This window comes from Athene noctua, chromosome 8 (genome assembly GCF_965140245.1).
Source record: "Athene noctua chromosome 8, bAthNoc1.hap1.1, whole genome shotgun sequence".
NCBI lineage: Eukaryota > Metazoa > Chordata > Aves > Strigiformes > Strigidae > Athene > Athene noctua.
In genome coordinates this window covers 29,005,186-29,077,274 of record NC_134044.1, presented here as the reverse complement: position 1 = coordinate 29,077,274, position 72,089 = coordinate 29,005,186, and the positions used below count along the sequence as shown (strand labels likewise).

Below are 72,089 nucleotides of genomic sequence, written 5' to 3'. Positions count from 1 at the left end.
AATGACAAGTACATGAAAGCTGTATATTGGAAAGGTGAGTTCCATGAACGATTACAACCATGTTCTAAGGGTCACTAAGAAATATAAAAAGAAATTAAAGACCTTAAAATAACATCACCAGAAATAACATTTTCCCTGATTCAAAGTTCAGACAATATATGACCAAAACATACAAGTGGTCCAGCATTTAATGTTGACTCTGTGAGGCTTCAAATAAATGTATAAAATGGAGGGGAAATCCGCACATATTGGGGGGAAAAAGGAACACAGTATCTTTAAAAAGTATTACCAGCTGCCTGAATGGTTTATTATTAATCTTGCATGCACACTGATCCAAAAGTGCACGACAAATTTAATTCATTACCTCATATGACCTGTCACAAAAGTATTGCTACCTATTATGTACACACAGAAACCACAAATACTACTGATGATGTGTAACTCTAGGTAGAAGTTTATTCACAGGGGGTTTTGTGCAACATGCAAATGTCTTCCTTGTGTAAGCATTAACAAGACAGCTAATACATCGATACTGTACAGTAAATGGGGCAGGTGGGGTATTTATGAAGACTCAAGCATGAAAAACAAGATTTACCAGAAAAAGAAGTGACAAAGGGATATGAAGTATAAGGTCTTTTGGGAAGACTGTTGAGGTGAGATAACAACCAATCATCAAGAAAAGGTAAGAAGAACTTTAGTTCTGAAGATGACAACAGTACCCAGTGCCACCAGACAAAAGCACACAAATGAAACCAGCTCAAAGCCAGCCTTTTCTGAACACTACAGTGAACTGGGCAACCAGACTGAATCATTACTAACAGACTGGGTGGTGGAGGGTTTTTAAAAAAAAAAATATAATCACACTTCAATTAACCGTACACATGCCAACTGGGTTTTAGCTTTTATAATAGATCCTCCAGTTGAACTGCTGAAATGTCTTGTTGAATCTAGGCGTCAATTCACACCCCAGAGCCATCATCTCCCAGACAGAGTGCCTAACTAAAACCACAGTGTCTTGCACATAGAAGAAATCAGACTATCCAAACAGATTATGGCTTATAAAACTGACACATAACACTTGGGCAAACCAAGACTCTAAACATAGTCTGGTACTAAACCACACGAGCCTGATGCATGGTAATTTAGTACTGGTTAGAGAAAATAAAACCCACCCCAAGCTGTGGAAATGAGGTCTGTAATTGTCTGGCTCAGACTTTATAATCTCACCAAGATAATGCCCCAGTTAGTCAGAGTCAGACGCTCACGCAACTGGAATTCTGGTCCATGCTAATATGTCACCCATTGTATTAATAACGGGACATGGGCTGAAGTGCTGAACCTCCAGCAACGAAAGCCTGAGGAATTGCAGTGCGAGTCAAATGGCTGAGAAGCACTAACCAGAGCTGTCAGAACTACAGGAGGAACAGTGCTGTTAGGACACAGCTGGAGGACACGCGTAGCCTGCCAGCTTGGGGGGGGGACGGATGACACCAACATTCATTTTTAAATACAAGTACTTCTTCAGCTCCATTTAGCAGTCACCTAGTACACAAACAACACATATATGGGTATTTCATACTTATACTTGACTGAAAAAAATGAAAGCTACTGCTGCAAGCTTTCAGATGACCTTGTCAGCACTTAAAACATGCTAAATATGACACAGACTAGTAAAGGAACAGAAAAGCAACATCCTCCCTATTACAAAGACACAACAGAGAGAACATCTAGCTTGATTGCTGTTTCACCCTCATTTCAGTTTTGCTCAAGATCACCCTTGTATTGCACCTCAAGCACTGACAAATTCAAACTGTTCTGAACAAAACTGAGAGGTGAACATTAAAAGTCTGCAGACATCTGTGTTTTAGATTTCAGAGTGTTCAACCTTAACAGCTTCCACTGGAGCATATATGGGAGAGCTAGAGCAGAGAAAGACAGCCTCTAAGAAAAGGCTTTACAGGACAAGTGCATTAATTTCCATTCAGAAACCAGTAGGGAGTTAAATCTTCACTTTGCCAATACACTCTGAACTCCTCATTATCTGAGCAAGGAAGGGTGCTAACACAGCCTGTCTTACTGAAGTCCAGGTGAGAGGTGAGAAAGCCGTGATCACGACAGGGAGGACTCATCTCTGACACAATCTCCGTTGTGCATCCAAAAGTTCTGTCAGCCACAATCCGACACAAAAACTTTTGGGAACTTTTCAACTATGATAAAGATTTTACAGCTGTCTACATTATCAGTAGCTACTGACTTAAAATCAACAGTCCTTCAAAGCAGTCAACAGTCCAATCTCTGCAAGAGAGCTGGCAATTTCTACCAAGAAGGCACTCTACAGTTCTCTAAAGGGACCAGAAAGAAAAGAGCTTTCATTCGCTCTGCACACTGCCCAGCTTCCTTAGTCACGCGGTTTCTCTGAAACCAATATACTATTTGCAGAATAATCTTTAGAATATGAACTCAACAACTGAGCAGGGCAGTTAAGATTGCTAACTGGGGCACCTACTTCTAATGACACAAACCAACTGATCCATATATCACTGATACAGGACTAGGAGAAGCAGAGCATTAATAACTGCAGCTACATCCTCTCCTCTGTGGTAGGGAAAACATGGGGTATATGGCAGCCAAAAATTGTAGTCTGGGTCCTTCTCCCAGGAACCACAAAATGCCACACAAATATCCATCTCAAAAATGAAGTTGCTGTGTCTTTTTGCCTGGCTTTCATGTGACACAGTCGTAATGGTAATATCAAGTTTGACCACCAGATATTGAGAAAAAGGGATTTGCCATTTACTTGATCTATGTACAATATGCAGGACAGCTATAAACAAGCTGCTGTGCTATCTTCAGTATAAATGCCAAACAAACAAAATAATAAACACCATAAACTGTAGCAGCTGGGAGTAGAAGAGTTATTCTGCAACGTCCCAAAGAACATGAGATACTGAAGGGGCAATGAGGTCATACTCCTTACACTAGCATGTGCTCTGGGAAAAAAAGGACAAAAAGACAGAAAAGCAGCTAGATAAAAATCTCAGAAAGCCTGAACAAATTAGAAATGTTCTTGTATGGCTGAATGAACACGGAGACAAAAGCCATCCCAGTAGAGACGCTCCACAGAAACTTCAGCACTGGCTCCTCTCAGCCTTGTGACGTTAGATCACACAGCCACAAGAACCATTCCAGAACTTCAGTGCTGCCTCAGCACTATCTTCTGGGGTTTTTTTAAGAGTTATTCCTTGCACTGAGAAGAGTTTTAAATTGCTTGGCAGCTCCCCCTGGTTTGACAGTATTCAAGTATCTGCAAAACAACTTTCTGCAATCCTAGACCCAATGTCATCAGCTTTATGTAGTGGAATTTGTCAGATGGAAACAGAATACTGCAGAAACACAAAATACTGCTCTATATCACAACAAATAAAGCTCCTGATGAAATTCTGTGAAGGAGAATTCTATATTTGGCCTGTCTGGAGCCATAATGACCTGTACTTGTCATCTCAAGGGTAAGCTGTCTGTCATGCTCCACTGAGAGGTAATCTGAAAAATGATAGAAGGGCATCAGAAGAAATTTTTACTTTCTATAACAGAATAAAGTATATCTCATTTGGTTTAAGACTTCAAATTGTTTTTTAAGCCTGACAGTGATTTTTCTGAAAGTTTTGCATTCCACACTAGTAGTCAAGAGTATCTGCACAACCATGGTTTTTACTCTGTGACTTCCTCAGGCTTCTGAACTCTGATGCTCAACAGTTCATTAAGGTTTTCATACGTTTGCCATATTAGGCCATTGTGACAATGAAAAAGATTAGTGCTCTGATCTTTCATTCAGATTGACATGGAAAAGTTTTAAATCCACTTTGAGGAGTTAGTAAAAATCAGTTCAGGTTAATAATGGCCAAAAGATCTCATTATTTGGGGCTTACTTGTTATTATTTACTCTCCTGTCAACATGGTTTATATTTAATCCTTGGAGACAGTGTAGAACTCCTACATTTTTAAACACATCTCACCCCCCGATGTGAATTTGTGATTGCTCATTTGTATTCCTAAAGATACTGGAGCCAACACATACACTGTAACGAAGGTGACTGAGAATGTACCCCAGGAAGACAGAAGCATTTTGTTTTCTTCAGGAGATGTTTGCCTGAGTGCTGCAGATGCCTGACAGCTTTTTATTTTCTGTGTGGCTTGAAGCCTGTTATCAGAGCAAACACAGTCCTACTCTTTATAAAGGGGGTCTGGAATTCTTCGATGGGTGCCAATACTGGCTATCACGCTTTGGATTTGTTTTCTGTGTGCACTGTAATGCACTAGTATTTTGTTTAACTTCTGTATAATTCAGTATTTCTTTCTTTTCTGCACTGTGTCCCAAAATAACACTTTTTAGTCACAATCCCTAACTGTCATTCTGGGGGAAAATGTGTATGGAAAATTATTATGTTGAGAAGATATATTTAAATGGTTGCCAAAAGTGCACAATTTTAAAATAGTAAGGGCAAAAGCAAAGTACTGTGGCTTTTGGCCAGAAGAAATTTTCACTCCAAAAATCTTATTTCATCTACACAATAATTTCCCCAAAGAAATAATGCTGTTCTTGTTTAGGGGATGGGATGGATCTCTTCTGAACATTGGCACAAAATTTAAAATTAACTGACATGAAGCATAATTTAGCTTGAGTTCTCTTCTCCTGAACTATGAGGAATAACAATTAACTTCAGATGGAAACATGAAATCTAAATTACAGTTGCTAAACCTAAGAACAGCAAAGAGAAGATTCTATTATAATAAGATATATTCAAATTACATACACAGCATCTTTAATTTAGGAGAGTGGGCTTGTTAGGAATGGCAGAGATGTGGATAGATTATGAAGTTTAGCATTTCTTTCTATTCCTCAAACTTCATCATGAGCAACACAAGATTGTCCTCTGTCTTCTCTCAGAGTTTATATACAGAAAATCTTAGCTTCTCAACTGTATATGTATCTGTCCTATAGATACAACTTATCCCACATTCCACTGGGCCTATTTTCCATCATAAATCTTTCAAAAATTACTTACTCATCTCCTGGAGAGGAGACCAGGAACTGTGCTTGAAACTTCAACAGAGTAACACCTGATAATACAAGTATCTTGGCAAATGGGCCTATAGCTATGAGAAAATATGACTGGCTTTTTACTTGCAATCTGGAGAGTACTACTCACTTACAGTGCGTGGATCAGTGAGAGCCAGATGCCAATACATCAATGCACTGACACAAAACACTTGAGACAAAGCAGTGAGTCTGTTAAGTGAAACTACTTGCAAAACATCTTTCCATTAGGAAACTCTTATACATTCTTATCCTGAGTGTAACTACTACCTGACATATTGTTCCCTCAAATTCAGTTTACTTTCTCACACACCTGTCCTAATGTGGTCAAGTTAGAACTAAAAGTGCTAAAAAACCAGGTTGAAACATAGCCTTGCTAGGTTTTCCTGTTTTAAAGGTTTTACTCAACTGACAGAAACTAAAGGGAAAGTTTTCTAGACACACTCCCCCCATGCAGTCTCTGTAAACTCCCCCAAAACCTCAGATCAAAGCAAATTACATTTAACTGGATAGATGTTATCTTCCAGCATACCCTGAGATCTAGCTCCAACAGCCCAATCCTCCCCCTTGTGAGCATACCATCCTTCTCTCTTTTATGAAGACTGAAGTTTAAGTACATTCAGATGTACCTGTTTCATCTCAGGAGGCACAGCTGACATTCTCAACTCTCCCAAACCTCCTGCTGCTCTGCTGCACAGCAGGATTAACTTCTACAGTCATCACCAGGACAGCACAGCTGAGAAAACTTCCCAAACTATAATGAACTGGCCTATACCCCATCACATTTCTTCTTTGTAGGAGACATTAAGCAGTGAATTACCTTGAAAAGTGATTAGTGTAGCTATATCAGGACATCATCTTTCTACATTTGCTGGTTTATCTGTGTGGCAGTGTCCAGCTGCAGCCTTCTTTTCTACAAAAGGAGTTCCAAAAGTACACCATTTTCTTTGTTAAGTACATCATAAGTACCAAATGGTTAAGTGAGTACCGCAGAGAATTAGATTTGAAGTCATTTTATCTATTAAAAAAAATCTTACTGATACTGTTAAAGTGGTCCATATTATCTATTATCCACACAGCCAAAAGGGAAGAAAAAGTGTTACTTATTGCCTATGTGAGAGAGTACTGAAACACTGGATGGCATTCAAACATGTGTAAGTATAGCCTTAGAAGGAGAAAGAATGGAAACACTCAAGTTAGATTTCCAAATCAGCCACTGTTTTGCTTTCTTCAGTTTCTTGAAGTTCCACCTTTATGGTGAGCAACTTCACTCAAGTATTCTCTTCATCTGGTGGAAGCTGTAATACAGAAATCACAGTCTGCATACTTATTTTAAAATACATGAAGCAGAAAAGCAGTTCCCAGTATTCCCTCCACCTTACTGAGGAAGGCTGTAACCTGCCAGATGGAAGTCACGCTTTCTCACCCCTTTTCTCCATGTAAACCTTGTTTTTTTGGTTTTTAAACAACAGTAGAGCTTCCTTCCTGAACAAAATTAAATGCGCATAGGGAAACGTGCATAAATGAACATCAAGAAGTGATTAAGCAGATCCAAAGCCTAGACTCAAGCGAGACAAGTGGGAGCCACCCTGTGCACGAAGGATCTCTGATGAATGACCAAGCACGACCAGGACAGAGAACCAGTCCAGTTTTCAGAAGTGGAAGGACCCTGCCTTCTGTCCAGCTCCATGAGAGCTGCAGACACCAGCATCTCTTTAATGCTGAGCAGAACAATAGCGCAGGGCACTGGAGAGAAGGAAAACTGTTACATTTGTGTGCTGGTCCTGCTCTGTGAGGGGTCTCAAACTGTGCTTTTTTGCAGGTAACAGAACAAATCTACTTCACCATCATAGTGCAAGGACAGACTCAAGACAGTATTTTAACAGTCGTGTTTAGAGCACTCAGAAAGAAAAAAAAAAAAAAATCACTAAAATGCCATCTCATTAATTCATCAATGGACTTCATATAAATAAGAGCTAATTCCTCAGATTGTAGTAGCTGACTTAAGACTCAGCTTTTAAGTCTTGGACTTTTGGTTAGGGAGCTGCACGGCACACCTCCTGTCCCAAACCACGCTTCCTACTTAAAATCTATTAGAATTTTATTCAGAGATCAAGTTCTCACATTTTTGAATCCAACCATGCCAGACATGCTTTGAAGATACGCCTTTAATAGGATTTATCCCAGACGTGCTTTGAAGATGTGCCATTAATGGGCTTGGGGCTGCTTCCTAGTCTTCTAGGTGACTTAGAATTTTACCACACAAGGATGTCCTTTAACAGACAGTCATATTAGTGTGGCAGTGCTCCATGTTTCAGAGCATCCCTTTAATCACAGGCACTGCTCTTGGACCATTTCAGATAGCTTCCATTTATATTCAGACAATGGTATTTCACTACTCCCCCATAAATATATGGCCAACTCACACTCAGTTATTTCAGCAGGTCACATGAGAAATGGAGTAAACCAAATCAAAATCCCTAGTAAGAACGGTAGCTGATTGATAAAGAACCAGTATGTTCATAGGGCCCTAATTAAACCCATTTTCTGGTGTATTAAGGGGAGGAAAGAATTTATAAGATAGACTAGATTCTTTTCCAAAAGCATGTAAATAATTTATGAATCCAAGTTCTAACGGAAAGCAGGTGACTCCAGTTCTAGAAAAGAGAAATGTTCATTGAACATACCCTGTCAGGTAACCACAGAAAATTCTTCTCTAGAAAATAAAAAAATCTAGAAATGTTGATTTTATTTTTTTTTTGGCAGAGGATAATTCTAGCATGTTAATTTAGATCATCCTAAATGGCACCCAGAAACAAATGGTAGAAATATATGTTACATTAGAAACTTCTTCAAGATTTCAAACATTCTTGCACTGCTGCTTTCTACTGTAAAAAAGCAAACAGCCCAAGTGAGAATAAGTTGGAAAAAAGCAGTAATATTGCAAAAACGCTCACATGCAGAGACTGGCAGGTTTTCAGGCCTGTGTCATGTCGCATACAGAGGAAACATATTGAAACCCACTGCGAACAATATTTCCAAATTTAGAAATTTTGTTTTCAGTACTTCTGGGCACTCAGTTTCCAGTGACTGAGGACACCTCTGCCCACATGCCACTTAGATGTCTGGCAACTTAGCTTGTCTTTCTGTGTCCTGTGTTTACTATACAGTGCCCTTGCAGAATTTCACAAAAGCCAGAATGGAGACAAGCTTTTTCTGGCAAGAGTAAAACATCAGCATTTCAAAACAAAGGGTAACAATGACTGTATTTCCAAAAATGCACAAGCTTCCATTTGCTTCCATCTTATAGCTTACCTTGGCTATCACTCAGGAAGGCTATTAGTATTTAAAAGGGAAAAGTGCCAGGAGCTCCTTCTAACACGGCATTTTTAAGTTATTTCTGAGAGATCATCTGATTAGCCCCAGGGAAGTCATGATTTCACAGCAGGGTATTAGTGCAGTTTTCCATTAAAGCAGATACATACAAACAAAGCAGGTCACAGCTTACCAAAATGAATAGGACAATGACATTTGTAACTAAAGCATACATTATGACTGACATGCTCCACGTGGTTTTATTTCAGCTGCAATAAATGCAATAAACATATTCCTTAACTTTCTTTTAGCAAAACCTATTCATGGAAAGCCAGTGGTGTCATCGCCTTACGCGTCTATTTATCAAGCTGTTGTTCTTACACCAGCAACTGCACTCTTTAAATTTAGCAAATGATGCAGCAAGGTAAGCTTTTACAACTTCAGAAAGAACTTCTTTAGAACTTCTGACATTTCAGAACTTCTAAATCTTTTGATTTTCAGCTGCAATCACGTGTGGGACAAACACAGCTCAAAGAACAGGAATAACAACACTGAACTACACCTGTTCCTGAGCCTTATCAACATTAGAGAAAGATGACATACCCACGTTATCTCTGTTCCCCTCTTTGTGGTCTTTTAAGCTTTCTGTGTATCTCAGCTCAAACAAATGAACTTGAGGTGCATTCTTATTTTATTAGGGCCTAATTACGCTGAGAAACCTTACTGTGCTTCTCCACCACAAGATGAGAAGAGAATTAAAAATAAAGTATCAATATCTTGATCTCAAAGTTGTCAATATCTTTAAAATAACTAATGCTGTAAACTTAGAATTCACCTTAGAAAAGCTATGAAAATCTTAACTGGATAGCAACTGATTCAAGTTTCTAATCCCCTAAAATTCTGCAAGCAGAAACGGTTAATTTTTAAATCCCAAACAAATTTGGATTATTCCCTCTAATCCCCATTAAATCATATGAAAGATAATGAAAAACTATTTTGTTTTAATCATTATTAGAAAAAACATCTGAGAAATCTTAGCCTTTAATCTCTACATAACTGAAATATTAAGATGACTATATCAGCAATGATTTTGCTACACCTGTCAAAAATCATGAGTCTTCTCAGCTTTAAATATGCTGGCAACAGAGAAGCTGTAGCCAATGTCACCATTATTACAGGGTGTTTCGATGTTTATCTGAATGCTAGCAAGTGAGTACAAACTCATCGGAAAAAAAAAAAAACAACAAAACCAAACCCCAACCCAGATCACATCAGCACTCGTGTAAGTATTGTCTCACACACATTTTATATTTTAATCTCATTCTACCTGGTTGATCCTGTAAAAGATGCAGTATATTTTCATTTATCATCCCAGCAGAATCAAATACCTTTAATATTCAGCTTCATAAGAAACCAATATCCTCATCAGACAAAGTCTAAAAAAAACCAAACCAAACCCCACCAGTAAGATAAAATGAAAAATAACCTTTTCTTTATCACTACCATCCCACCTCAAGTAAGACAATTATCCAAGATAACTAACATTAAGCTACCCAAGGTACAGCAGGGTGTTTCACAGCATATGGTAGAGAAAACCTGGGACAAGATGGGAATAAATGTATACCAACATTCTTGTGCTTTTTATTTTAGCTCAGTCATCTCCATCTAGGCAGAATATTATTTACATGGTAAAAGCAAATTCCTACCTGTAAACAAAAACTAATGATCAGGGCAATAATGTAGGCTGAGGACAAATAATTTTTGTCTCAGGTGGAAACAAATGTAACATAAACATTAGAGCACCTAGTCAGTGAAAAGCCATGAATAATGTCACATGGCATATCAAGTAGTTTGAACTGTTCTTCCCAAACAAAGTAACAGCTGTAAATGATGCATAAGCAAATAAAATATTTACCTAAAACTGTCAAGAAAAGGTTGAATAAAATATAAGGTAAAAGAAACCTCTCTATGAAGAAATTATAAACTCTAAATGGAAACAGCTAAAATCTCACAATGTAAAAAGTTTATTTATGCTACATTTGAAATTAAAAAATGCATAGGGCAAGGCTAACTCAGTGTAAATACACACCAGGCAACCCCACTGCACTAGATTCTGAGGATGGTCAAGATCAGATGAGTACAGAGATGCTGTAAATTCACCTTCTCTCTCTAAGCTAAACACGCCTTACTACAACGCATAGTCTGACAAGCTGAGACAGAAACAGGAGAGTCTCAACTCAGAGACACTGCTCTGTAAAACAAGTCTAACTATGCCGTTCAAGTGAAAGATGCATTTTTCACTAATGGGTACTAAAAAAACCCCAAATAAGCACCAAACAAATACACTGCCTATGCTGAAAGATTAACACAGCTCTTACCCTCCATGGTCTTCCCCCTGGTTTTACTATCACTAGCAATGCTTTAAGTTCCATTGGGAACAAATTCACAGTTAAGCTCCCCTTTCTTTGATGCCTGGGAGAGGTTGCAGAGGACATTCTCAAAGGGCAAATGTGGATTTCTGCTTGGAGAGCTTTTCAAAGTTGTGCTTGGTTGGGATCATCCACAGAAAGAATGGACTGCTGGACAGACACACCATCCCTCTATCAAACAGGTGGAAGACTAGCTAGAGAACTAGTTCTGAAACTGCAGAAGGATTCAGAATGCTATAAAACTATATATGCAGAATAAGGAGAAACAAAGTAAAACAAGCTAGCTATGCACTTAGTGAGGACTTGCATTATTTTGTAACCATTACTTTGCACCATTTGCTCATATAAATCAAGAACAGCTTTGACAGAAAGACTTCTTTAAAGTTTGAAATAAGGAAAAGAATTATATTAGTCCCGAGCATTTCTGAATATTTTTCAGAGGAAGTATTGCCGGAGTTAAGTTCAAATTGTAATTATAACAATATCCTAAACCAAGAAAAATGTAAAGGCTTATGAAAACATGTGGAAATTACATCAACACACTATTGTATTTCGTAAATTTTTTCACAAAATAGATACTACAATTTCCAATCCTCAGAAATGAAGAATGGATGTCACAATTTTCACTCAAATAAATTTAAACAAATGTATTTTCTAGATCTTCACACATGGTGCGGAGGCGGCAAGAACTGCCATGCACCCAAAGTGAGAAGTGTTATCCCCTGTAAACATAACTGTCAGAATGTGCTCTTATTAATGCTTAGTTTTCTCTGACCACAGGACCTCTGCTTGGCAAACGCCATCATCATCACCACCAGTGAAGAAACAAGAGACCTAAACCAGCTATTTCTCCATACCCACACCGTAAGCCTGTGTCGGCCCCCAAAGTAACACAAAAGCATCTGCACAGCTTTCTCCGCGTGTTCCAGTCTCCCAGCCTGGCGTGATTCCCGTGACCAAGCTTGTGCTGCAAAGCAGGGGCTGTGGCAGAACTGGACCCAAGACTTCCCTGAAGTCCTTCAACACGGTTCCAAGCCTCACTGGGGTTCCTAGGGCCTTGCCACGGCGCAGCACTGAGAGCCACGCTGCATTACCAACTCACTAGTTCTGCTCGTGCTGCACCGGGTATCCTTCACCATCAGATACAGCACTTCAGATCTGCTGTTCTTGGATAGGGAGGGAATACATTTAACTGGTCAACAAACAAACCAGAAGTCTTTTTTCATTTTAACATGGCATTCCCTGGGGTTATCTCCCTGAGAGGGAGAGAATAACAACACACTTCTGGAACGGGCTTGGTGCTTCAGCCAGATTTTCTCTTCTCGCTTCCGCCTGAGTCACTCTCTGATCCCCCAGGCTCCTCCACAGCTGGGTGTCAGATTATTTTGGCTGGGAGTTGTACTTGCACAGTTGGTACCACCTGCTGTAAATTCTTCAGTCCTTGTTATCTCTGCAGCAGCTCTTGGCCTTTCAAAAGCTAATTCAGTGAAGAAAGAGGAAGGGACAGTTTGTGCTTGATGTTTAAACTGCAAATTTGTTTTCCAGATATTCCTCAGATTGATAGTTTTGATTATATTTTAAGAACTCACAGCGTGACACAATGAACTATCCACTCGTCCCGCTGTTGCTATCATCTGAAGAAGGCCAAACTCTGCTGTTAAGTGGGATGATCAGTGGTATAAATCCAACGTAATGCCAAAGACTGCAATGGAATGACTTTAGCTGCAGGTGACGGAGCTCCTCTGAGGTTGTGTCAATAAGAGAATAAAAGTTCACTGTACCTCTTTATCTAGATAAAACCCAAGCTATTTTGCACAAGGCAGACTCTTGTATTTTTCTGTTTATCCCACTACTCCCAGCAGTCAGCAGTTTTAGAAACACGTGTTTTCAGTACCGAGGATGCCATCAGTCAAGCAATGGGGGAGGTAATAGAGACAGTAGTTACAGAAACAGCTGAATTTCTATTGTTGTATTTAAACAAGACTTAAACTCACTGTAGCTGCAAGACCTGAACATTCCAAAGGAATGAACCCATTTACACATCAACAAGTGCTTTAGGATTGCTGCAGTCAGGCAATAGGGTATGGACCCCAACTGGTCTGAGATGCTGATATACTTTACAGCTAAAAGAAATTCTGAATTTGAGCCAAGAGCCACAATTCACAAGTAAAACCCACTGCTAATCCAAAAGCAGATCTGAACAGGTCAAATATAAAGAAAGTTCTACACTCATTTTGCTGTACAGGTAAGATGACTCATTCTTATTGCCGTGGGGTCTTCTTACAGGGTAGTCATTGAATAAAGAGAAGGCAGCTAATTATGTTTTAGGTATCTTTAGCCTGGAATAAGAAATAGCAGGTTTGTGTACTATGAGAAAACTGACAATTTGTTTTCTGCCTCTCCTTCCCCTTTCTCTTACCCTCCACCCTGTCCAAGATAAAAAGCTTAACCCAAAGCACTGAGATGTGGGGTAGTGAGAATAAAGTATTTTTAGGTTATACGTATTTTGCCCTTCCTCTCTGGAAAGTAAACAACAGCAGGTCATACTTGTTCCCATTTTTGAGTAAGAATAAACTAGGACCTTGTAACAAAATAACCTGGCATTTAACAGACACTATCTGATCTCCCAAAAAGATACAGAAAGAACATTATAATGGCAAACAGGTAGAATACGGGAAATCAAATACTTCATGATTTTTTAAAAACACAATTACGTATTCAAAGATCAGAAAGTAGTAGTAGTCATATATACATGCAGTATGATGCATATATAGTGCCTGGTTAATGTGTATTTTAATATCCATGTCTTAATAAACATGCAAATATAAACTCTCAGAGAAAACACACATCATACGGTTAAAGTCAGCCATGTGTTAGCAGGATAATTTTGAAAACCTATTTCTGCACTTTAAATTATAAAATCTTTGAAACTTTCCTTTTCTCTGCAAAATAAGCATTTTTCTACTTCTCATCTCTCAGTTTTATGTGTAGAGATGCTCCAGTTCAAAATCTTTTCCTGACTAAATAGGTGGTGTCTTTAAAACTTCTTAAGGAATTTAATAGGTCTGGAAACTCTTAGTAGGCTACTAAATCCCCCTATAAATCCTGGCAAGTTCCCAGACTGCCCATTCTCACAGGGATACATGGCCTAATTACAAATCCATTAAACACTGTGAGTTCAAGGGTCTGCTTTAACCATGAAATTATTTGATCCGCCTTACACTAATGGCTTCAGTGAAACAGAGAAGAGTAAAAAAAGGACAAAGCCAATAGGAAAATAAAGTGAAAACAGGGTCAGAGAGTAGACAAACTAAAAACATGAGAAAAGTAACCAGCAATTGAAAAAGACTGAGGAGAAAGGGAAAGAACCTCTGAGATAAAGGGGAAGACTTTCAGCTAAAGGGGAAAGGCGAATACTGCTTGCATTGTACAAGCTATCTCTTAGCCAAGTGTAAGTAGAGTAAGAAGAGCTGTTACGATGTGGTGTCATGCCACCTCTGAAGGTCAGAGAGGTGTGGGACCAGCCCTGCCTGCTGTTCGCTGCAGGCGAGGGGTGTCCCTGCAGCACCCCACATGGCACAGGCCCGATGAAGCCTTCCGAGCCAAATGTAGAGCAGATATTTGCTTTATCACACGTGCTCATTTTTATGTATGCTCAGACATCTGCAACTGTGCTTATGCAACTAAACACCACACACGAGCACTGAACTAAACAGCCCAATTCCTCGGGGCAGAAAGATGTCCTAATTCTTGAACTCATTGTAAAAGTTACTACAAGCTTTGCCACAGGCTCAAGTGAAGGAAGGGCAAGTCCTCACTGAGACAATCAATAATGATTTATTTCCCCATTTTCAAATTCACACATAGAGAAGCTTTGCCCTTGCATATGTTAAGGCAAACTATTATAAACCATTAGGAAAAACTATCCTTTTTCTCTCCTAGGTCTACTATTTGGTAAGACCTAAGAAGAATGGTTTGGAACAGGCCAACTATCACTGAGCTCTGACATTTCGGAGTCAGGGCTCTATACAGTACTCACATTATGCAAGTCTTGTACATTGCCATTTGGGATTAAGAAAAGACCAAAAAGAGACATTTAAGTCATGGACTTTGTTCAAATTATCTCATTGTCCAGGGACATGGAGCTAGCTAATCTGTGACATTGAAACATAACTTATTTTTCTTGCAGACTATTTGCTTATGTCATTTGGATGGCAAAAAGAAACTCCAACCTAGCTTGCAAGCAGCGAGAAAAAACAGAAAAATGTGACTACTGATTTGCCACTATGCCAGGCAAGGTGGTATTACCGTTTTATTAAGATGTGACTGATTGTTTTCTAGTGACCTAGACATTACTTATGAATATTTTTAATCTGTCATCCTAAATTTAGATACTTCTTTCTTCTTATTTTGAATACCTTCCAGCCTTAATAATCTTCCTGATTGTAACTGTACTCAACACTCACAGCAAACACGGCCTTTAGTGTTTAGCATGTTTATTAGGCTTGCAGTACGTCAGCGGCTTCTTGTTTTAACAGAATATGACAATGAAAAGAATCACACGCTTCAGCATGGTATAACCTGATTAGTGGCTGTACCAGCCTTGACATTTTTCCAATCTACTGAGAAAACACATACTTTAAGGATCTGTTCTTCAAAGAGTTTGTGTCTCCTGATGATAAAGGCCTCCTCGTCTATCAACAGTGTAATGTGCTCAGCACACAACACAGATGTGCAGTATTGCAGCAGAATTCTATCTTATACAGAACTCCCCCACAGCACTGCAATGCCTTACTAGTTATATTGAGTTAATAAATAACTTGTTGGATATTCTGAACAATAATTCAAAGTATTGTTGGACAGGATGCTTAGATTTGTGCATGTGAGATAAAGACATAGAAGGCAGGCACAGAAATACAAAAAGAGTCATCACTTTAATCCACTGAAATAATTAATCTTTTTTTCCCTCTTGCTTCTTTGCTGTACTTTTAATTTTCACACTAAGACACCTAGAAGGAGATATGCACCATATTTTCCATTAAGGATCGATGACATTCATTAAAAGCCTCTAGAGAAAGCAATGAGGTCCATGTTTTTTTCCCCAGGTTGTTGTCAGACATGCTATACTCATGTGCCCACATTTGAAGAGCTCACATAAGACTTACACAGCATCACTCAAAATTTCTAACACCAAGGGCAAGGCTAATTATTGCCTGGTAACTTCAGATCACTCTCAGAATCCTTTCTGTTACAATAAAAAAATAGCCCATCTTTCTCAAGTACCACGGGTAAGTTTTCTTCACCCTCAACACATTTAGCTACAGCTTCATACCTTGGCTCTACCCGTTTCAGCCAGTGCCAAGGCAGTATCTGGGTAAGTTATCCTGTGACAGAGACATTTTGGCAGGCACATAGCTTTGAGAAGTGGTATCTGGGCTTGGAGAGAGGACTTTGGATGGCCAGCAATACTTACAGATCTTTCATACAAGTCCTGAAAGTGCCACCTTCCTGGCACCTCGGCTGAAGCCTGTCTCACTGTCCAGGCAAACTGAGGTGTATTTTTCCTAGAGCAAGTTGCCTGTGCTGTCTGGAGGCTGCTCCAGATCTGGGGCTAGGTGGCAAGGCATTTGACGAGTCAGGAGATAGTACACAGCTGCCTGACTTTTGCCATCTCTTTCTCCATTCCACTCCGTTCCTCAGCCACTGGGTGCTCTTTAATGGAATGGATCATCTCAGAGACACTCTTTTTACCACAGAAGTTCAGCAAAGCATGACTTTTAATCTACACTTGATTAATGCTACCATGACCTCCAGAAAACACCTACCTTCTATCTTAAACTTCTGAACTATTAATACAATATTGCAATGACTGGTTATTGCATTACCACATCATACCTACTGTACACTTATTGTAACTAAAAGAGAGACAGGACAAGCACTCTCATGGACACAGAGAGCCAACCTGACTCCTTGCATTAGTGCCTGCACCAACACCTGTGCCTCTGGAGACTATGCAACACACTCAGTTTGAACCTTGGAGGAATCAAAAATGGCCCTCTTTTCAGTAGAAGTAATTATTTCCCCAAATCTGCTCAAATTTATGTACTCTCCATCAACAACAGGATAGGCCCTTTCATAAGCTCACTGCATGGCTTCCAGTCTGAAAGCCTCTGCAGAGCTGGGGAAGGCAGGTCAAATAACAATTCCTGGTCAGCTGAGTCATCTGTGAACTATCAAATGGATCCAAAAACCTGTGCTCCTTTATTTATTGGTAACTTTAATTATCTTATATGGCCACACCTGGCATTGCAATTCAGCTTCAAGCAGCACTGCAGTCCATTGTATTATTAACCTTAATCTCATTATTCAGTTGAGTCTAACTGCTATCATTCAGCCAGGAGAAACACACATAATTATTTTGAAACATGTAATTCAAAATATTCTCCCCATTCGTGGTCCCCACAGACCTCCCTGCCCACGGTTCCCTCTTTGGTCAGTGCTGTTTACTGACTCTCCCTCTTGTATATGTCACATGCAGGCATTTCCTGTAAAAAAGCAACCCCAAAACACATCCCCCGTTATCATCTGACCGCCACCGCCCAGGCCCCTTTCCTGGCATATTGCTCCACTTCCCAACCACGAGGCGCACTGGCAGCCTCAACCGCTGCAATAAAGGCAAATAGGAAATCGCTAGCCCCAGGGCCTAAGAATAATAAAGGTGATGACAATGCTAACAAAACACAAGCAAAGTTAAGGCTTCTGTGATGACATAAACTACTTCTCCAAAGGAGAAATACGTACATTTCAACGTGAACTGTGCTGTCAGGAAAAAGCACAAATGGAGAAGTATGGCTGATGGTCTTCCTGCCGGCACTAACGGCGCCTGCGGAGGCGGCCCCCGCCCCACAGGGGCTCACCCCAAGCGCTCCCTGAGGCGCGCCGGGCCGCCGTTCCGCTGAGGGGTGAGCTGCGGGCTCCCGCCCCTCACCGAACGACAGGTCCCCCGGAGCCGGGCACTGCTCCGCAGGGACGCCGTTCCCGCCTGGCGCAGGGAGCACCGTGCCCGGCGGGGCCGAGCCCGCCCTCAGCCGCCGCTGCCCTCAGCCGCCGCTTCCCGCCTCCGCCGCGGCCCCGCGCGCGCCCCCTGGCGGCGCCGCCCCGCGCTTTCCAGAAGGTTCCCCAGCGCGGGCTGCGCGCGCCTCAGGGGCCGAGGCGGGCCCAGGCCTCCGCTCCCAGCCGCCGGAGCCTCCCCTTAACCGCCTCGGAGCCACGGAGTCCCCGCCGGAGCCTCCCCTTAACCGCCTCGGAGTCACAGAGTCCCCGCCGGAGCCTCCCCTGGGAGCTCTAGGGCAAGAGCTGCGCCCCGTGGCGGCCCCGGCCCCTGCCCCGGGCAGGGCGAGCACAGCAGGAGCTTCACCCATGGGTGCTCCGGAGCCCCGGTGCAGACAGCTGCTTGGAAACGTGGTGTGGCCTTGACTCCTCGTGTTTTGCACAGCTGTAGTAGTTCCGGCTGCGGTTGTTGGTGGAGTAAAGGCCTTTCTGTGCTTGCGCTCATTTTTTTTTGCAATGCTGTGGTTTTGAAGTTAACTGTAAAAGTGTAACTAAGCTTTGCACAGTCATATTTGCACTGTGCAGAAAACCTTGTGGTTAATTCATGCGAATTCTGCCCCTTCCCTTCTGCTTCAGCGTTCACATTATTACCAACTTTCCTTCTATTTGTATATGTCACATGCAGTTTTACCTCACTTCAGTTTTAACCCGTTTCTTTCACACAACCCACCCTTTTCCCAGTAATGCTTACAACTATGATTGCCTGTATGGCGGCAGAGAAATTCAGGACCCCAAAATGCCTGTTAGCCTGTGTTAACCGAAGCATTGTGTGTGGCTTTTAGGCACGCTCAAAAACAGCTTAAAAAAAATAAAAACCCGCAGCTTTTCAGCCAAGCATTTTATCAGGCTTGCAAACACCTGCAAATCAGTTACACTAGCCTGTCGACTAACAGACAAAGCTTTGTAATAGAATACAATTAGACCTGAATAATTTAAGCACTGAAGCAGATATTTTGAGACCTAGGCTGTTTACTTTCCTGAATGAGAAATTACCCAGACTTGGATTCATTATGAACCTACTGAGAAAAAGTACCCAAATGAGTAAACACTCAGTGTGTTAGACTTCACCATCTAAATTCTCTGACAGTCCAACTGCACTGAACAGGGCCAAGGAGTGAAGGCAGGAGATTTTCCACTTTCTTCTGCCTATGACATAGGACTTGACAGGGAGAAGAGATCAGGATTAAGATGGGTGGTCAAAATCACACAGGCAGCGGTAATGTTGGCAGCTGTTTGTTCTTGAACGTTGACTTTGCTACTTTGGGACAGTGAGCTTTTCCCAAAAGGAAATACAACAAGTATCATCAACGCTGTTTCATAGCAATGTAAATGAGTCTGGATTTCCTAAATGTCATCCAGAGGTCATATTGAGAATAAGGTCTTACTGTTGTCAGTTTGGCCCAACTGGAGAAAACAATATTGAATGGGTTATTGGCTTTTCTTCACTTGAGGAAGAATTCAAGTTGAGCTATTGTGACGCAGTTTGTTTTTCTGAAGGCTGGACAGTGCATCCATTTTTGTATGTTGTTCTCAACTACCTGCGGGCACAGTATTTGGAGCAACATACTTTCCTAACCACTGATTTTTAAGAGATAGTATTCCTATCCCCTCTCAGATTAGTATTGAGCAGAAACCTTTATATCTCAAGGATACCGATTTAATGACAATCTGCTCTTTAACTCTTTTTTGCATTCTCTGACTCTCTAAATCTTATGCTGAGTTTTATTTGGTTCAATAAATCTACCATGTATTTGGTTCAGCCTGGTGGTTGTCCATCAGAAGTCCAGAGAATTGTCAGCAGCAGTGCCAGATCCCATTAAATTTACCCCTAAAGGATGAACCTGCAGACTCGTATTCCTGCTGTCTTTCTCACTGACAGCAGGAAGATTACTTGAGCGTAAGACCACTCAGGAAGGTTATAAGGACAAACTATTTAATCTCTAAATGTGAGGGTTTCATTATTTTATTTTTTTTTTCAATTCTGGGGTGAACATTCTGCTGTCATTTTGCCTTTTTATTTCTTATCTCAGCTTTGTGATATTACAGGACTGGAAGGATGAAGGTAAGAGGAAAGCAAATACTTAGCATTTGACAGAAATCAGTACAAGCTGTAGTCTGCTCTTCGGTTCATCTTGGCGTAGGGTGTACACCCTTGCAATCTGTAGGGCATTTCCAGTACTAGAATGAAGCTGTAGGTCTCTTATTATCCCTAAAATGATAAGGCATAAAAATGACCAAATTACGCTACTGATCTCATCTAGGAATTTCTAGAAGTTGCTCGAAGTCAGTGAAAGAAGGAACTCCATGTGTGTGCCACCAAGTGAGAGGCTCTGCTGGGTGAGGCTCCGCTGGGGTGGGTGTCCCCGTCACGCCCCGCGCGGGGCTGCGGGAGGGGCGGGGGGCAGCAGGACAGGGCGGTGCACCACTGCCGGGGCCGCGCGGGCCGAAGGCCGCTTGGGCTACACTGTAGGCCTAGTACGGGGTATTATTGTCTCCTACAAACCTGGCTTCTCCACCTGAGAGCATTGATAATAGGACTTTGCTTATTCTTAGGCAGGATGTTACACTACTGACCTGACGGGAGTTTTCCCTAAGGAATCTCAGCATTTGACTCACAGATCCTGTAGCCTGCGTAGCTACAAAAGTCTAATCCCGCTTTCCCAGCACAAGGTTCTGCAAGAGTGGAAGCCCTCACGCTGCTTGTCAGGCACCTTAGTCCTCTTGGACTGTTTACAGATTTCCAGTGGAGTTTCTCCCTTTTCTCTCTCTTTGGGGTGAACCAGGCAGTTATAATTTTTTGGTTCACCTAAAATTTTTGAAGGAAATCTGTCTTTGCCATTTTAGTTCAGCCTGTTCACACACACCACTCTACTTCCCAAGCTTTGTTGTAGCTGAGGCTGTACAATAGGCATCTGGTTACAACATCACATGTATTTTTAATGACTCCTCTGTTCTTAAGCTGCTTGATGAGATTCTCTGTTGTTTGTGTCGGGGTGTCTTTAGGCACCGGGTAACGTCAGGACTGACCTGCAGGAGCAGATGGCTTGTTCTAGTAGCCGGAACAGAACTCTGCAAGAATTAATACAGGAAAGGTTGAAAGTGAGATCTTGATGTTAACTCGAACGCTGATTCTGGAAAGGATATCAGCAGCATTTTCCCCACTCCCGCCTGTAAGAAAATGCAGTATTTTTATTCTCTAGACGTCCTGAAATGTGGGGTTTTTGCCTATTTTTGGTACTTCTATTGCCTTTTCCCTTCAGTGAATAAAACCTCATTTGTTCTTGTTCCGTTTTCAGATGTGCGTTTTGCAGAAGTGCTTCATTTCTACACTGAATGCTCAGTTATCACCTTATCAGCCTCTCCCCTTCATTGCATCTGCTCTGCAGATCATTTGCTGTGCGGTTCTGTAAAGAAGTCAGCATTCAGTTCCCACCTTTCTTAGGGAGGAGGGAGGTTGCCCCTCTCAAGCTGCAGACATTTTAGTGTGTGTAGCTGGTAATAAAAGCTTTCAGAAATTGCAGCTGCCGTTTCTGCCTCAGAGGTGATAAAGGTGGTTTTAGGAAAGCAGCAAAAGCGAGTGCACTGTCTGGTTTGAGTGAGAGGAGTGGCAGCAACTCGCAGTGCTGCTTCTGATGTTTGCCGATTTATTAATAAAAATGAAACTTAATGAAAATTAAACTTAGTAAGAACGAAACAACTATCTTTTGATATGTGGTTGGCTGGGAAATCTTACGACAGAGCTCGGAGCTGCCTCTCCCTGCAAGAAGTCACAGCTGTCTCCCTCCCGAGAAGGAATCACTCGGTGCCTGGGGATGTAAGACCTTGCAGAGCTTTATGCGACTGCAGGAATTCCACTAAGGCGAGGAGCCCGCACGGGAGCAGGGACCCAGGCTCGCAGACAGGCAGCCGCTACCCCTCCCCGAGCCACACTGCCCTTCTCCGAACGGCTGGGGACAAGCGGGGAGCCGGGGTAGAGGGGGGGCAGGCAGGTGCAGGCTGCCCTCGCCCCCCAGCTCGGCTGGCGCCGCGCTACGGCCTCGGCGCCTTCCGACCCGGCCGGAGGGCAGGGCAGGGCAGGGCAGGGGCAGCCCCGGCCGGAGGGCAGGGCAGGGGCAGCCCCGGCCGGAGGGCAGGGCAGGGCAGGGGCAGCCCCTCGGGACACAGCGCTGCCCCGCACCGCCGCTCCTTCTCCCCGCTCCACCTCAGCGGGGGCTCGGCGAGGTGCAGAGCGCGGGTGGCCGCTCTCGGGGCGGAGGGGGGGCTTGTTTGTTTGTTTCCTGCCCCATCCCATTTTTATGATCGCGAAGAGGAAGAAGCCTTCAGGTCACCCGCAGAACTGCTCGGCCGGCAGCCCGCGGACGAGGGCTCCTCCGGCGAGCGGGGGGCGCCCCGGGCGTTGATGTCCCGGCGATGCCGGCTGCCCGCGGGCGGGCCGGGCGCTGAGCCCCGCCGGCGGCCGCCCGGCGCCCCGCCAGCCTAGAGCCTGCGCGCCGCCTTCCGCGGGCCCCGCGGGGCGCCCCGCGCCGCCTCCGCCCGGCGCTGCCCGGGGATGTGCGTGGCGGCCCCGCGGCCGGACCCTCAGCAGCCGGTGAGTACGGGGAGCGGGGGGCGGGCGGACGGCGCCGCGCCGGGATTTCTGCCCCGTCCCCACGCGGGGAGCCTCCCCGGCTGCGCGCCCCGGGGGAAGTCGCGTCTCGGGGGGGCCGTGGGTCCCCGCACCGGCACGGCGCGGGCTGAACCGCCCGGCGCTCGCCCCGCGGCGGCCCCGGCCCCGGCCCGGCCGCCCCTCCCCGCCCAGGGCGGCCCCGGCGCCCCCCAGTGTCGCCGGGACGTGCTGCACCTTCCGCGGGGACCGCGCCGAGAGGCGAGTCAGCCGCGGGCCGGCGGCAAGGGACCGCTCCCGGGAAGGTCACGGCTCCGCCACCGGCATGGGCCGAGCGGCGGCCGCCGTCTCCTGTCTGAGCGTTAGGAGGCAGAGGCGAGGGGAGCACGGAAGCCCTAAGAGAAACGTAAGAAAACCACAGACCCAGGCTTGGGGCTGCTTAAATGACACTTTCGCTGTGCTTGCACGTCGAGAAGCCTTTACCTGGCGTCCGGTAAGGCAGATGCGATGAGTTCTCTAAATAACTACAAGTAGAAATTAGCCAGTGGGATGCCTTGAAAGATGAGGAGCGCTCCTGCAGGAACAGAAAGATTGTCTCACTTGGAAAAACTTAGCCGACTCTGAGGAACAGATTTGCACATGAAAGGTACAGTGTTTCTTGCTGCTCTAATGAACGGTGCTTGCAGTGCGCTAAAGACCCCATCGGAGTCGGAAGATAATCATCACCGCTTAAACAGGGCTTCAAGTGTTCAGAGGACGCTGGGGACTGGTCGGTCTTTAGTCAATATAAATAACATTTTCTTTCTGCTGAATATGCCTGGAAGTGAGAAGGGTAGAAGGGTTAATTTGCTTTTCTATTATCTATGAATTTATAGCTCACAGTTAACGCAGGGCGAATTGCTCCACATAGCTTTCTTTAACATGGTTCAGTGGGATTTCAGCCCTCTGTCTCAGAAGCCGCTTGCTCATTTGACCAGAAACCTACTTTTCAAAGAAAAAGAACAGCTCATGGTTGTAATAGTCCCTATGGGTTTGGAAAGACAGAGGCTGGGCAGACCTTGCAGGATTGCAGCCTCCTCAGCAATAAGCAACTTGGTGATTCTGGCACTGCCAGCCACTTCAGGCACCTCGATGTCCAGGGAGTAGTGACACAAGGGGAGATGAGACACACTGAAATAAAACATTCTCTCATTCACTTAGAGAAACAGTGTGGTGGTGTCCGAGGGTCCACTGAGACAGGTATTGTCTAAACCCATGGAACACAAAATCTCTGTTTACTCAGGCCCATAATACTGAGCTATTTGACATCTTTATTAATAAACATACAGACTTTAGTGTCAAGTTTTTGCAGTGGAGGAGTTGGCATTCTGGGTGAGGTGGATGTCAAAGAGAGGAGGAGATTGCTGGAAACAAAGGAACAGGAATCGGGCAGAAACAGAAGGTCCAGAGGAAAAACAAAGACTGAATTCTGAAAGATTGTAACAGCTTGAAGAGACAAAGATGAATACAAGCCAGCAATACAGTTAAACCCGTTTAAAAGAAGTTTAAGTCTTAGACTTGAATGGATGCAGAAACTGTGAAGGGTTCCTTTACCGCTGTTACACCGACTTATAGAGTGTGGGGAAAAAAGAGTGTGATGAGTACAAGAGGACTCAATGCCCTGACCTGCACCGCTGGTCGACCTTGTGAGGGGTCTGGTGAATGCAGGAGTTTCCATTATTTATCCCAGCGGAACTCTCGCATTCTTCCCCACTGAATGGAAGAGGCGTGTACTCCATCTGTGGAGGTGAAGATCCCCAGGAAATGCTGTGAAGAGAAACTGTTGAGTTTTCATTGTGAAATGCTGAGAAATGCATTGCTGTAGGTATGGGAATCTGGATCTCTGTCAGCAGAGGAAAGTCTGGCCCTAAATACATGGGAGCAGATGAAGAGAGCAAAGACCTGTAGGACAGCCGTACTGCCAAAGGTGGCCAGGTGATCTCTGAAGAGCCACAGAAACACAATCTTAAAATCTACTATTGCGTACACATTCCACGAGTGAGCGGGAGTCCATTCGCACTCCCACCAGCTCTGCATGGATGTGTTGTAGCTACTCCTAAGTCATAGTGCTGTAACCTCAGAAGAGAGGACTCGGTTGCACTGCTTTAAAAATTACTGTGAAGACTCACTCTTTTCACTGTGAATTTGCCAGGCTCCCAGCAGAGCCTGATTTTTTTTCTTTTTTTTCTATTTTTAGAGACAGCTGTAAAGCTGTAGTCAAGAATTGCTTACATAATATTTTAAGAAATGACAGCGAAGCACAACAGCATATTTTGACCTTTGGCATCAGATAAGTAATTGGTAGATTAGGTTAATTTTTATTCAAGCAGAGACACTTGCTTTTTGCTTGCTTGTGAACTCCTGTACCATCACACAAGATTAAACCACGCTGGTACACTTTAAAAACAGGTTTTGGTTTACCGGCCTCCCTTTTGTACGTGGCGGCTCCTTCCCGTGAAGGAAGCCCACTCTTCTGTCCTCCCTAAATGCCGAGTAGCGCGTGGTACGTACTTGTGTGCGTGTGTACACGTGCGTCAGGAGAATTTTTAATTTAATGACTGACATTCTAGTAGTGTTACAAATAATTTGAAAACTCACCCAGAAACCATCTTTCTACTGTGCAGCTGAGGAGCCACTTTCAAGACCTCAGTGTAAGTCCTCCAGTGAATCTTCCCTTTTCCTTTTCAGACGCTGGGTTATGGGCAAGTCAGAAAGCCAGATGGATATAACTGAAATGAATACTCCAAAACCAAAGAAGAAACTGCGATGGAGTGGCCTGGAAATAGGGCTCGGTGTTGTAGTGATTCTGCTAGCTATTGTGGCCATCACAATGATAGTTCTGTATGCAACGTACGACGGTGAGTGCACTTGAACTGTCTCTGAATACAAATACTTATGTATATAAAAGTGGTTTAAGGAATTCTGAAAAATGTTTTAATAAATAGAATCCAGTTGTTTGTATATAGTAAAAAAGAAAAAAAATGTACTATATTAAAATGTTGCATTAGAAAAAACTGTGTTGCATGGTGTATATAGCTGCACTACATAAAACATTAAGAAAATAAAATAATGAGGACAGCTCAGAATTATTTGCCTGATAATAGCAAATTTTACCTCACCCAGTGTATAAAATTAGATGAGTAATAGCTGCTACATCATAACCATATTTCCTATGTATGTCACTAGACGGTATGACACAATTATCTGAAATGTAAAGCTGCATCCACACTTCTTATTGCTGGGCACCAACACAAAACTGCTTCCAACAGGGACTCTATAAATTCATTTGTTCATGCAAAGTTGTGGTAAACACAAAACATCTGCTTGTTCTGACTTAGCAACACTTCTGTTTGTAATGAATGCTTCGGTAAGCAAAAAACTACAAAGTACAACACTGCTGAAGAAAAACAAGCTACAGTGCTTCCTCCATATTCCTGTATATCTATGAAAATCCTAGTTTTTCATTTTACAGGCTGTTGCAGCAAGGAACATACACTCTTAGTGAGTGTATTTATATTAAGATTCAGCAGCCATACCAAAATATTTGAAAATAATTCCATTCACGGTAAATAGCCTGATAATTTTTGGAAAAGATAATACAGAGAAGCTAAAATTTCCATTTGGGGTCAAACTAGAATGTTTCCTTACGTTGGAAATGAAATGCTTTGTTTCATTTTAAAGTACTTAATAATTTTGTTTAAACATTTTATTATAGTCTAGTTCAATTATGGAATGGAAAAATGCCATTCTGAAATGAAAAATAAAAAAAAATGTTTTACTTCTGAAGTCTCAGAAGGAAACAATTTCATGTTCCTGAGACTTGTGTTTTGTTTAGAAGACTTCAGAGTGAATGTCTTAGAATTTCCAATTAATTCTTCCAAGATCTTTTAGTCATTGAAGGGTATTGCTAAACTCAAACTGACTTTGCAATTGCCTTCAGTCCATGTGCTATTTTTTTCTCAATTTCTTCCTTGTTATGAAAATTATATTTTGCCCACCTCTAATTGATTGACAGGACATTTTCCTCTGATGACTACAAAAATTCCACATGATGAGTGACTAGCACTGAATGACCCTAAAGGGATGAACATGATGGTAACTTCTTAGAGCCTGATCCTATAAATATTCATTTACTGAGTGTGAGGTGTCCATTCATCTTTACCCTACTGTACACTGCAATTAAATGCCATTCTAAAGTGACTGTCAATGAAAATAATATTTACAGTAGCTACTATTATATTGACATTCAGTAAAGAATTAAGAATATGATTGTATCCTCTTTTAGATGGGGTTTGCAAGACATCAGACTGTATAAAATCAGGTAAGAATGAAAACGCATACCTTTTAAATTAATTTATGTTTTTAAACAAAATTACCACCATGCAATGTTGCCATCTAACTTTAGACACATATGGCACATTGAGGCATGGGATCTGCTAACCCAAATAATTTTCTTAGTATATTTCTTCTACAAATGTAAAATCTTGTGATGTGATATTGTCAGATGTTACAAAGTCATCAGTCACCAGGTCTGGCTAGTTTAAGACTTAGAAACAGACTCCCCAAAGAATGCCTCCAACTTCAGAAAATGCTTTAAGTGATTCAGAAGATTGCTCTTCCCCACACGCACCTCCAAGTCAGAATTCAAGCAGAGGCTCTGTCTCTGGAGGTGCATAAAAAGAAATTCCTGATCATTGATAGCCATTAAAGGTGCTATTCTGCTGGTTGAGAAGATGCAATATTAATCTTCACGTCCAGAAAAATTTCCAGATTTTATAGGGTGACAAGCTAACTTTATCCTCCAGTAAAAACTGCATAAAAACCTTTTTGTTTACAACCTTGTCTGAGCTCTGCTAGAAGGCTACTAAAATGCATCAGAGAGCTGCTGAGTTCCAGACTATATATCCTCTCATAGTAAAGTGGTAGTTATCCATGCTCACCCTTTCCCCTCACTTCTGGTTCTCTTACCCTCTCTGCTTTCTTCTCCAGATCAATTAATGCTGGTTTCCCTTTTTTGCCTCATTGACTTCTAAATGTCCCCATTCTCTTTGTAACACTTGCTCCACCTCATTAATCCACACTGATCCTAGGCTCGGAAGCAGCCTCTCTCTCTCATTCCTCAAAAGAAAGGTGCACTTAGCTGGCTGTGCCAACATACATTTCAAAGGGGCTCCACGCCAGCTCTGCCCTGCTTTCCCCTTTCACACCATTTTCTGGGGTTGGACAGGCGACAGTTGCAGTGGTCTTCTCCAGGTCAGGAGGAGAGCTGCACTGCCGGTCTGTAATCACCTTGGTATACCTGTACACCCCTACAGCAGCTCTCTTTTGATTATGTGTTTTTCTGGGGAGCTTCTGAAGATGGGATCCCTGAAATCACTCTCTTGGTGTTACTTTCTGGCAGGAATTCCTCTTTTGCTTTCTCCACCCCTGTAGAATAACTTGGCCACACAGTTCACAAAGGCTGTGGCCCAGTCACAGAGGGTGGCAAGAAATCAAAAATGGAAGCTCAGGACATGGATTGTTTCCCAGCACCCACACCGGGACCTCACAGCTTACCACGCAAACATCTTGCATTTTGTTCAACCCTGGTAACCTCCCACTGAAAAGCACCATAAACATTCTAATAGCTGCGTGTTATCTTCATGTCAAGTGGAACTCGTAACTTCTGTGTAGATTCTGAACATCAGACTGGCCCCTCTGGAAGGTAAGAGAAAGGACAGCCCGAGGAGAAGCCAGAGAGCCAGTACATCAGTAGGAGACAGAGGAAAGGTGGTGAGGAGGCATAAAGGATGCAAGAAAAATGTATGTGCTTGCAAAAAAAGTGTATGTAATTTAAGTGGAGTTGTTAAGGAATCTGAGGTACACATCACCCCACGGGAGGCTTCCGAAAGGTTTTGATTCATAGGCCCCATTTAGATTTGCAGACATGCCAGAAGCAGCATAGGAAAGTCATTATATTGGTTTCCTTACTTCCGTGGGACTGCTCTTCTTAGGTGTCATTTTAGTAGCCAAAGTAGCAAGGGTAGTTGCCCCATACCTCAGTCCTGATGGAGTCATCCACTGGTGAAGCCCCAGTGCAGCCCACTGTCCCAGTAACTGCAGATTGTCCTCAGCACAGCCCGAGCACCTTACAGGGTTTATCTCAGGTGGTCGTCACTGTTTTGCAGTCACGCTTCCGAGGGGGTTTTCTGCCACAGGGAAAGCTCATGCTGTGGTTTGAAAAATGATCAAATGAGTTACGTACTTGATTTTTTTTTAATCTCTGAAGATGCTTATTTTCAGCTAAATATTTATACATATCTGTTAAAAAGAAGTTCAGACAGGCTATGTAATGATGACTGGACCCAGAAAGGGAAAGCAGTAGGTTTGGAGAAATAAGGCATAATGTAAACTGAAGACCTAGCAAGAAGAGGCTAAATGAATTAAGCAAGTAGTTTTATTTTTATGCTTCTGTTAAGAGATTTAACAGCATGCAAATATTTAAGGGAATAAATAAACATTCTTACTGAATGTTAGAATCTCAGTGCAGAAATTGTAGAAGGATTACAGTAAGGACATTGATGGGGAAGAATGTCAGGCTTACAAAGTAACGTAACAGGGTGAAGGAGGCACATTTTTAAAAAAATATAAATTGCCTCAATTGAACAGAGATAATAATGAAATATAAAATGAGAAAAAAGGGTAGATAGACTAAAATGTCCCCCAAAAAAGAAATGTACAGTGTGGTTCTAATGTCATAATCTCTTTTCATCTTTCATTAAACACAGCTTTATTTTATTCACACATTTATCTCATTTACTCACTGTCATCTGCCCCTTATTCTACAAATTGTCTAGTTCAATGGAAAGAATAAGCCCTAAAGCAATGGTGAGAAGTCAGTCTCAAAACATGTAAAATGCCAGGGCAGTGCTATAATTGTATTCTGGGGAAGTGTTTTCTACTGACAGAAGAATGAGCTACCGGATATCACAGAGCTTTTCTGTAATCCACATTCTGTTGTCCCTACATAGGACAGGAAAATGGATCCACTGCAGACAGGGGAACTACTCTTGTGAGTAACTGCTACTGTGTGTGCAAGAACTGCACACTCCAGCCTGGAACACATAAAATTTACAACCAGGCAGAAGATAGCTTTTGTATTTTACCAGGTAAAATACATATCGTACTGGGAGGCAACCAGGGTGTCGGATTAAATTATAATCTTTATAATTGAGTTTTAGCTGTGGGGCTATACCTCAAACAAGATCTACACAGATGCAAAAGCCACGGTGTCAGACTGGACACTTCTGAGCATATTACAATCTGTAGCATTAGGAGGTGTTTCTGCCTAGCAATGGGCGACTCCCAGAGCAGCTAAAAATCTGCTTGGTCTCTTGGACCGTTGTGGCATGGAACTCTTGCAATGCAGGAGGCAGTTAGGATCCGGGAGCCCCACGCACACTTTGGATGTGCTACCTGCTACAGAACTGTCAGCTCCAAACAGCCCATCTGTCTGTAAATGCTGTCAATCCACAGCTCTAAGCAAAACTGGGAATGACCCGTCGGAATTTTAACTGGGTGTTTATTAACTGAGCCAGGATTTCCATGTCCCACCATTTAAGGTAGAAATGCTACGGAAGTGTTGGGCTTTCTCCACACTTGCATGGCCATTAAATGAAATAGAATCAGATTATGCAAAGGGGACGCAAGTGTTGGTAAGGACATAATTACCTAGAAGACTTGCTCGATGAGGGGGTCACTACTGTGAGTGGGGTCTCAGCTCCAGAAGCAGAATGCTGTGAGTCAGGAGCCCAGATGGTTAGCTGGCATCTGCTCGGGCCTACAGTGCTCCAAGAGCTTCAAAAATAGTTCAGGGTTTGTCAGAATTATATAATTTAATAACAAAATACATTAATAATTAAAAGATGCAATGTAAAGTGCTTAAACCAGAGAAATACACTGTATTATTGCTGTTTAATAATAATCTTACTGGGATGAATCTACGAGTTTAGTATTACTTCAAATCAGGATTTTGTAACAGTTTAGTGTGGCTGCTTCTTTCAGACCATGTAGGATAACATGCAGGAGAAGTTAGATAGATACAGATAGAAAGCAACAAGTATTAACTTTGGAAAATTTACCGTGGTCTTTCAAGAAATATAACTAGGAATAGAGAGTAAGTGAAATGGTAATGCCTTACACCAGAACTGGCCAATACTGTGGCAGCATTTTGCAATGAATTTCAATATTTTGCAATAGTTACAAGCCACAAAAAAAAAGAATAAAGTGAAGATACAGACAGAATTTATAGTACATTTAATAGAGGGCCTTCAAATAAATGACAAGAAGAAAAAACTGTAATGACAATTCAATTGGTTACACCCAGGGTAAAATATCAGTAACTGCACAATAATGTTATCAAGGTTTGTGAAATCCATTGCAGTGTAGCAGGTGAAGATACCACGTTATTTTGGTCATTTGAGCATTTTTTGAATAAGCTGACATACTCTCTGCTAATGTTCCTGAGCTCAGACAGCACAGGCTGATGAGAATCGGGAATTTTGATCTCTCTGGTATCAATTTCGCCTAGGTAAGCATATTGTTTCTCCTATAGCCTCCCCAGGTCACTGGTTGTTCTGTCAGCTTATATTACTTTATTTGTAAGCTATTAAAGCAACAACTGGCAATCAAGAGCACTACAATAAAATTAATCATTAAAAGTAATTGAGATAAGACTCTACATTCTTCAGTGACAGAAAATTGAATAAACAAGTGAGAATAGGAACAAACTCAAACTGATTCAACAAAACAATACTGAGGACTAGTGAAAAGTGTATTGTGGAATATCTGTATTTGTAGATATATGAATTAACCTGTATTGGAATTAAAATAGCAAAATATTCATCAGTCTCACACTTCTTATTTCCAGAGCAAAAAAGTCTTAGTGTGTACAGCCATGAACTTACCATAAAGCTTCTTTGGGCATAACCATCAACTTATAACTAACTTAGAGCGCATGGTTAGGATTCTGTCCAGCCTGGTTGGTCCCACTGACTTGGAAGGGGCAATTCATGTGTCATTATTCTTCTCAGCTTAGTTGCTAAAAAAAAATCACATTTAATTGATTTTCATATATCCATGGTATCAGCCAAATAACAAATGGTCATCCTGGGGTTCAGATGTGCAAGTTACACTCTTGAGGAGAGCATTCTTCAGGAGAATATTTAATACATATATTTTGCATGAAGCCCCAAGTGAAAGGTTACAGTTCCCATGACTGAGCTCTTTTATGTTTGCAGTATTTAAACTTCAAGTTGATTAGCTAATATTGGCTAGCCTGGAGTTTACAGCAGAAAAGTTACGATAGATGATTATTTTTGTGTGACAGCAGTAGGCAAGGAAGATTAAACAGATGCTAATTACAAATACAGCAACCTGATTCCACAGTTAAAGCAAGGTTTGATATTACATATACTGTTAATAATGTCTCAGATTTATACAAGATGTGAGTTTCTCCTGGGTTTTGGTTGGTTTTTTAGGGTTTTTTTCCAAAAGTGACAAGACAGTGGCTAAGAGCCATCTTTTCGTGGTGTCAGAGGATTTCTCTATGCTACTGTTACTTTTTGGCAGGGCTGGCACACGGCTCTGAATGAGCCGGCTGTGGCGTCCGGTCCTGGCTACTAAAGTCTCTGTGGCTGGACTAACACATGCCAAGATAATCCAAGGGACAGTGTTACCCTTCAGATGCTGCTCCAGCCTAGCAGAGAGATTCACAAGGATACCCTTAAAACAGGAGCTGATAGTAATAATTAGCACTCTTCCTCTTTTACATCAACTTGATGGAGCTAGGACAGGAATCAAGTGAACTGTTCAAAACATTCCCCTTCTGCTAAACAAAATAGGACAAACCAGACGGAAACAAGTACCAGAGTTGACACAATCACAGAATAGTTGGGGTTGGAAGTGACCTCTGAAGAGTCCCAACAACCCTGCTTAAAGCAAGGTCAGCTAGAGAAAGTTGCTCAAGATCTTGTCCAGTCAGGTTCTGATTATCTCCCAGATGGAGACTTCGCAACTTCCCTGGCAACCTATTTCACTATTTGACCACCCTTGCAGTAAGAAGTTTTTCTTTAAGGTCAAAAGGATATTTCTTTTTCCTATTTCTGTATGTGCCCATTGCCTCTTGTCCAAGTTGATGGGCAGGGGGGAAATCCCTTGCTCTAATAGACTTGACAGTAGGACTGGATGCTTGGCTTTGTCAAGAATGGGTAAAAAGCACGTGTCAAACTGAGTAAAAACATGACTGATTTTCACAATCTCTGGCTGTCGGCATGATTCTGTATCTTTTCAAATTGAAGACAACCTGCCACTGACTTTAGAAGGAAAAGAATCAAGTGCTAGGCATTGTACCTATTTCCACAGTGGGTTTCATGCTACTGAAGCAGTCTAAAATTGAAAATGTGTGTGTTCGTGGATTTTTCCATTTTACAAGCACTAGAACCTGTAAAACCATCAGATGTTGACCTCAAATATAACACTGTTAAGCCAACTGAAGGTCCCAAGGAAAAAGAGGAGAGGGGAGGAGGCAAGTCAACAATAAATACTGTAGCCTGTCTATCCATCTCTCATTTCCACCAGCACAACAGACATGGAAAATATTGAAAGTACTGGAGAAATAACTATAAATATTTGACTCACCCGTGTGGGAGGAATGAACCCTTGAAATCACAAGCCTCACCATTTACTAAAAATAATGTCTGAAAAATGGGAAGGATATTCAGTATCCTGGGAAATTCAGAGGTATCGCTAGCTCTTGTCTGACTCCGAGCATCTCTCCTTCCTGTGAGACTCCGTGCTAGCACACTAGTGGGGAAAGCAGTCTAGGTGGAAGAGGAATACAGACAAGGAAAAGCACAGAAGGTTTATGAACAGTAACTGGGAAATGGTCATCAAGGCATCAGATTTCACTAGAGAATCCCATGTCACGATCAGTCAGTGACCAGACAGTCTTTGACAAGCCACTACAGGAGGGTCACTAGGGATAGCAAGAGGCACTGCCAGTTCTAGAATAAAACGTGGAATAAGTCTAAAAAAATCAGTGTAGATTCAGGAAAGCATTAATAGGAAAGCTTTCTTGACAAGAACTTAAACAGTACAAAGTCATCACTTCATTGAAATAGACTGGATTCAGCTGAGCCTCTATCATACTTAATTACTTAAATTACGTTACACTGGATACATAACCTCTGATATGTCTTGTGCTTTTAATTTCTCTTTTCACCACATTTCAATATAAAGAAGTGTAAGTCAGGAAATTAAACACCTTGTATTTTATTTAAATCCAAGCAAGCACTAACAGGGAGTAGGAACATTAGTGAGTTTACCCATCTGTAAACAAGGCAACAGAAAAGTATAGAAGCTATGGGCAGTAAAGGAACAGTAATTCGTTATTCACTGACTAGTACTTTGTTTGGTCTAGAACATTCAACTGGGTTTGAGCCTATTCTAAACTAAAGGAAATATATTTATGATTCCCTCTTCAGAGCAAACAAATATATTTTTTTCTCTAAAGATTCTGTATGCCTTGATTTGTCCCGTATTACAGCAGCCCGAATCCTTGAGAACATGGACACCACTGCAGAGCCTTGTCATGATTTTTACCAATATGCCTGTGGAGGATGGCTTAAGAGGAACGTCATTCCAGAAACCAGCTCCCGTTATAGTAACTTTGACATTTTAAGAGACGAACTAGAAGTTGTTTTAAAAGGTCAGTGGCGTTTATGTTTGTGGACTATATAAAGTTTCTCCTTTGGCTTACACGTTATCCTAATAAGATGCAGTTGTCTAGCAAAGCTTAAAATACTACCAGATATTTCAGTTTCTTTGTGCTCGGTTCAGGACAAATCTACCACAAACTGTTTGCTTGGAGAGTGCTGTGGAAGGTATGCTGTTGTGTCTGACACTGGAGCGGAGCTGACCAGACCTGACCTTCCTGCTATCTGGACTCTGTGTGCTCATCTGCATATTATAACTGAAATCCACATCATTACCCTCATGCACTAACAACAGCAGCCAAGCTAGGTGAAGGAGGGAGGTGGGCCCGTGGGCCACTCAGCTGAAATGCTGGGAGTTGCTCTCTGGCAGCCCTATGTCCTGCATATCTGTATTTCATCAGCTAAATCCCAGAGCAGGCAAGTAATTTTCTAACTAGTCACATCATAAAACTTAAAAATATTCCTTTTTCCACAGAATGTAATGGTGTCAAATTGTCTTTTCTCAGGCGAAAATAACAGAGTCAAAGAAGTCAGTTTATACTCACGAAACATTCTCCAAACTGCTCTCTCCAGACTCAATATGCTTTTTTTGCTTTGCACATCTCCTGGTTTTGCCAGGTTTGCAGTTTATGGATGCCACGGGTTCCTTAGGCTTCAGTTTCTGTGGAGCAAAGCAATTGTAAAGTAATAACTGGAGTAATTGTAAAGTGGCAAGAGTGGGCTGCCCCACAGGCGAAGGCGAGCCAGGAGCTGACTGTGGCTCGGGGCAGGCAGGGACAGGGCGCTCACAGACAAGGGGCTCAGCCCCCAGGACCCACGCCACAAGAGCAGAGCACGTCCAGCAACAGCAACCAGGTTGAGCCAGCAGCCTCACGTCAGCAGGCAAGTCCATAATCATGTGGCAGGGCTGCAGGCAAGGTCAGGCTCTGCAAGGTACAGGGCCAGGGCCAGCATCCCTGCAGGAGCGTGGGCAGGGACCACGGGCAAGAGGCTGGCCTGGGCTGCTGCTCCTGAGCCAACAGGCATAGGCTGCACAAGTGGAGGCCCCAGATGAGCCTTCTCATGGCTCTTTCTTACCATTTAGCTGTTTTCACACAAGCTGCACCGTACCAAAGCAGACCTTGAACACAAAAGCTGAACTCCTGGCTGCAGAGAAGGGATTGCCAGTTAGAATTCCAGGAAAAGATGGTTCCAGGCTGGTCAGTGCAGTTAGAGCCTGCTGGTACACTCAGGGCCCTGACAGCAATTCTCTTCATGCAGTAGCTTGGTCACCTAAAAACCGTCCCTGAAAAATCAGAGCGTTTGTATTTTGTCAAGAGTGATCCACAGAGGATCTACACGACAGCTTTACACCCAACGTGCCAACAGAGACAGATGTAGCTGCAAGCCATATAATCTCCAGAGCTTTTTCCCCTCAGCTTTTGAAAGGCAAAGCTTCCCTGGAATTTAAGATGGACGTGGAGTACTTAGTGTCCACGCTCTAGTCCTCAGGATGGTATCCAGTGTGCTTCCTCCAGTATCTCTCCAATAAAGATCAGGTATTAAGAACTATTTGCTGTCTGTGTGTTTCAGATGTCCTCGACACACCAGGCAGTAATGATATAACAGCAGTGCAGAAGGCAAAAACTCTGTACAGATCGTGCATAAATGAAAGTAAGTGTCTCCTGAATTTATTGCTTATAGGATATATAAATATCCAAAGAATCCCATCTTCACAGTCAGCTATACCTATATCCTCCTACTTTCTGTGCATAATTTTTCAGAAATTCTTTATGAAAACTAAAATGTATCCATTCTATAGAGTCAAATAAGAATGTCAATCGTAAAATTAGCATTGTATCTCCTCTTTTACTAGCTTTGATATTTTAGGTGAGATTGCACTAATCTTCAGTTACCAGTTTGCTGCAGATATTTAAACTCAAATCCTTTCAGTTAAATGTGAGTTAACTTCTTTTCTGGAAATTATCAGGGATGAGGTGAAAAATAACTGCCATACCAGGCTTCTAGAAACAGGGAGATCACTTATTTCAAGAACTTGATGCTGCCACTAGAATGAGGAGCAGTAAGACAGTCAGCAGTGCCTCCTAAATCACGTTTTTATAGTTTCTATAATGTTATTAATACTCCTCAAAACTATTCTTTCAAGCTATCTGCAGAATGAAAATACGAGAGTTCTTCAACGTCATGATCACAAGGATTTGCATATTTGCAGTCATGACTGAAATGTTTTCAAATTAAATGTTAAAGCACAGCCATACATCAGAGCTTACTCCTGTGGTGGTGATGCTGAAAACTTACTTCTCAGCTTCATTATTCTGAACTCATTAGGATAGTATAACATTTGTGTGTTTTAAAATGTCACGGTAACTCATTTTATTTTTTCCAAAAGCTACCATTGATAGCAGAGGTGGAAGGCCTTTAATCAGCTTATTGCCAAATGTATCTGACTGGCCTGTAGCAACAACTAACTGGGATTCTTCCTATGGTAAGATAATCTGTGTTTATTTTCTTTACAGTTAAAATTTCTAAATTATTTTACTTTTCATTGCTTACCAAACAGAGAGACTGAGTAAACCTTTCATTTGCTTAGGTACTGCTTGGACAGCTGAGACAGCTATTGCACAGCTGAACTCCAGATACGGAAAAAAGGTCCTCATTAACTTTTTTGTTGGCACAGATGATAAAAATTCCACAGCACATATCATTCATGTAAGTCCTCTTTGTTGATCATAAAAGCACAACAAAATAACCAGAAGCACAGACATAAATGTTAACCAGGAGAAACATCAGTGATTTGAATTCTGCCAGAGTAAGTTGTAGATGAATTTGTGAATCTATGTAGTATTCAAACTTAAATTACCAGTTTCACTATGCACTGTTGGTTCTCAAAGTTAACATCTTTGATCTCTGCACTCATACACTGTTACTCTCAGCGAGACGAGAATAACAGAGACATACAGACACAATTTATGGGTCCACTGGAGAGACAACAGACATGATCTACTTACATACACATGCAAGCAAATAAGTAAACATGATTCCTTACCACGTACTTCAGGCAGAAGGCTCTGTCACCGAAACCCTGGGCTGTGCTCCCAATGGCAGGAAGCCCACGAAGGGGGTTGTGTTTTCCCAAGGTTCAGATGCCGAAGCGCTAACGGGACCTGCGGGCACTGGCACGGATCGGAAAGGGGCCGAGGGCATTTGCATAAGGAGTTATGTCCAGAGTGCCCTGCCTGTAAACATAAGGTGATCTCTGAAAATGGAAAATCCAGAGGAAGACAGTATTACACAGGGTGAATCTGCGCCAGTGACTCCACAGACACAACAGTTAGGAGAGCAAAGGTCTAATCTTTCTTGTCAGTGGGTAGACAGACTCTTGACTGCCTCACGTGTATGAATTTCAAAGATGCAGTAACTGCCTTGCTTGTCTGTAGGCTGTTTTGTCTTCTGTACATCCACTGTTTTCACACTGGTTACGCATAGCATGTGTTGTTCAGCAACAGAAAAAAAAAAAAAAAAAAAAGACCGAAAAGACATAAGGAGAGTAAAGTATACGAAAAGTATAAGGAGAGTGAAAAGAATTAATGGAGGGCATTAGTGAATGATGAGCGAAGCATCAGCGACCTGTAAATAGTACAGTGCTATGCCATTTTGTCCTTAAGCACTTTTTAATTTTTATTTGAATTTATAGATTGATCAGCCTGGGCTTGGCCTGCCCTCTCGTGACTACTATGAGTGCACCGGTGCATACAAAGAGGTAAGGTGAAGCTGACAGATCTCTGGCTGCAGTTTAGAAGTTTTAGCCTGTGTTTTCAAGGCAGGTGTATCCTCAAGACTGAGGATAGGCAAAGAGCAGGAACGGTCCTTCCCCAAAGGGATTCCAGTACAGCCCCTGGGAAACAGCACTGGGAGAACCGGGGAAACTGGAACAGAAAGGTAATAGTGATGAGCATTTAACCAGGGTTGATCTGCAGGTGAGAACAGTATGTGTGACAGGCTGGAGAAAGAAGTTCTAACATGGGTGAGTGTGCAAGAAGGCAGGGGAGCCAAAAGGGAAGAGGATGCAGAGAAACAAGATCAAGGGCAAGTAGAAATACATTAGGGAAGAATGGGAGGGAGTGGAACAAGTGTGCTGAAGATGAGGTGTTACAGTATTTCACCATAAATGTTAGAGACCCAGTCTGAGGCCCCCGGCAGCACTAGGACCCGAGGGGGGTCTCCGCAACTACGGAGCAGTTGTCTCTGCTCTGGCTGGGAGGAAGGCACATTCCTCTGGCATGGCTACACCCCGGGCATCCCAGCCTGCCTCCCTTCTCGTCCATTCCTCTTGTAATCACTGGGCATGTATGTAGAAGAAAAGTAACAGCATTTCCATACCATTTCTGTATGACTATGCAAGTCAGAAGAGGAACAGCTACTTGCCTTTTTAGGACCTCTTGGAAGGAAATAACCATGAAACAATCTAGCTTTGTTACACAGCTTCTGCCAGGCTTCACCGCCGAGTCGAGAGGCACCTCACAACTGTCAAAGTTGCATTAAGACAGGATATGAGTGCTTATGGATCTCCTGTTCTGTCACTACAAAAGGGTGACATTTCTGAACTCTGATTGACTGGTATCAATTGGCAAGTGCTGCAGGTGTCAGTGGAGTCCAGGTGGACTAGTCATATCCCTATGATATGTGATAGAAAGAAAGAAAGAACCATTAAGAACCAAAGACAGTTTTCTGCATGAAAGATCTGAGATCAGTCTCCTAAGTCAACAGCTGAACGAAAATGCAGCAGATAAAGTATGTTGATACCACAGAAATTGCTTCAGATACCTAAAATCTCATGTGGTCTTTAATCCCTGTTTAGTTGTTATTCAGACACATGTGCATTAACCTGTTAGCACTGACTGTGTATCCCTTGTTGCTAATCTTGCGTGTGCTTTAGGTACTCGAGAGCTGAAGTGTATGTATTTGCTGAGGTGATGTAGCCAAAACTGCTACCACAGGAACATTTAATTAGCCAGTTTTCTTCTGTGTAATTAAATGCAGAAGCGATGAGAAAGCATACAAAACATTCGGGGGTTTTAGGTATTTTGCTGACATGCTAACAGGTAATACTCTAATACTGATTATGTTTAATTACAGATCATATGCTAGTAAAGACAATTATTACATCTTAACTGTTCAGTTACGTTATTATCACGTGTGTTATGGCCTCTAGGAGCTGGCTGATGTATCACAATTTGTTCCCTTCCTTGTTATTACACCAACTGCAGCACTAAAAGACAATTCCTGGTCTAGTCTGACCTACCTGAAAGTATCATACTACTTTCTACTGCTGGAATGCAGAGAGGAGAGTATTTTTTAAAAAAGAGAGATTTCTCACTGAAAGGCAGACTCATTCTTACAAGCCTGAACACTTCAAGTGAGAGGTGTTCCTCCTTTCAGTCTCTGCTCTCTGCCAGCAGCCTCTTCTTGGCTCTGTTTCCTGCTGTGTCATTCCACTCGGGGAGCTGTAGGTAGCAAACAAGGTACCTGCCTCCTGCACTTCAGCCTCTGCCTTTGTCAGCACTTCCCACCACAAAGCTACAAGTGGAATCTGTGAACGAGATATTTTAAAAATCTTTTTCTCCTGTAAAATATAGGAGTCCTCTGCTCATAAAGGAGTTATTCTGACATTTAAGTTCCCACTAAAATATCTGAGAGTATTTATACAGTCCATCTGAAATTAGCTGACAGTTCTTTGCTACCTGACCATACAATGATCTGCACTTTAGGCCAAAAATTAAGTCCATTGATTGGTACCTGAAGATCTCTGTTGACTTCCTGGTGTGGGGTTAATATCTGTACTGAATTTTTATAAATTGTATTTGGATATCTTACATATACAGCCTTGGTATGCACTCTCTTTTGTGACTTCTTGTAGCTGGCAGTGGTTTCATGGGCTTTTCTCTTCCTGGTAAAATGATTTGATTAAAAATAATACTGAGAGCTCAGTGCTTCAAGATGCTGTGAGCACCTGCCTTTCTGCAGTCTGGTGTGGGCCCTTTTGATGAGGTGCTGGGAGCTTTCCAGTGCAGCCCTGCTGGCAGGCGGGGCAGGCTGCCCAGGGAGGGCCTTCCACACTGGCTGGAGACAGGGAGCTGAAGTGCTGCGTCCTGCTGCCCTAGGAGCTGAACGTACCAAAATGCTGCTGCTGGGAACACGGATGGCAGGCACGTCTTGTTAATCCTAGGTTTTATCACTGTTTTAGTAGATCATGCTATTTTGCATAAAATAGATTTATTATTAGATAGCTAATCTAATATTAATGTATTTTATTTGCCTTTTAAAAGCAAAACAGCCTTTCTGTTGACAGAAAAATGAGCGTGGCTTGAAGAGGAATTAGAATAATACTAAGTCCCATAAAATACAATGAGATCTGTAGATACTTGACAGCGTCACATTTAAGAGAATATACTTCCATATTTCCATTCTTATCCTTGGTGAATTCTGATATGTTAAATTTTATACTATATTGTCTATGGTGTGTCGAGATATACTAAATTTAGGCACAGCACCATGATTTCTAAATGTTCCAATGTTCTACACTGCTTCTGGGAGTAATTTTCCCACAATGCTAATTCAACACAGTCCATCAGCATTTCTCTCAGTTTTATGTTTCTGGGAACATTGCTCTTTGGAAGCGGTATTTTTGGAAGTTGTAATTAAAGTGAGCTAGAAAAAACATGGGTGATGGTTTAAATATGGACATACAAATGTCTCATTTTAAATAACGAAAACACAGTGCAGTAGTTGAGACTGTTTAGCTTTGAAGAAATTATGCAGCAATTTTCCATGAGGGAATTTTCAAAGTTAATTTCTATTTGTGATCTAACAGTATATCAGAGTAAACGACTATTAAACTATTTAAGAAAGGGATGAAGAACTGTGTAGTTCATAGAAATGAAGATGAAATCTTAAAGATAATCAAGGTATGCTGTACTTCGAAGAGTTTCATCTTTAAAATGTTTGTGTTTTTTCCTGCAGGCATGTTCTGCCTATGTTGAGTTCATGATTTCTGTAGCTAAACTAATCCTCCAAGAAAGAAATATTTCTTTCAGCGAGAGCAGTATTTCTGAACAAATGAAAAGAGTTATGGACCTGGAGAAAGAGATTGCCAATGTAAGAAAAACATTTTTAAAGTATCCTTTATATAACTGACTTTTTTGGTAATACCTAAGAAAGCTAACTGTAAGCTGAGTTGTTAAATTACTCGCTAATGTTATTTTGCGGAACCAAAAGCTGACCAAAAATGTGTGGGGCCTGGAACACCTAAGAGAAACACATAATAAGACAGACACACCTTCTAATGAACAAGGGAAAATATTTGAGTTAGCTGTTTTCCAAATGGCAGAAAGTTTTATCCTGATCTGTTCACAGAAGCCCTTCAAGAGAAGAAAGGGAGAGCAAGAGAAAGACAGACTTGGCTTCTGTTCAGTCTGGTTTAGGAAGTGGGTTTGGGGAGATGCTTTCAGGCCTCGTCTCCCTTCGGCCCGTTCCCCATGGACTGTTTGGTTATCAGAGCAGTAGATTCCCAACCCTCGGCCTGCCAGGCTACACAGAGTAGTGTTTGTCCTGCACGAGCTGCCCCGCAGTGCTCATTGTTCCAAGTGCATTTTTAATCACCGTTCTTCATTAAGTATGGCTTGGAGAAACAGCTAGAATTTGAACCTGCATGGAGAAAACAAATGGAAATTCAAGCATTCGCGAGCCAAAACATGGCTTATGATTATTAAACATTTCAGAAGGACCTGAAGCGGAGGATGACCATAAAACAAGCTAAATACAAGTTTTCTAGCTTCAGCTGTTTCTCAAGTTACATTGATAGTAAGTGCATGTGTTTGGCAGAGGAAGACCTTTCCCCTTGATTTGTATAAACCAAAACCATCTGATTTTTATTTTCTTCACATTTTCCTGAGAAACACACCTCTGGGCTTAGATCAGAGATGGAAAATTATTACAAGAAAAGGAATTCACTGGAGAAAGATTTAAAGGGAGGTACAAAAAGAAACCACAACTGAAGCGTCTCTACAGCAGTTGCTGCTGGTAGAGAGCACAGCTGGTGGTGGGTAAGCTGCTATTGCCTTGGGTTTGGACCTCTTGCATCAAAACCAGCACCAGCCTGAACGTTGCTGAAAGAGAGCTGGCATTGTGCTCTTGGGAATTTGTTAAAGAAAACACAGAAGAAAATACTGAAGGCACAATAGATTAGGAAAGTGGAAGCAGAAATCTTTTTTAAAAAGGAATAGAGAGATAAAATCAGACTTGCATGACTGATTTTGCAAAACAGTTTAAATGGGTAAAATCTACTCTTCTCGCTCCTGAACGAGTCATTTAAGAGTACTCGAGGCAGTAGTGATGTAGGTTCTCCCACGAATTACTCTCACGGATCACAAGATCACTCTTTCCCCATAGTAATTTCTGTACCTGCATTTTCAATCTCTGCCACCAAAAAAAGTGGAAGTTAAAAGAGGGAGGAGTATGAGGGGAGAAGCACTGATCCTGACACAAGGTACTTCTGCAGGAGAACAAAGGTATGAAAGAGGTGACAAGAATGCACTACAGAAACTTGCAGAAGCATCCTACAAGGGACACACTGGTGTTTGAGGAAAAGAGCAGAAAGATACCCAGGAGAGTATTCGGAGACCAAGGGAGCGGTTCCCATGAGGTGCTGGTTTTGCCTCCTCTCAGTCTGCACTGTCCCCACGCCGTTCCAGGGACCTCCCTGCTGACATTTGCTGTCTAGAGACGCCGGTGATTAACTTGCCTCATAAAGCACCACCACAGACACAGGTCCGTGGCAGTCAGGCAGTTTTATTGTCTGTAAGAAACGGCCCCAGTGCAGTCATGCCATTCAGGTGTTAATATGTGCACATTTTTAACACCCTGGTGCAGAACCACATTGCCCAGCCTAATAAAAAGCTTATTTGAGTTATGAGCTATGATTCCCTTTCTATACAGCAGTTCCAGAAAGAACGTTTGTTGCCAGACAGACAGCACATGCATCCCGCTCAGGACACTCACACTGCATTCCCACCGTAGCACATCGCCCTGTACTCCATGAATACATCTCCTTTATTCCCTTCTCCCAGGATTTTGCTTCTTGCATCATCTCACGAATATCATGAGCATGTTCACGTGTTGAGTGTATCTATTGGTAGCAACATCTGCTTAGTGCTTTGAGTGGTATGGGTCTGTGTTCCAACCAGGACTCCCGCACAGCCCGAGCTGGGGATGCTCTAACACCAAACAAATCCAGAAAGTAAAGCTTCATTTTACTCTCAGAAACTCAGCTCATTCAATCTGTCCTTTTATATGTTTTTTTACCTATAAAACGCTGTCCATATTTACATGTAAGTACTTTACAGTTAATGCAAACATATATTTTAAGCCAGAAATACTTATTTTCTTTCTTTTTACTTCCACCTATCAAATTCCTGTGAACTGACTCAGTGTAGTTAATAATTTCCTCATTATTAACTTTGATAGGCAACAACAAAATCTGAAGACAGAAATGATCCACTTCTGCTGTACAATAAAATGACCTTGGCACAACTCCAAAACAACTTCTCACTGGAAATCGATCATAAGGTGAGTGATCAATAATCTGATATTTTAACTTCTAATTTATGACTGATGAGATTAAACAATGAAGCCTGACTTTTTTCTTTTAAAGACATTTCTTTCTTGAGTTTAGATATATTTGAAAATGAACAGGATACCTGAGGTACACACAATATTACCTAAACATCTGATGACATTAAACTGTATGTAGAAGGCTGTGCTTTGGTACCACTGCTGCTCCTAACTTGAAGGCAGATCTTGCCCTCTGCTTCAGCAGGAAGAGGTGGAAAGGGACAAGGGGAAAAAATCATGACTCTGGCTTACCTTCATGGATTCAGGATGGTAAATCTTGCAAAACTTGCACATACATAACCCTTGCTGCAAACCAGGAGAATATCCTTTGCAGAGTACAAATAAGTTCCCTTCCTAATTACCTAATTGCTAATTACCACAGCAGCTCCAAAGAGCCCAGGACAAAAGTTAAGACTGCAGCCACCAGTTGATTCAAATACATTGTAGTATGACTATTCAGACCCTCTCTGTTTATCCAGAGCTGCAGATTCAGAAAAAAAAGTCATTTTTCCAGCAGTCCCTCAGTAAGACGGGCTCCCAAAGCAAGCAGAAAGGAGCCCGGGCAGTCATGACTACGAATCAGGAAAATTCTCCCCATTCCTCCCACTGAAGCTCCCCCAGGATGTTTCAGCTCTGCCTTTTCCCTCACCCTGAGCCACGTACCATTTGTGCAGCATGACCTTTAATTCATGGCACCACAAAGTCCTGCTACAGAATAGCCAAAGGCTTGGTAACATCGGTGTGCCTCCTCAGTACCATCAGCTCTCACAGACATGGATGGTTTCTATCATAAATGACTCCCCGCTCAGTTCCTGGCCCCCGGGCAGGCAGGTTAGCACTGCGTGTGCACTGTGGCCTCACTGGCAGGACTGCATTATTGAGTCTTCTGAGGCCAGCAAGGTACTCTAAAATCTTATTATTCTTACCACAGTTTCATAATCACCGCTATTTTTATTGACTAAGTTCTTCAACTTCAAATTCTGTGACAGTTCACTTCTGCCTAGCTTAATTTGTTTCATAATTTCCCTTCTCCCGCAGGTCTTAGTTGAACAGCTACCATTACAGTCATAATGTCAGAAACTAGCTTCTCCTGTCACAGAATGGTATTGCCCTGGTTATTTTTAGTTCCTGGGGAGTGCTGCAGATCAGCAATAATCATCTGCTCTAAATTTATCCAAAAATGCTCAAAAGACACATGATGGGAGTTGGTAGCGTTGTTGTAATGGTCTAAGGATAGAACAGCAATTATTCCTAAGATTAGCTTGAAGTTTGCTGCTTCTCTTTCAAACCTGAAGTGATTCTATTCCTGAAAGCTTATCTGCTTTCCTCAGCCACATTAATTTGTCTGATGAAAGACATTACCTCTTCCAATAAAACTTTCCTCTCAAAAGATACAGACTGGGAAAAATCACCAATACTTTTCAAAGTAATAGGTGTAACAAAAATTTTTAAAATCAATGAAAAAAAAAGTACAAAGATTATTTGCTTTTCTTAAATGTAATGCCTTCCTTTTCATTACTAAACTGAGCCCCTACCCAGTGTGGTAAAAGCACTGAGTAGCTCTAAGGGTTTTGATGATCATTTCCATCTTCTGCTCTGAATCATTTTCTCAGTCAAGCAGTGATCCACAGCGGCCATGGATTAGGAAACCTTGGGCCAACGTGGAGAATCTGAAGCAGTGTATGTAGAGTTAGCTGTAACTTCAGTGTCATTTACTCAAGAAGTGAACAGAGGGATTGAAGAAATATGTAACACTGTACAGACTGCAGTATCTGAGCTGAAGGAGCGCTCTCAGCTGGTATCGTACAGAGCAGGACAAGTAACATGCTTCATGCTTGTGCAAATACTTCACTTGACATCAGCTGGAGGTGTGACCTTGCTGGCTAGGGGGCACGCAGAGGTTACAACCTCCCATTAGTACTACTCTGTTGCTCCGGGCCCCTTCGCCAGACCCCTGGCTCTGCTCGCAGGAGGCCTGAGCAGACCCGGGTCTCCAGTCAGGCCCTTCCCCATCTGCTGTCTGAGGCACGTGATATTCCCGACCAAAGGCTTACCAAAGGGAAATTCTTATCAGCAAACTTGTAAGAGTTTCCAGTTCAGAGTGCCCACTCACTAACATAACGCTCTCTTCAGGCTAGACAGACATGACAGAATGAAAACTTAACAGAAAATGCGTTCATAGGTACTGGGTCATGCAAGTTCTGTGGGCCCCTCATGAAAGAAAATGGGGATTTAGGACTAGAGAGACAAAAGGAACAAGAACTCTAACCTTTGTCTGAGACTTGTCTGTCACAGCATGCTGCAGACTGGCCTGCTGTCGAATCGGCTGCTTCTCCAGTACCTGGTACTGTGGCATGCAGAGGAAAATGCATTATAGATAGTGGATTTAGTGTCTCTGTTTTAAAGCCTATTAAAATAAATCCTTTTATGGACTTCAGTGTACCTCAGAACAAGTCCTTACCATATGCTTCAGCATGGATTGCCAAGTATACCACAAATCTTATCACCCCATAGGTACAGAGACAGACTGTACTGAAAATCAGGGTTTTAGCCAAATACAGCAAAAAGGCAACTGAAATTTTACTTAATATACTGTTTCTGCTTTTCCAGGCTAAAAGAAAGAGGTCATAACACTTTAAATTGTGTTAGTCTGAAATCAAAACAATGTCTCGACCTTTTCTGCTAAATACCACCCTATTCTAATAGGATTGTAGAGCACAGAGGATATAAATTATCTCAGATATGACTCCACTTACAAGTAATGCAGCTATTAGGAAAACTAAAGGCAGAGCATTTGTGTTACGCAAACATACTTAAACTGGAAAAAAAAAGCTAAATACTCTTCCTGTACAATTTAACCATGTAATAATGCATATTGATTTTCCAGGCATTCAACTGGTCAAAATTCATAAATGATATAATGTCAACTGTACAGATTAATGTTGAGAACACCGAACATGTCATTGTTTATGATCCAGAATACCTTATCAGGCTGAAGTCTATTCTTAATAAATACACTCCCAGGTAGGTATGTAGGTATGTAATTTGCATTTTATTTCCAATAAACTTAAAAAGCCTAAAAACGTTACCAGCTCATTATTGGTTTTTTGTTAAACAGAGACCTTCAGAATTACATGACCTGGCGATTTGTAATGGATCTTGTCAACAGTCTCAGCCGTAACTACAAGGACACAAGGAATGCTTTTCGTAAGGTGCAGAAATTAATCCCTTTTTAAGTTGTAAAGATGATCTATGTGGATTTTTTAATGTACTTGTAGTATATAAAAATGTAATGTATTTTGAATTTTGCCCAGAAAAGCTAGATGTGTTTGCTGAAGCTTCGGGAGTGTACACGTGATTTATACGCTATGTGCTTGATAGCGGGAGTGGATTTGACAAGTACTGTTCTGATACTTGGTCTCTGTGTTTTTCTGAACCTAAATTAATCCCCATTTTGATAACAGAACAGTCCCATTGATTTGAAAATGATTATTCTACAGTTCTGTTTGATTTGGTACAAGCTCTTCAGCATCCAGAGTAATACATTCGAAGTCAAACATTATGGGCCTGATCTTGATTTTGAAACATTTGATCCTGTAGATATTTTAGTGCTTTTAAGGAAATGCTGAGCAGTTTCACAAACAGACTGGAGAAGTCCTTTGTATTTCCACGGTAGAACTTCATACTTTTAAAGTTTGCTCAGCTCCATTAAAAAAGGTTAATGCCATTTTGTTATATCTGCTAGTGACATAAGAAATACTTTAACACACATACGGAGCTTTTTAAGGGGATTGTGTTCGGTCAGTTTTATCTTTCTGAACAGGGCAGTCTTATTCATTGATTATTTGGCTTTTTCTACTAGTCTTTAAAGTTTGAAACTATTGTAATATAAAGCTTCATATTTGCTTAGTCTACATCATCAGGGAATACTACACTTTGCACTCTCTAAACTAAAGTCATCGCCCACAACATCTTAGGACTTCACTGAGGAATTTTCATTTAGAAAAATGTCAAAGTTTGAAAGAACAACAGAAAAAGATTTTACCATAGTCTATGTATAAAAACATACAATTGTCTGCTAATTAATAACACGTGCTACAGTATAGCTGGAGCTTCTCACACCAAATGCAGTGCAAATAGATTAGCATTTGTCTTGTTAAGTTCGCTTTCAGATGTAAATGTGAGGACAGTTATGGCATTCCACAAATCTCCCAGACCATTTTTTTTTTCTGGGTTGTGTGGCTAAGTGGTCACTTACTCATTCAAAACTTTGCTTTAAATACAGATTGCTCAAACTGTGCTACAGAAAGTGCCAGAGTCCTAGCAGAAAGATCACTGGATCTGCAACCAATTCCTTAAGGAATCAGCAAACAGACCTCCCTGACGTGACCAGACTGCACAAGCAGACAGGCCTCACGTGTTACTGAGGGGCTGCGCTGCCACTCTAGATCACTTATGTTTGGTTCTCCATCTCAAGGTCAAATTGTCAGTTTTCCCTGTAACATTTCTTCAAAATTGTGCCCTTCCAGCAGATGGACTGTCAGGAAGCCCAGGTGTGGGGGTGCACAGCTATTGCAACTGTATTCTCGGGATACAATTACTCCCACCAAAAAAAAAAGCATCAGTATCTTTCTTTTCTTGCAAGATTTCTTTAAACAGAAAAAACCTGTTCCCTACAATGTTGTAGTTGAGAATTTATGCCCCAAGAGATCAGGTGTAATTTCAGATACAACAGCACTGTACGTGTACAAATCCACAGTAATGCATTTTAATTGCATGTTATTTTTACTAATAAGCAGGTAAGTTTCTGTTGCTGTAGAAAGCACCGCTTTGGTTTTCTTGTGCACCTCTGCTAACACTAGGCTTACTTAAAAAGGGAAGGGCAATCCTGGCCTGATGCAGGTCCCCCACGGGCTCAAGCAGCCTCTACCCAAGGGGCCAATGACTGGCTAGGGTAAGCCTGAGCAGCACAAAGGGATCTAACAGAATCTTCATTGCATCGTCATTCAGAGTTAGTTATTATTTTAATTAAATTCAGTACTGCTAATGTTCATTACTAGTTTTGCTTTAAGTTCTGGGGGAGAGGGGTTGTATTTACTTTTCCTATATAAGCTTTTGCCATGTAAGCAGATGACTACTGAGCCACCTGTTTGTGTGCAGGGAGGATCTAGGAGAGAAACAGATGAAGGACGGGCAGATTTTTCTAGTCTATTCAGCTATTTGTCAGTAATGATTTACAGAAAGCTCCAGCATCACTCTTCAGGCTCTTCAGGGAGACCTGCAGTAGACCCCTCTGTGCTGTGCTGTGCTGGTAACATTTTCAAAACACCATTCCTGTGTCCCTAATGCTTTAGGGTGAAAAGAAACATTTTCCTAGTACTGCAGTTCCAGGTGTAGCAGTTACAGAGCTTTTAACACCAGAAGTCATTGATCTGTACCTCTGAAGAGATGTGTAACTGCTTCATTACGGAACATAAACTTCATTATAGAGTGTGATTTCAGAGAGCTGCCCTGTGGTGACACTGTCCGCTGTATTCCTTGCATTAGGAGTCACACTCTTGTATTATCCACTCAGCTTTATCACATATTTACTCATTATCATGACAAAATCCTTGCATACCTTGTAGCAACATCACACAGAGTAGATGAGCTTCTACTTTGCAAACTCCTGAAGGTGGGAGGCTCTGACAGAAGCTGCTGGTTGGGTAGAAAACACAATCTTACCACTGCAGAAATTAACCTGCTGCATAATCACCATGGCCCTGTCAGAGCTGGAACTGCAGTACAGATCCCTGTAACAGCGAAAGCTTTGTGTCAGGGTAGTTCTCTTTAACCTCTCCCATCCCCAGCTTTTAGAGTTCCTCTCTACCTTTCATGTTTTGCAAGGATAAAGAACATTGCTACTGATTCTTGTATTTCCTCAGCCTGTGACAGCTGTTCCCATCACACCTACCTGCCCCAAACCCAGATGTGAATTAAATGCAGGTATTTCAGGGCGACTGGGCTCCTCTGAAACACACATCCGCCAGGCACTCGCCGTTCTCCTTCATTTCACTCAGGCCCTGGTGTCACTCTTTTACCTAATGTTTCTGTTTCGCAGGCACTTTACGGCACAACATCAGAAACTGCTGTTTGGCGTCGCTGCGCAAACTACGTCAACGGCAACATGGAGAGCGCGGTGGGGCGGCTGTACGTGGAGGAGGCGTTTGCTGGAGACAGTAAACACGTGGTAAAGCTTTTAGCAAACTCAGCCCGTGTGCCATCTCAGCCTCACTTACTGTCACCACACTGTTCTTTACACAGCTTTGATCACACTTTTGATTAACCTTTTCTTGACAGCAGGTCACTGCCTAGGCCCCCGATGTTTCAGGGTCTGCTGCGGAGCAGCAAGCACGTAGGTGCTGGGAGAGTTGCTCCTTTGCTCCGAAGTCCCTGGCCATTACTGGCCTTGCACCAGCCTGCCTTCCAGCAGGTCACCAGGGGGAAACAACACCCGAAACACAGAGATGGCATGTGGGCACCTGGAGGGCGAGAGGCACCTGCCTGCTCCACCCCTTCCGTGAGCTCCAGCCTCTCCCCGCGGGCAGGTGGCCACGGGCCGCGCGAGCCAGCCCCGACGCCGGGGAGCGGCACTTACCGACGGGACCCTCGCTGCGGGTTCTTCCAGACTGGCACTAGATCACATCCTGCCAACGTGGGGCACAGGCACAATCGGCTGCTGCTGTTTGTCTTCAGTCACACACAAAATTCCTGAAAATTAACCCGAAATTAAGCCTTAGTTAATGCCTATCGGTCCTAGTGTAATCCAGGCTTAAGATACACCATTTTTGGGGGGGGTTGACATATACACCATAATTTGATCAGATGCACAACATCCAACGGACGGTCATCTGTCAGGTTTTTTTGTAACCTGAATAACTAAATTGCATTGCCCCATGACTCAGGGCCATTCCCTTTCCTCCCACAGGACAGGCTAAACATTCTACTTAACTTGAGCTCCAGGCTCTGAGCGTGGCCCATAAAGAGCATATGCTCAAGCAGCTGGTGCAGGAGATCCAAGTCTGTAATAAACAAACTATGAGTGTGGAAAAATGGATCCTTTTATGTGGATTTATAACATTCTGATGTTTTTTCCAAGGTTGAGGAAATGATTGCAGATATACGTGATGTTTTTATAAAAACTTTAGATGAACTTACCTGGATGGATGCAGAAACCAAAAAGAAAGCAGAACAAAAAGTAAGTTAAATCTTGTGTTTCTATAAAAATCAGCATTCAATTGTTTTTCCTGAAAAAAAAAGGCAATAAAATTTTATATATACAAACCAACTTATATCTGTGTTCATATCAGCACAGCAGCTCACAGGCTTCCTGTAGGAGATCCAGGTTACATGGGAAGGGGCCTCTGTGGGGATAAGCACACAAAATAGAAAGAATATATGTACAAGGTTAAGACCTTCCAGGCAAATTGGTGATTAAGGGGCTAGATAATGAATATCTACCAGGAAGTAATACTGAAAATGAGAAGGAATGATTTGTGGCGCTTTGACCGGCTCTTAGGAGCAATAGGACGAGAACAAAAGTCGAACCACAGGCGGGACAGCATCAGTGAGTTCTCTTTCCCGGGAAGACGTAGCTTCAGACAGTTCGTGTAATTCTGGAGTAACAGAAATCAACTGTAGAGAGCCCTGAACTGGGAGTGAAGCAACTGAAAGAACTATTTATTACATCTCTGTTTTGTTAAATGGTAGAGATAATAACAAATCTTCAATTTTGTATTTTTGATTATAATTTCAAAATAAAATTTAATATTAGAAAAGCTTGGAAAATATCATGGGTTTATTAATTATAAAGTAGGACCTAGATTTTCCTCCAGAATCTTGGTTAGAAAAAACCATTTAAAATAACTATCCAAATATTACTGGTTTATCAAACAATTCTAGACTGTATAGCCTGCAAAAAGCTACTAATGCAACAGATTGCTGAGACAGTCACAGCATCCAGTGGGCTTATACTGATTCTGGTGTGCTCAGACAGCACAGATACAGTTGTGTGAACTGGTGCTGATGTGCTTTCCTAGTGCTGTTTCTGTAGGTGCACATACTGATCAGATCCAACCACACAGGAACTTCAGACCAGGAATGGCAGTGTAAGGCAGGCAGCAAACCGAAAATCCAAAAAATTTCCCTACTGTGATGAGACACAGACAGTGTATGTACAAAGTCTAGGCGATACTTCCACTGTTAAGAACAATTTATTTGCCAAAATGACATGCAAACTGCCTGAAAAGCTAGGATCAGAAACCTACACGCGCTCCATGTGTTGCTTATAATGCTCAGTTGTTTGTGGGAATAGCCTACATCACAAAATTATTTGTATAAATAATGTGATTTTACTGCTAAATTTATTAAGATGAATATATATGGAAATGGTAGAAAAAATTGCCAAAGAATCATTTGTTCTGTGTTTTTTTTAATTACTCCTGATGTTGCCATCAAATACAAACCAATATTTAGCTATCAGAGGAAACTGAGTAAGGGTTGGTTTGAAAAACTTTGTTCAGGACTTAAATTGTCAAAATTTGGGAACATTTTTTAAAAATAGTATTTCACTCCAATGTAGAAGTGGGAGCTAGTTATGAAATACAGATACAGCCCCAAACTCAAGTCAAACTGTACACATTTCTGGAAATCTGTAAAATGTGTTTTCCTATAATGTACTGAAGTTAAAAAACCGTCCAGTTTTACTTCTTACTTCTGTTTCAGATGCTGTAAAATATGTCAAATATTTCAGGATTTCTACTATTTGTTTAAACCAGCCTTTCAACTCAAAAGCATAGTTGAAGCGTGTCTGGCTGCCTTGTGCACATCTCTGCAAGTTTACTTACAAAGGAAGGAACAGAACATACTTTTATAATTAACCACAAATTTTACAGTGCTTTTGATTAATTAGAAAATGTAAACAAAAGCTATATATAATGAACATACTGGGGTTTCTGCAGTTGCTTCCATACAGCATTCATTAGATAATTTATGAGTGATTTAAAAATATGGCTGGATTTGCTATGCATATCAAATTATCTTGTCCCTAGGCAACAGCAATTAGAGAGAGGATTGGTTATCCAGATGAGATCGTGACTGATGACAATAAGCTGAACAGTGAGTACCAGGAGGTGAGTATCCACAACGGGTGGTATAATCAGAAATGGGTCTTAAGTGAAGAAATTGTGAATTTGCCTTCACAGCCAAAGCAGATGCATGTGCAGAGAAGAACTCAGCCCTGTGCTCAGCTGCATGGGTGCAGATAAGGCTGTGTGGAAAGCCAGGGTAGTACAGCTGATCTAGTGCAGGTGGTAGTAAGTATTTGGTGGTATTTCAAGGGAATGTACAGATTCTAGAGGAATTATGCTGGAATAAAACATGGAGCCAGTGGTGTTCAGTATTTCTAAATCTGCTACGGATTGGCATAGCACTGGGTAAGCGGATGCAGGTACCCATAGCTTCCTAACTGTGCCTCTTTATCCATGGGTTGGAATTACTCCCTGAAGTGTAATTTAAACTGCATCTGAGCTTCTTCACTGCACAATGTGACCCCAGTATTCTTTTACCCTGTAGGTTCATTTGTAGGAGCAACTCCATTCATGTATTGAGTATGTTCAAGCAGAACGTGTCTTAGAAGTCTAAGTTTTAATTTTGAAAAATAGAGACATATAACCAAAGTATGTGTTTCAAAACACCATTTGAGCCTTATTCACGTGTTCTTTCTGGGGTGGAATTGCAGCTCACCAAGCTGTCACCTCCCAGAGGTTAGGGTCAAAACCCACAAATGCTGAACTCCACTCAAAATATATATAAAAAGAGGGAATAAAGATCTCTGCAAAAAAATTATACAGCTGCTAACCTATATCCAGCTACAATATCAACTCCTCTGTGATGTAGCAGAGCACTTCAAACCAAGTTCTAATTGTAGATCAAACAATGCATTGCTTAGCTCATCATGCTGAAGACTAGATTTTCCAGATCCATGTGTTCTCTGTTGCAAATCAGTACCACCACCACTAAGTACTTTTCCCTCTTTCTTTTTAGTTGAACTACAAAGAAGAAGAATACTTTGAAAACATTATTCAAAACTTAGTATTTACCCAGAAGAAAAGGTTGAAAAAACTTAGAGAAAAGGTGGACAAAGAGGAGTAAGTATTTAAAAATACTGTGTATAGTCTTTCACCCAGTTTCCACTGGAGGAAGTACTTGGAGGGTTGTCAGTGATGATTTAATGACCTTCCTGCTGCACTTCTTCCTCCATGAAGCGGGCAGGGGAGAGGGCATTGCTCGTTCCTGAAAGGCTGCACCTACATTAGCAAGTAGGGCAAAGAAATTGGGAAATGGTGTAGAAGGTTAAGTGTTCTGGAGCAGGTCTAGTCTGGTCTCAGCTCCCGGAGTGGATTAAGTGGACTCCTGGAGAGCAGCTTTTTAATTAAGTTCATCTGAAAGATGAATTTCATCCCTGAGAATTTCATTTCTCTTGCTCAGAGACTGCATGAGAAAAGAGAAAGCATGATTAAATGAGGATGAGCAGGAATTTACTTCAGAAATGTACTCCCGCTATAAATTAAAATATTAATATGTAGATGCACCAAAAGACTGATGTGGCACATTCTCTAGAGCTGTACTGGCTACTCCTCCTGTCTCAGCGCTGACCCATTTGGAAGTCAATTTAAACCAAAGCAGAAAAATGACTGTGGTCACCACAGGCTTCGCTAACTTTGCAAGACTGTTCATTTGAATAAGGGCTGCCGAGCTGGGTTTACGTTGAGGGGACGCTAAGAGAACTAGCTTTGTACAGTCTGAAAAAGAAAATACTAAGGGCAGCTCTTAGTGCTGACTTCAACTACCTAATGGGAGGCGATACAGAGAAGCCTGATGTCTAGAGATGCACAGTGATAGGACAGGTGCGAAGAGACACAAGCTGGAACATGCAAAATTCTGACTAGATATTAGGAAAAACTCTTCACCATGCAGGGGGTCAAACAAGACGCAGAGAGGTTGTGAGATCTCCCAGTCTCCATCCTTGGAGGTACTCAAATCATCAACGGACAAGCCTTGAGCAACTGATCTGGTTAGCTTCACATGGGCCGTGTGACTTCTGGAGATCCTTTTTACCTACATTATTCTATGATTCTACATTTCTATTTTTAATTACTTTATCATTTTCATAATGTTGTTCCAGAATTTTTTAAGAAAAAAAAAAATATCAAAAACTGTTCAGACTCTTTCTAATCAGTCATCTTGCATCTTCAAACTCTCACATCTATTCGTCAGAAGATGAATATATACTTCACACCTCTGGAATGACCACCATGAACTTCACAAATACTATGTCATAGCTTTTCAGAGCTATAGTCATTATTGTGGATAAATAGTTCCAACTGTTGCTTTTGCTGTTCTGTATTTACATATCATTAACCGAAAGTTTATGGTCCACCTAGCAGCCACCTCAGTTCCGCTCTATTTTAACTTCAAGCTGTGTTTAGGTTTGGCTTGTTCCGTTCCTTCAGCTTGATTTAACACAACTCCTATTTTGTTCTCACAGGTGTGTATTAGTTAGGAGTAACTACCATAAGTTTAATTGCATTCAAAGATTACCTAAAGTGAACCACAATTGATTATCCTCTGACAGTTATAATTTATTCTGCAAATTAATTTTCACTTAATCAAGCAATAGCCACTGTTAGTATACTTTGCTTTGCTTATGATTGGCATATGCAATAGTTACCAAATTGCTCATTTATCACAGAAATTAATTTCAGCTAGAGAGCACGGACCCAGGAAATACAACTTCACAACAGCTGTGTAAGGCTACCTATTTTATTTTGTAGCACCGTTATCTCATTTTCTCTGACATCTTTTGTGAAGCATTATTGAACGTGTACAGTAATGACCTCCATCAAAACACTAGCCCTGCCTGTCATTCTAGGAATTTCATCAGGTGATCACTGAGGAAAGCTAATAAAATTGTAAACTAGGAAAAAAGAGTTAAAACTCATTATTTCTGCGGACCCAAAAGTAACGCTGAGCGCTTTCATCGAGGAAAGTAGGTATTATTTAAATTAAACCACAGGACTGTGAATCAAGCCGTGCCTCTGCCGCAAGAGCTCACGATGACCTTTGCACGCACCTTCATTCCTCAAGAAATTGTGTTAAGGAAGAAATTGTAATAGTCTCAAATGTGGTACTCATAATGTTCTGCTATTTGAGACAGCTGGATATACGATAATGAGAGGTGACCCCGAAATCCTTTTAAGTGAGCAGTCTTAAAAAAAGTTCCATTATTCCCAGACGTTTAAGATACCATCATAACCTCAGTTTCTGTGTTTCAGTTTATTTATAGGGGAAATTTTCTTTATAATGCTGCAGTGTGGGTGGAAATAGCAACAAAACCTAAGTATCATTGTTAATCAGTTTGGATAACAAAGGGAAAGAGCTACTGAAGCGATTAAGGGACTGGAGTGTCCGACGTATGATGAGAGGCTGAGCGCACTGGGGCGTTGGACCTGATCTCCAGAAGTACCTTCCAACCTCGATTACTCTCTGATTCTGTTATTCATCTTCTAGGTTTGTTCCAGTAATCATTAACTCTGCCATTAAGGACTGAAATTCTAACATTTATTCTTCTGTTGTTACTAGGTGGATAAGTGGAGCTGCTGTTGTCAATGCTTTTTATTCAGCAAGCAGAAATCAAATAGGTAAGGTTTACCAACTTTCTGATACAGATTTAACAGCCAAATTATTTATATATGTATTTTTAAAATCAAGAAGTGAAAGAATCTTAATATTATGAGCATTGCAGAAGCACTTCAGCGCAGCAAAATCAGAGGTTTCATTCACAGTGTTTTCATCTCCTCGTGTTCTGCGCTGCCTTTGTGCCGAACCAGGACAGAGGCTTGGGATTCAGCCATGAAAAGAACAGCAGTGTGGAGTAGCTAAAAGTTTAACCATCAAGTAAATTTGGTGGCCCCAGCCTTTTGGGTTTTAAAGGGTGAATAGAGAGCACAGGACCAATTTTACCTGAAGGAAACACTGACTAAAAGAAAATCGTGGAGCTTCCTGCCATTGAGTGCAGGTGGCTTCCATTCCTTACAGCCCCCTCAGGAGCCCTTTGCAGAAGCCTCTCCAGTACAGCTTTGGGAAGGCTGCTGTTCCTTCCTGCTGGCTACCGAGCACACCGGTCACTGAGCAAAGTGCCCAGAATCCCATAACATTTCACTTGATAGGCCAGAATCACAGAGCCCCACCCTTGGTCTCACCAAGCACTACACTTCACTTTCCTTAAGGAGAATTACAGAGTGAGACCAGCCCCAAACAAGTGTTGTATTATCAAGGCAACAAATGTTCTGCATTTGATGATGAAATAACGCTGAAATAATAGTGCAAACCCCATCTTATTCTCAGCTTCTGTTTCCTCATGTCCACACGTTCCCACTCGCGGGTGTAAGATCGATGCTCAGAAGACAGGCTGCAGCCATCGGCCTCCCCTGTGCTGCGCTGAGCCAGCGTGTGCCCCGTGGCACAGGCCCAGGAGCTCAGGGAGCTGCTCAGGGAGCTGCTCCGGGACCCTCCGGTCACTGGGCCAGAGCTGCCTCAGGTCCCAGGCAGGCAGAAACCCTACACAGCTCTGTCACCACCTTCTGCACGTAAAAATAATCATGGCAATTGGAACAAAGCATTAGGGGCTCGCTGAAAACAGCACTTCCCAAAAGACAAAGAAGTCAGAAAATCTCTCACGAGCTATCTTATTTATAGCACTTCAGGACCTAATTATGGACCACAGCATGAGAACTCCATACTACTATTACTTTAAGTAGTGCCATTTAAATTGCAAGGCTTAAGTGTTAGCTATCTTAAATGCAAAGCCCTAACATACATTCTCTCACACATGACTTAAGAAAAGCTTAAGGAATTTTGAGTCATCCTTAATTGCTGCCCTTATGATTTAAAGTCTGGCAGATGACTTCCAGCTCCCTGTCTGACCTGTCATTTAATTCTGCTTGGTTTGTCTTGGAAGAATGAAAATGGAAACCTGGTAGATTAAACCAAGGAAAAAATACAATTTTAAAAGTAAGAGAAAAGTTCAGTACAACGAAATAGTTTCCATAATGCTTTTGATTATAAATGTTTCTAAGGCCAGCCTACCCAAAAACACCAATGGTTAAAAATAACTTAAAAGAGAAAGCATTAAAATGCTTTTAAATAAATTAAAAAAAAAAAATAAATCCATTATAGCTAAAGATTAGAACTGCATGTAAGCACTGAGGTTTCTCATCATCTGAACCGTACCAGCTCTTCACAGTGGTGCGGCCTTTCAGGGGTCACAAAACATTTTACAACATTAATTATGCCTCTTGATATTCATCATACCCATTCTGCAAATATTGCTTTTACCCACATTTCATAAATTGCCGTGTCCTTTCTAAGCCATTAGTGAGGTGCTATGGATCCACATGTAACTCCTGAAAACAGTCTCTAAAAAAATGAAACACCTTGTCCCACAGGCTCTGCACAGAAATGAAGCAATATTGTTTCTTACTTATTTACGAGGCTTCCAAAGAAAATATTTGGTGGGGATGTTATTTTCATTGCCAGGGATGAAATTAGCACTTGTTTTCAGTCGTCAGTAATGGCTTCTGACGTAGACCCACGACTCTTATCAAACGAACCATTAAATCAAGGTGAAAAACATCAGGTACCCTCTTCCACCGGGCTCTTATAACACCTGTGTCACTGACCTGCGAGACTGCCACTGCCTCAGCGCTGCAGGAGCCCAGAAGTCACGGGCAGCTTCACTCTGGGCCCCGGTACGGGCGTATCACGCAGCACAAAGCCCTGCGGCTCAGCTCCCAGCGCAGCTGCGCTAGGCAAGTGCAGGCAGTTTTCTCCCACTTTTCACAGGGTGTGTTAATACAGCACACCAACATTTTCACAATCGGTGTCTTCTGTGAAAAAAAAAAAAAAGTGCATTTAGCACCTCCAATACGTAAGTCTTGCTCTGCAAGTGCAGGTTTAAAGGAATAGCATCAGGTTTGTAATGGAAGAAAACAAAAAACTAAGCCAAGCTTTCCAAAAGCATTTTTCCTTTTTAATTATTTCTGTCCCCAGTGAAGAACTGAAGAAGATAAAAAAAGTCCCACAGTCCTAGATTTTCAGATTTTACTGAGTCAGGTGATCTGTTAAGCAGACTTCTGCAAACATGATCCTGACTTCTACGAGTCGCCTGTGCCTTCGCAATAACTTGCACTTCTGGAATCCCAGAGCATGCTGGTTTGGGCACGGTGGGACCACAGCAGTGTCAGCCCCAGCATTGTGCAGGCAAGAACGAGGCAGCCATGGAGAAAGCTCCAGGTATTGGCACAGTCAAACAGGACAAGAGGAAACAGCCCACTGCAAACGATGCTGTTTGTGTAGGAATTCAGCAGCTACAACACCCACCTAATATCTAGGTTTCATGTCCTAGTCAAAACTTTGGTGGTGTTTGCCAAGGCTCATGAACTTTTCTGGTTAACCCAAACTGTTCTGGCTTTGCAGTGGGCTCTAAAGCTAAGACATGAATTAGCATCGTGAGATCCACAACACACTTCACAGAGACAAAACTCTGCTGACTTACCTGTCCTGTGCTTGGGTAGGGATGGCAAGACAGTTTGGCAGGTGGTAAAGCTAAAGGAGCACTGAGCTCATTACTGACCACTTAGCACAAAAATCTGCCCAGGAGGCTTTGTTTAAAATACCTTTGCTCAGTAATTCACAGAAAAGGAATCATGATTTGGAAGACTGAAACTAGTGACTGGCAGTTAATAGGAGCTACAAATTCTTACCTCATCCTTTAGCTATGGCATGCCACAGGATAATTAAAGCAGTCTGATCTTTAGAGTGATGTCTGAATTATGCTTTTACAAAATAAAACATTCCCTCTAAAGAGGAGTTCTGTGGATGATGTTTAGGAAATTTAGACCTCTATTATTACATTTTAATATGGTCTGGTCTTCACTGTTCCAGCAGCAGCAGCACTGATCATAAGAAAGCCTCACAGCCTCAAAAAAATCAGCTGAGCTGCTGCTAGAAAGGTCACCCACCATGTGTCCTTGAGGTTCCAGCTCCCTCCGAGCCCCGGCGCGGCCGCAGCATTGCCCTGGGGGGGCCTCTGCAGCACAGCCCATCCTGGTAAAGGCAGTGCTGTTCTCAGCCACGTCCCAGGAGAAAAGCAGCGTGTTTTCTTTTCACCAGGGCTGCCCAGACCGGAGGGAAATACTTTCTGCCTTTACCTGCCTTGGCTGTTCACAAAGCTGAGAAGTGCACTCCGCGCTCCAGACCCCAAGGCAGCTGTGCTTCTCTTCTTTAGATCTTTACTTGAAACGTCTCCCACTGGGGGAGAAGCACCTGTGCACTCTGTCCACTTCAGACCTGTAGGATGTAACAAAAGTCACGGAATAAGCTGCTTTCAGAAAGGTGGAGTTAAAAATAAGTAAAATTTATGAATTCTGGTATTTTACTCTAAAAATGGATGAGGTGACAAGGTGTTAAACTGAACAGAAAGTCCTGGGGAACCGTCTGCCTTCGGGGAGGGAAGATGGTCCTGTGGTGCCAAGCAGCAAGGCTGGGCCCAGGCGAGGTCCAGCTGTGAGGCCGGAGGCCAGGGGCACCGGGCACATCCCTCCCGGCGGCAGCAGGCATCGCCCCAGAGCAGCGCCCCGGGGCTCTGCGCTCCAGGGATGGCTCCTGCTGCCCGTCACCCAGGAAGGCATTTCCACTGTCTACTATCAACATTTCTGATAACAGCATCAGAGCATTTGGGTATTTCATTCCATACCAAGCTAACAGTGTCACAGAACTACTGTGACAGTAGGCACCACTTCACACACAACAGCAGGAAGAGGTTTTTCCCTAACCCATTCAGTATTTTTTAATTTTCCCATGGTTCTTTCTCCTCTTGAAAGAAACTGCTAAAACCATACTGGATTTATGCTGAAATGCAAGAAGAATCTGTTTTCTTTCTTTTGTTGTGTGAAAACTGTCATCCAATTCCTCGTTTTTGTTCAAATTTTGTAGCTACATCTCATTTACAGTGAGAATTCATATTGCTGCAACAGGGTAAAGCACAGGGAAAAGGCCTGCATGAGATATAAAGTGTAACTGAGTATTTTATAGAACTTCTTTTAATTCTTCATGTATAAAAAGATCACAATTGCAACACAATTTCTTTTTTACTGATTTCTTTCTTAAAAGCCTAGAAAAACGAGCACAGAAGTGGGTGAAAAGAACTGCTTTGTTCCAGTTCATTCATCACCAGCTTGGCCTATTTTTACTGATTCCAGTGGAAGTTACTGATATTTTCAGTGGAAGAATAAATTCCTCTCAGATTGATTTGTGGTGGGGGCAATGATCAAATAAGTTATAGTTCTAGTGGAACACCCTCCCCACTTCCCATGATGTTGTGAGGTTTATTTAACAATGATAGAGGGCTCTGAGAATGCAAAGCACTGGAATTTAGAAAAGTAAACTGTTTTTTTGCAAAGTAAAGTAATAACAAAGTAAAAGCTGATTGTGATTTTGCAAGTGTCTGAAGAGGGACATGCTCCTACTTTTCTACAGCCATGACCTTGTGTCCGTTCACTTTCTGCTGAAGGTAAATCTGAGGGAACAGCAGGACACTGGTTGAAGCCCATAAAAAATGGCCTGTTCACACTGCACACGTAAGATAATGAGGCTGGGCCTTAATTGTCTTGTGGGTTTTTTTGCAGTCTTCCCCGCTGGCATTTTGCAGCCGCCGTTCTTCAGCGCGTCCCAGCCCAAATCTCTGAATTACGGCGGCATAGGCATGGTCATCGGCCACGAAATCACACACGGATTTGATGACAATGGTAAGACACTGAGCGTCCAGGTACAAAACTTACAATGATTCCCAAAAGCACGAAGCAACGAATCTTGCTCCTGTACCTGCTCGGCTGCAGCAACAGCCCGGCACGGGCGTCTGCAGCACACAAGGGCTTTTAACAAGGTTGCTGGTTGCTTGCTTTTCCCAAAGCCTACATCAAAACCCATCATAACCTAGATGTAAGTGTGAGGAGGGCGGGTCACTGGGCTGGCAGAGGTGTGAACTCAAGGCTCTGGCTATCGGACCTGCTGCCCAGCCACACCGTTCCCTTCCAGACCTGCCCTATGATTAATGCAGCACAGAGTCACCGGTCAGAACCACACCAGGCTTCCTAAGAGAGACTTAATCCTATGTTCTGATTCAGCCTGAATTAATTTGGTTTTCCCCTCTGCTGAAATATAGCTGTCTTAGCCAAAAAAAAAAAAAAAAAAAGGACAAATAAAGATCATCCTCTGTATTGACTGCCTCATTACAGTGATTTTTTTGCATGAGTAACTATACTCATTTGCTACCCTCCTTACTGCATCAAAACCTGTATACATAATTCTGTTAACGTATTGTTACAGGCAGAAATTTTAATGAGAATGGAGACCTTGTAGACTGGTGGACTGAAGAATCAGCACGCAATTTTAAGGAGCTATCCCAGTGTATGGTGTACCAGTATGGAAACTTTTCGTGGGACCTAGCAGGTGGACAGCATGTATGTCATATTTATTTGTAACTACCACTGTTATTTTTAATACAGAAGAACAAAACCTTACATCCTAAACACGCAAACTCTTAATGTGAACGCTGTCTTGGCTTATGGCAAACACTGTCACCTCTACCCACCAAAAAAAAAAGGCTTAAAATTAGAGATAGTGGTAAAAACACCCCACATACACTGACTGTGTAGAGAAGAATATTTCAACATATTTTTCCACCGTATTTTTAACACATTAAATTCAATCTGATGATGAATTTAAGTTTTGCAGCTTTGAATAGCACAGCCTAGTATCTTAGGCTAAAGTTGAAAATGAATGTTTTTTAAAACAAAATTAGATTCTCCATTACCAAAGTTTCAGCATCTTTAGTGACACTTCACTGACTTAACAAACACTATACCAGCTGCAGAGATAAGTATCTTGCTACCCAAGAGCCACCTAACTTGCCTAATACACAGGAAAATACTTTCTAGCAGATTTGCTGATGTCTGTTAACCGACAGTTCCAGTGATTTGGAGTTTGGATCATTACTTGCTTTGTAGACCATACAGACATGTTCTGCCCTCTTCCTCTAACCCACAGCTTCTTACTACAGTTCCAGTTAAAGACGTGGAGCAAACAGGAAGAATGAATGAAAATACGCCCCAGAAAATCTGGATAAAAGAGATCTGAGAGCCTAGAAAGCCGTAAGGGAAGGAAGAGGGTCAGGGAAAACAACAGTATACACATGGATTTTGAGACAAGTGAGGCAGACTTTTCAGAGGCATTAACATAATCTTCTGCTAAAACTTCATATTTTAAGGGAATTCTCGCCTTTAAAAAGCAAAAAACGTACAGAGTTTGACATTACAGGTCCTGGATAAGCTCTTCTTTTCAGAAAACTGTGCCTTTCTGTTTTACAGCTGAGTGGAATCAACACACTAGGAGAAAACATTGCTGATAATGGGGGTGTGAGACAAGCATATAAGGTAAGAAGTATCCATTTTTCTATTTTAGTTGAAACCATCATAGATTAAGAAAATTAATTTCAGAGCCTTGGAAGAAAAAGCATCACTTTTGTGTTAGGGACAGGACCATACCTACTGTGTCACCAAGGTGTGGGTTAAAACTATTGACAAGCTGTTGTATTTCATTCTATTAATTATTTCCTGATGCATATTATCTGTTCCTAGTGTGCTCTTTTTCAGCTGATTTCTATTTTTTATTTTTATTTTTTTCCTATTGTGAATAGGGAATTTGTAGAATGAAAACATTTAATGACTCACACTTGGACCATCACCTAACTAAACTGATGACGGTGAGCAGCTGCCTGCCTCTGTCATCACCAGCTTTTTTATGCCAGGAAGGAGGGACAGAGTGACTTTTTTTCTAAGCTCTACCCCTAAACAGTCTCTGCCTACATGGAACACTATTCACTGTTCAAAAAAACCACTCAAAAATGTTGTCTTGTACGAGCGACCTGGGTCCCCTGTACAGGTATCCAGCTGCCCGTGACGCCTGGACTCCCTGCACTAAGCCCTCCATGGGAGCTGGTTTGCCTTTTGCCTTTCCTTTCATCCTCTTCCTGAAACAGGTACTTAACCCCTTAGATTGGCCAACCGTGAAAGTGAAAGCAGCAGAGGTCTTCTCTTTGCCAATGCGGGGTGAGGAGCGAGTCAGCTTCTCTATGAACTTCTCTTGCAGTCCTGATGGCTGCAAGCCTTGGTAAGGGAACCCCTCTCCTTCCCTCGACACCTGGTTCTGCAGCAAAACCTCCAACGCTGACAACTGGCCGCTGGCACTGTGCAGCGAGTCCCAGCCCACAGGGGCCAAGCTCTCATCCCAGCTTCTGCAAAGCAAGCTGTCACCAACACTTACCCCGGGAAAGACACGTTTGAGGGCAAATACAATCATTAATGAGAGCACGAACGATGATTTGGAAGCCTAAAAGGCGCCAGTATGGCACATGAGATTAGTCTGATCAATTACTGAACGTCTGTGCATTTAAAAAAAACCCCAGTAGAAACCCACGAAAGGGGATACTCTTTCTGTAAGGAATGGAGTAGCCAGAGAAAAATTAAAAGGTCAAACGTCTTACAAAAAAAGGAATTAGATATTTATAATTATTATGACATCATATAAATAGTAAAAAAAGGTCCAAAAGGAATCCTGAAGGGTCATCTAGGCCACCCCACCCCCCCCACCTCCTGGCAGGTAGAATCAACCAGTTCTGTATGATCCCAACGTACCGTAAGAGCAGTTCTGCCACCTCCTCGCTGCAGGTCGAGTGCCATCACGTCTTTGCTTTCCCCAGTGGTACAGAGAGCAATCTGCTCCTTTCTTTTCTGTGACCTTTTACGTATTTGAAGGCCGTTACATACTTGAAGGCCCAGACTTCTCTTCTTTAGACTAAACAAACCCAATTCTTTCAATCTTTCCTCATAGGTCATGTTTGCTAGACCTCTGCTCATTCTTGCTGCTTTCCTCTGGACTCTCTCCAGTCAGTCCACATCTTTCTTGAAGTGCAGTGCCCAAAACTGGACAGAGGGCTCCAGCTGAGACCTGCCCGGTGCCAAGTAGAGTGGAAGGATTACTTCATGGCTCTTACATAAGACGCTCCTGTTTATACATCCCAGCATGACACTTGCCTTTTTCTGCAGCCTTGGGCACTGCTGGCCCTCGTTCAGGCTGTTCTCCACTGAAACCCCGGGGCCTCTCCGGGAGCCCCGTTAAGCGCTCACCCCGCAGCTCGGCCCCGTGCGGCTGATCGGCTGCGCTCTGCGGTCCCTTGGCACTGACTTCAGCTACAACATTTCTCCCGTCCACCAGCTTCCTTCTATCAGTAACGATGTACTGACAGCACACTGGTTGACACGTGGTCTTCATAAGAAACATGAAAGCAGCTGTTCTTACTACGGAAGGGTTTTAAAGTCATCTGCAATTTGCTTAAAAATAAGAACAAAACCAGAATGAAAAAAATCTACTTTTCATAACACAACATTAATTTTATCAATTATTTATTGTCTTCTCCCTGCAGAATCAGTTTTGCTGAGTAAAACCCAGGAACCCTGTGTTGCATACAGGGAAAGCGTATCTTACCCTAAGTGTGGTATTTTAGGCTCTAACCCTACAGTTGGCAAAAAAAAATTAAATACATCTATATAATAAATATTCAAGAGAACAGCAAACTCTAAACAGGACAGCAGATACACCTGTTCTGTCGAATCAGAGTGAAGAAGGATTTTTTGCCACAGCTGAAGCTTTTGACACCAGATCTCTCAAGTCTAAGGGAATGAAGAAGAGGAAGAGGGAAAGGTGGACAAATGGGGGAGGACTCAATCTCCTGATCACATCTTGATCATCCTGGGGAGCATTTGTGCGAGCAGAGGCGGGCCCGAGGTTTGGCACTGAGCGTGCTGGTGCCTCACTGCACCCACCCCACAGGCGTTTCCATTGCAGAATGCATTCTACCTTTTTAACACACAACCACCTTGGTTTGGGCAGTCATTAATTGTGAAAGGATTTGCTAGGTAACAGTCCAGTGGAATTTAATATATTAAGTATAATGCTTGCTGAAGAACAGTACTAACTCTCTGTAGCTACTGTATTTCAGAATGCAGGGGTCCTCCTTCGCATTCTTAGTTTCTTCCCATGTAAAAAGATGCATAGCTATGCAAAAATCTTGTTATCTGGGTATATCCATCTCACTGAAATTATTCCACCAGCCTCGACTTCTTTTCACTATGAAAAACTGCCTTCTTTAAGCCCGTTTCTCTCACCATTTATTCCAATATAATTCAGGCAGCTTCACTAAACCTGGTGTAAAACAGTACTGCAAGGCCCATTCAATGCGAAAACTCTCTTGTTTCAGTCAGGCCCCTGGTACCACAGTACTAAAAAACAGCCCTCTCGTCTTCTGCTTAAAGGTGGCACGTGGTAAGATGGATGGCCAAGGCAGTCCATGATTAATTAGGTCAAAGAATCCATGTTCCTCCTTGCCATCATTTCATTCTGACTGTCTGGGCTGGAAGTTGTAACATTTCTGCTCAATTCCTTCGACAGGCCTATGAAAACTTTGTGAAAAAGCATGGAAAAGAAAAACTTCTTCCGGGTCTTGAAATGAACCATAAACAGCTGTTTTTTCTGAACTTCGCACAGGTATTCTATACTTCTTGACTCAAGGCTTTGAAAACCACTTGAAGCTACAGTTTAACAGTAAATCACAAAGAGAAGGCTGACTTGCAGAGTTTTACTAAGAGCTGGCAGAGTTGCTAAGCTGAGCAGCATTCACTACAAAGTAGTGAAAAGAAAGTCTCGTTAGGTAATTGGTGTTTCCTGTGACCAAGTGCCTTTGTCTGAGGACAACAGTATACTTCTTTTTTTTAACAAAACATACATTCTTTTCTCTATCTCCTAATGTGAAATTTATTCTCATGACATTAAGTATTTCATAGTGAAATGATGGCAGGTCTCTTCCTAGGCAACCTTACGGCTAACAAATGCTTTTCTTCGTGACACGTGTAGGTATGGTGCGGAACGTACAGACCAGAATACGCTGTGAACTCCATCAAAACTGACGTGCACAGCCCCGGCAAATTCAGGTCAGCATGTATAATAATCTTCAGGGCAGCAATTCCTGAGCACACCACAGCTTCTAGCTATAGAATTTAAACAACTCTACACAAACGGCGGAGCTGCACTTCCCAGGGCAGATTGAGGCACATGCACGGGCACAGGCAGAGCCCACTGAAGGGAGAGGAAGGCAGACTGTCCCTCTAGACTGGGGGCTGCCAGCAGCAGGCACAGCCCTTCCCAGGAGGCTCCTTCGGGCAGAACAGGGCTGTGGGGGGGTTGTCCTCGCCCTTGAGAGCACACAGCTCAGCGCTGTCTCGCTGCGGAGCAGCTTTGTGCAGCCGTAACCACAAAACCCCCCATCGCCTGGCTGGTAGCATGCTGCAGGATTTTCACTAGTCCCCTGGCTCCTGCAAAGCTCCTGACAGGGCTCCCATAAAACAGGAGGCTATGGATGGGATTCCATCCTCTGCTAAAGCCACAGGTAAAAGCTCCAGCTAATCTGCGGAGCGCAAGGCTTCTACCCGTCCAAGCACGGAGAATTCATCTTCTTTTAAACAGCAATAGTGATGAGAGGAACGACCTCCTGAGGAGAGCCTTTGCCCTCTAGCACTAGCAAGGCGTCGCTCAGGCCCCGGCGCGGGTCGGCGGCTCTCGGGGGTGTGTTAACAGTTACTCCAGCACTGCGGCTCCGCTCTGCCCCAGGCCTTCCACAACCCCACTGCCTGCTCCCTCTTGCAAGAGGCTCAGAAGGGAGGCTCAGGTGGAGGAGCACTGCCCCGCAGGCAGCGATGAGCCCATGTGCTGCCGTGCAATCAATCCGTATTTTCTGCCTTGTGTACTCATCCCAGCCAAGGAGAGGTGGGCTTGAATGGAGCGGAGTCACGCAGGAAACCCGGCTGTTCTGGAGGATGGCTTTGGGCCACACCATCTTTTCTTTTTAACTGAAGGCAGAGCAATTTACTCAGCAGTAGCCTAACAAGAGTTTTGCTCTAATAAGTCTGTTTGGTCAAACACCACGAGACCAAGTAGTAACATAGGCACCACGTCACCATTCGCTTTGAAAGGCCGTGCCACCTCCGGGATTCACGGGCACAATAGCCCATTTCTCTCCCGACCCAATCCCCTACATGAATTCCAGTGTCTTTCAATGGCATTTCACCAAAGACTTATTTTGTTTATCCCACATACTCAAATATTTAGTGAAAGCAGTGGCTGTTCCCTCAGCTGCTCCCAGTGTGTACTGTCCACTGTTTGTGCAGCGACTCCAGGCAGCAGCGGGGTTTGGTGACGGTGCTGGTGAGGCTCTGCACCACTGCAGAACCACGACGCCTCTTTGCACCTTGAGTTTGTACAAGTCACAAGTCCTCTGAATTCACTAGTTCAGCATCTTCATGTAACAGTATTTGTGTGTACCTTGGGTATACACATCCCATATTGCACTGGTTTTATGTCGTTATGAAAGGCTATGAACTTTATATGGAATTACACGAGTATTCATGAGAAACCAGGCTAACATTTTTAGAATGTGAAGTAATTTTCAGGATAAGGCCACCCTAAGAGCTCTAAAATCAAAAGCATTTCAGTCCACAAGACATACCCACAAAATTACTGCCTCATGACAGACTGTTAAAATGTCACAATGGTTCCCAATGTGCCTTTTTTTTTTTTTTTTTTTAAATTATTTCAGGGGGTGGCGTGGGGTTTTTTTGTTATTTGTTTTATCACCTGCCACACTGACTGTAGGTCATTCCTCCTTCCAGGTAGGACAGGCAGCTCTTCATAACAATTGTTAATTGCGTGGTACAATTTAAGTTTATGGGCTAACAGAGTTGTAGACACGTAGAATCTTTTCTGCACTAGAAAAATAAGAAGTTAACAGAAAGATGCCTTAGATCAGGTAAGCATCAATGGCAGGCAAAAGAGAATCTGTATCTGTGTGTTAACATACAAAATTACAACACAGCAGGTACAAAACAGCTACAGGTCAAGCCCTGCCCGTGCACCAAGTCCCTGTATTTCTGGGGATATCAGGAAATGAAGCAGGATTCTGATCCCACTGCTGGTTTATCTGCTTGTTAATAACAAATCTAAGTAGGGTTTTATTACACCCAAAATGCTTTTTGCTCTGTTTCTGGCAAAGTCCCACGTTAGCAGTTCTGGCTGTCCAGAGCGGCGAAGCAGTGCTGGATCCCTGAAACGTGTGACTGTCATCCCTTGTCTGTGCTCTCCTGCTCCGCTGCCGGCTCCCCCCACCAGTCTGCAAGTAACTGGTCTCAGTGTTGGTCTCAAAGAACTGGTCAAATCATGGCCCATGTCAGCTGCTGCCCTTCCCCTCAACCCCTGTGGAAACTTCCTGCTTCTGTGGAATCTAATGATTCAGATTATTCACAGAATAATCACAAGTTACTGAAAGAAACAGTTCTTCAAAAATTCCCTGTCCGCAATCAACGTGCCTCAGTGTCTGCATCTGACACCCGTAGGTGTGCGCGTCCTGTATTTCCATTCCTGAAGGGGCGAGCAGCTCCTGGCACATCCAGTCACACATGTTCACAGTTACACATTTAAAAACTGCTCTGGCTGGAATGGCCTCACGTCCCCAGGAAACCTGCTCTTTGTACCAGTCTTTTTTTCCAGGAAGCTCATTCAGCGGAGATTGCCCGGAGAAGCAGTATGATCTCAGCTAAACTGGATCGGTGTAAAAATCTAAATGAGCATTCACTGAGAAGTTACACCACAGTCCGCTACCTCAGGGTCTTGTTTTCCCCTTACCAAGGAACCTGTCAGCAAGAGAGCTGAAACGATTCTCAGTGAAAACTAACAACAAGCAATAAACGTGTTCTTAGTGAAGCAAAGGGAAATGTGGGAGCCGGTAACGAAGGAGGGACAGGTGCTGTATTTCAGGGGGTGCAGTAGGGACCGTGCAAACAGAAAAGGGAAAATACAGCCACTGCTTGAGGCGAAGGGGAAGCAACAGTCTGAGTTCAGAAATACAGGTGTTTCCCACAGGATTTTGAGGTGACGCAAAAAAATGAAGTTACAAAACGCGGGTCGTCTTGTTTGTTTTAAGCAAAGGCAACAATGACAAGATGCTGTTGTTTTGTTTCAAAGGGTCATCGGATCATTGCAAAACTCCCCAGAGTTTTCCGAAGCCTTTTCATGCGCTAAGACAAACTACATGGATCCTGCGAAAAAGTGCCGTGTTTGGTGACAGAACTGTAAACCTTGTGTCTCGAAAAGCTTTCCAGAAAAGGAGAAATTCTGAACTAATTTTGAGAAGGAGAAGAGGGAAGAAAACTGAGAGGAATATGCTAGAGTAGTCACTGTAATTCTTAGTAAACAAACAAAAACAAAAACAAAACCAAAAAATCTCTCATGAGAATATCAAATGAAGACTAATGCCACTGCAGCAATCGGCTGCTCCAGCTGCTCGGCTGCTTCTCCTGTCACTGCACCCGGTAGAATCTAAATCACTTGAGAGTGTACAGTAACATTTCACTTGTAGTTAATCCTGTTCCCCGCAGGCCAGTGGCTTTTTGGATTTATTTTAAAATGTCAAAGTAGAACACGTTATCTCCCACTGGTCGGTGAGGGCGTATTTCTGATCAAGCGTGGAAGGAAATATTAAGTAACACGGAGTTTCAGACACCGTAACATGATAAGGAGACAACAGTTTGTATCCTGAGTGTCAGACTTTGTACCCTCTGCTGTTACGATCAATCTGTTCTACCAAATGTTTTCATTTTTACTTGAAACCGTTTATACAAGAGGAGTCCAAAGACCTGCTGTAATTAAGTTAAGTAACTTCTCACTAATAATTCCAGTGTGTATTATCTGAAGTCACTATTTACAACAGTTTATTTACTGCTTTCCAGCCAAACTGAAACTGTAGGTAATTTATTAATGTTTGAACATATAATCTGTAAGATTGTGATCAAAGACCCTTTCACAGTTTTCTAAGCTTTTTCTTGCTTTATCTAAAGTTGGTCTTTTTTAAAGTTTCTAGTAATGTATAAATCATAGTTTTTATATTTAAATCTGAGCTACACTTTTGACTTGAAGTATTGTAATATATTTTATCAGTGGCTGCATAGAACTGGGAAATTTGAGTAAAGCATGGTATCAGGCAATAAGACAAAAAACTACAAAACCGAGCTCTCCAACGGAGTGACACCAATATCCAAGTTTTCAGGCTGACTTTCTCCATGTTTCGGGTCTGATCCTGCACATAATTTGTACGTGTTCTGATCGATGTCAGTCCTCACATCAGTAAAGCTGCACAGCTGATGGCAAATCGGGAGGAGCTTTAAGTAAGAGGGTAAAAGGCTTTAAATCTGCAGTGATATGTCTGAAACATCCTCATGCAGATTGCAAAGGAACTTACTGCTTTGTATATCAAAGCAAACAGATTTCCAAAAATAAGTACCAGATACCTCAGATGACTGCTACAATAGGTATATTTAAAAACCTATGTTCCTTTTAGCTTTCTGGTTTGTCATCTGATAAAAACCTTTTGATAATAAACTGAAATTATGAGCCAAATACAATGTGTGTTCTTGATAGGTAATGTAAAAGTACAGAAAAAGAAAATAGTCTCTGCAAATAAATTTCTCTACTCGCCCCTAAGCGTCACAGCTCAACATCTGTAACAACGGACAGAAGGAGAATTCAAAGCGTTTTGTTCTAGTTCAAAGGCAGGTGTCAAGAGGTTAGTCAGTATCTAAGGAAATCACACCAGAATTGCCTGCAGAAAACTTCCTCTTCCAGGACTTTTCCCCCAGAATATGATCGAGAGCAGGAAAGAAATTTCTTCTCATGACTTCCAGCTTAAGAGCAATGCTGAAAGCAAGAGCAGGCATGGGAGGAGGAAGGAGGGGGGGCTCACGGGGGGAGGAGGAGGA

General features: G+C 42.3%; 1 protein-coding gene and 1 long non-coding RNA gene across 4 annotated transcripts; one reads left to right on the top strand and one right to left on the bottom strand.

Annotated features, from left to right (window-relative positions):
- Positions 1 to 22,445: 22,445 nt before the first annotated feature.
- On the top strand, positions 22,446 to 71,722 carry MME (membrane metalloendopeptidase). Of its 3 annotated transcripts, none has more exons than XM_074912536.1 (23): positions 22,446 to 22,537; positions 25,280 to 25,449; positions 26,877 to 26,912; positions 34,176 to 34,337; positions 35,917 to 35,997; positions 36,734 to 36,829; positions 36,935 to 37,053; positions 38,039 to 38,104; positions 41,365 to 41,499; positions 43,867 to 43,968; positions 46,901 to 47,037; positions 47,132 to 47,225; positions 50,114 to 50,242; positions 51,152 to 51,250; positions 53,103 to 53,183; positions 54,097 to 54,200; positions 56,695 to 56,753; positions 61,800 to 61,919; positions 62,500 to 62,633; positions 63,540 to 63,605; positions 66,679 to 66,774; positions 67,141 to 67,217; positions 70,300 to 71,722. In XM_074912536.1, the coding sequence occupies exons 2-23, from the start codon at positions 25,290 to 25,292 to the stop codon at positions 70,397 to 70,399; spliced, it is 2,253 nt and encodes a 750-aa protein (XP_074768637.1). In that variant the 5' UTR covers positions 22,446 to 22,537; positions 25,280 to 25,289; the 3' UTR covers positions 70,400 to 71,722. The 3 variants fall into 3 exon arrangements, with proteins under 3 accessions (XP_074768637.1, XP_074768640.1, XP_074768638.1); XM_074912539.1 differs by lacking the exon at positions 22,446 to 22,537 and adding an exon at positions 22,847 to 22,958; XM_074912537.1 differs by lacking the exon at positions 22,446 to 22,537 and adding an exon at positions 23,003 to 23,198.
- Positions 28,487 to 31,650, bottom strand: LOC141963338 (uncharacterized). The gene is made up of 3 exons (XR_012634085.1): positions 31,537 to 31,650; positions 30,302 to 30,427; positions 28,487 to 28,800 (listed from the first exon to the last, which is right to left on the bottom strand). It is a non-coding gene; the product is annotated as an uncharacterized LOC141963338 (long non-coding RNA).
- Positions 71,723 to 72,089: the final 367 nt, after the last annotated feature.

Bases quoted from the DNA above. Each gene is read 5' to 3' on its own strand.
- MME (XM_074912536.1), top strand. From the start codon at position 25,290: ATGGGCAAGTCAGAAAGCCAGATGGATATAACTGAAATGAATACTCCA. The intron at 25,450-26,876 runs GTGAGTGCACTT...ATCCTCTTTTAG, and splicing joins TCTGTATGCAACGTACGACG to ATGGGGTTTGCAAGACATCA. The intron at 61,920-62,499 runs GTAAGACACTGA...GTATTGTTACAG, and splicing joins ACACGGATTTGATGACAATG to GCAGAAATTTTAATGAGAAT.